Below are 72089 nucleotides of genomic sequence, written 5' to 3' on the forward strand. Positions count from 1 at the left end.
TAAGTACACTATATCCACTGGATCCTCCTTGTCCACATGCTTGTTGACCCCTCAAAGAATTCTAGTAGATTGGTGAGGCATGATTTCCCTTTGTACTATGCAGTACTGGAGGGATATGCCTCTACTTCAGCTCCAAGCCTTAAAGGATTGAAGAAAACTTGCATGGCTCAAGCTTCCATGGTACTATGGCAACAATCTAAATGTATCTAGCACAGTCAGATGCTTCAGCACTAGGATGTCAGCAGCCTCGTTCCTTGATCCAGACAGCATCAAAGATTTTAGCCTCAGTGTAAGGCACTGAAAGCATATCCTCCTGATAAGGGGTGGAAGGCAATTTTGGTACTCTTCCCCACCCCCTCCCCCGCCCCTTACAACTGAGGCACTGGGAACTTCTTCAGCACTCTTCTTCAGAGAAGCAGCAGACATCAGGATAACTCCTTAATTATAGTTTCCTCTGTTGAACTATTCTCTTTTTTCAATTGAATCTAAATCGCCATTAGAGCAACCAAGGGTACTCCCATACACATAAACATGATGGGCAGTCTGCTTCAAAAACGTCAGTACAGCCGTCAGTCTCTTGTCATTCTTTTTGTGGATTCTTCATCTTCTCAAGTGCCTAGCAGGAATCAGTCATCAGATCGTAGCCCATTGATGCCCACTCCATCTCAAATCAAAAGACAAATTTAAGTGCGCTAAGGATCTCACTTTCATGATGTTAGCTCAAGACCTGTTCAGATGCAGTTTTGTGGTCCAAAGTCTGTGTGGCAGGCTGAAACTGGGAGGGTGACTTTTTGTGTCAGTAATAATGTGCTCGTTTGGAACAGCTGATGACATCTAGACACTTTGCCCTTCCATGGCTGGATCCAGAAACATGAGGTGGTCCATAGTGTTTTTTTGACATTTTAAGTATTTTGGGGGCATGTTGTCAATAACCTGCCAGATGGGAAGTTCTGAGTAGTCTTCAGCATTGGAAGCTGCAGCTACTTCATGCACAAGTGGAAAATCAGAGACTCTGCTTTGTGGGACTGCGGTGAAAACGTCAAAGCCATTGAACATTTCATAATGCAGTGTTGTAAATATGGATTCAAAGGTGAAATGTATGATATCTATCATGTCACAGAGGAGTCCTTGAAATGGCTTATGGACCTTTAATTGCATTTATAAAATGTTGCTCTGCAGACACCATACATGCGAGAAATCTCAAGATCTAATCTTTTTACCCTGGGGAAAACCACTGTGAGCTAATAAGCCCTATCCCTATGGATTTCAACCTTGGATGTACGGGGCCCTCTAGTTTCAGTATTGAAAACTGGCCAGTCATTTTTCAACTTCTGTCAGAGACTCCATTCAGACTCTCAGATGAACCATGAGGATACACCACAGTCATCCGGCACCTCAGCTGATATCAGAACCTCAACAGTCTAGCTCTTGGGAAGAGGATGAAGAGATGCAAGATGAACCTTCTTCACTCAGAGCTTTTTCTCTACACTCACTGGAGAAAACTTTCACACTCTCATTGGGGGATGATTTTAAAGCATACCAGGAACTTTTCAAAAGAAAGGCAAACTCTCTTGGGAACTGGCATATAAACTATTTGACATTTTATCTTACTATCTAGATAGAATCAAGATCTTTAGGACTTCACATAAGCTGTTTGCTTCCTGTATGGATAATTGTAAGGGTAAAACTGTTTCTGCTCAAATTTTATCTAGATAGGTCAGACAATTTAAAGAAGAGGGTTATAAGAATGTTTGACGATCTCGTATTCCTGTTATTAAAACATATTCTACCAGTCACTACTTCTACAGCAGGAGTTGGTAACCTTCGGCACATGGCCCATCAGGGTAATCCGCTGGCGGGCCATGAGACATTTTGTTTACATTGACCGTCCGCAGGCACACCCTCCCTTCCCCCCCGCAGCTCCCAGTGGCCACGGTTCGCCAGCAGATTACTCTGTTGGGCCATGTGCCAAAGGCTGCTGACCCCTATTCTACAGCATGTTTGAGACATGTTCCATTAATTGAAATTTATAAAGCATCACATGGAGCTCAGTACACACTTTAAACATTACACATAAGACATAGCTGCTACGTATGATGCTTAATAGGCAGGGCAGTCTTCCAATCTTTAATTATTTAGGACATCTTGTCCTACCACCCATTTTTCTGTAGACTGCCTACCAAACTATCCTAAAAGTGGGAATGTTCAGAGGACACTTGAGAACGAATTAAGGATACTTACCTGTAACCGAGGTTTTCTGAGATGGATTCTGCATATTCACACTTTCTGCTCTCCTTCCCCCCTTCTTCAGAGTCATAATTAATCTTTGCTCTGCATTAGTGCTGGAAGGAACTGAGATGGCAACTGCTGCAGCACCCACTTTTACAACCCTGTCCTGAGAACTTGGTTGAATGCTGAGCTGAGGGGTGGGAGGTGGCACCTGAATGCTCCAATTCTCTAACAGACACTGCTAAATGAAAGTCCCACTGTTCAGCTGCATCAGTTGGCATGTAATTCCAAGAATGTGAGAGTCCATCTTAAAGAACCTCAGTCACAGGTAAATAACCTTCATTGCATGTACTAGTTTGCTCTTGCTTTAATTACTTTACTTTTCTCCTATGTGGCCTTTCCGTTATCCATATTGCTCATTCCAAAATGTTGAAAACAGAGCAGCCAGAAGTATGGTCCTTGCTGGTTGGACTATTTCACCCCTCAATTTGGGATGCCTCATTCATTTCCCTTTGCCCACCATGTCAATGTTAAACTTATCCTTGTCTATAAGGCCCTGCACAACTCTGCCTGACATAGATATCTGCATTCCTCTTCATTCATTTTATGATGTGTTGATGCTCCTGCATCAATTGCTTCCTTCTCATATCTTGGCTTTGTGCCTTTTTTTCTCCCAGGCAGCTCTCCATTCATGGATCAACCTCTGAGTCTCAGTGCCCCAAGCCTTCATGTTAACAAAGATATCAATCTGGTCAGATTAAGATCTTTTAAAAGAAGTTATCTAAAATGACTCAGTACATTTTATCATTTTGTGCTTCTCTTCTAGATTTTAAGTTTTTCAGGCCAGGGACTGTCTTGATATTTACATCTTGTTCAGTACCAAGGACATTATCAGAGCTAAACCAGTAATAAATAATTGTACCCTGAATAAATAGTTTTGCCAACAGAAAAGGTATATATAATTAAGTAAAACAGATTATTTCCCAGGTGAGATACTATGCATTTTGTTGCCAATTGACAATTTTTGTATTCTAATGATAATATAATTTTCTTACAGCCTTTGAAATTAGATCCCAAAGGATCTATTAAATCTAAGAAAGCTGCAGAAACAAAAAAAGGAAATGTAATGAGAAAAAGGTAGGGATACAAAATGAATGAAAATTACAGTTTGATGCCCTACAATATTTTAACACTTAATTCCTGCTTTTTTGTTATGGATTTGAAATGGTCAGTGTGAGTATTCTGAATTTGTAACTAACATAAACATATATGGAGTCTGAAACAGGGGAAAGTCTTCTCTACTTCTTTCTTGCAGATTAGAGAAGAGCGTGATACACTGGCTGACAGTTAGCCTGAGCAAAGCCGGTTCAATTTTTAAAAGCTATAGTGGTAATGTATGTATATATATATAGGAATTCAGGACAAAGTGGGATGCTTTGTGTGGTCATTTGTCTGCAATAGCCAAAATGTTGTTTAGCTCACTTCTAACCCATACTACTAGTGGTCTGAGTTGTGGCATTAAGGATTTTGGCATTGTTATGTATGCATTGAGATTTTTTTCTGTAAATGAAATGCAAGAAATATTGAATTTTGTTAGTATGAGGCATTTCTTCTTTGAGATGTATTGTCCATATATATTCCATCCTTGATGTGTATGCCCCACCCCTTCCCAGGTGCTCAAGATTGGACTCTTTTGACAAGCAGAGTTTGATGGGGCTATGTAATCCCCTGAGTGTCCTTGTGATACTGTACTGATGACATAAAGGGTTGTATTGGCCCAACTGCCATGGCTGTGAGAAGCTCCACAATGTCAGTGTCTCAACACAATTTTACAGAGACTTTTGTGGATTGTTTTATATATTAGGGTTAGTTAGGAATAATTTTACTAAGAATAGTTTTCACTTTGGCAAGTTTGTGATGGCTTACTGTTGTGGGGCAGCTGACCCACTCCTGGAGAACAGGGGTTAAAAGCAGCCAAGCTAGGCCGAATGGGGAAGCAGCCACAGCTGGGGCCATGCCAATCAGGCCCCAGCTGGCCCTGATAAGAGGGCTGTGGGCCAGGAGCTGGAGAAGTCTCACTCTAGCCCTGGAGTGGGAAGGGCTAGCTGTCTGAGAACAAGGTACCTGAAGCAGAGCAGTGCTGGGGAAGGGCAAAGGGAGCTAGGGAGCTCCTGCCTTGTAAACATGCAGGTCTTGGTGAAGGCCTACAAAGGTATGGGGTCTACAGAGGTGCAGCCTGGGAATAGGCTGAGGCAGCTGGTCCTAATCCATTGCAAATGATGAGTGGCCATTACAGTCTGCAATCTGCCCCAGTGAAAGGGGGCTAGATGACAACTGGCAGTAGTTGCTGAGGCAAGGTGAGTTTAGAGGGTTGGGGGCTCCCCTGGGAGAGGAGACCTAGAGTGTGGGGGCACAGCTGGGGCAGAACCCTGAGGTAAAGGGCACCAGGGTCCGGGAGGGACACAAGTCCAGCAGCAGGTGAGACACCGGCCTGCAGAGGGCGCTCCGTACCCTGGAAAAGAGCTAATTCCAAGATGACCAGCAGGAGGCGCTGCACTAGTGAGTTGTCGCTTTGCTACACTTACCTATCTTCTTTCTTTTCTCTCTCTCTCTCATCAGGAACTTCTTCCTGATATCAGGGTTAAGGGATGTTTCATCCTTTAGTCACCTGGCTTTAAATATTGCCTCTTTTCTGAGATGACAATACCAATCAATAATAGGCACACCAGATGCCTTTTTTGCCTTGGGGGAAGGTCATATCATCAGTGTTTTGTGTATAAATCCTTTGCTAAAAGAACTTTGAAGGAAAGAGAGAGATGCCTTCAGCTAGTTTTATAGACCTCTCCATGCAACCTGCTTCGACAAATTCAATCTCAGTCCAGAAATGCCTCTGATTTCTGGATCCACTAGCTCCCAGTCCCCATCTTTGAAGACTGCAGACTGGGTAGGACTGAAAAAGTCACAGACAGCAGGAGCAGATCCCCATTGGGAATTCCCAGTAAAATGAAAGTCTAAGTCACCTCACCAATCCTATGAAGGAGACTTCATGACCCAAGATGGGTACTGCTGGAGCTCTCAGGAAGCACAGTACCAGCACTCTGACACCCTCATGGAAATAAAAATTAACTGCCTCTTATACTGATACTAGAACTTTCAGGGTAGTGTTCCAAGTGCCAACTGTTGCAGCACCAACCCCTTTGATACTGATCTCTGTGGTATCACTTGCTTCAACACAGAGTGCATCAGCACTGGACATGTTGGCACCGTGCACTCTGGTGCTATCCACCCCTGTAGTGAGGTTTATGGCATTGTCGTTTTCATTGTCGTTTATATAAGTAGTATGCAGTACTGAGGGGTCTTTACCCTACATATCTTCAAATCATTAGAACTTTCATAGAATATCAGGGTTGGAAGGGACCTCAGGAGGTCATCTAGTCCAACCGCCTGCTCAAAGCAGGACCAATCCCCAACTAAATCATCCCACCCAGGGCTTTGTCAAGCCTGACCTTAAATATCTAAGGAAGGAGATTCCACCACCTCCCTAGGTAACGCATATGGTAACATTCTCTTTGGGTTTCTTGTTTAGTGTTCCTATATGCCAATTGTAGTAATTAAAAATATTCAAGGAAATTCCCAGAGAAAAACAATATTAAAATGGAATTCAGATTAACAATATTTATAATTTAAGGTAAAATACATTACAAGGATATTGTAATTATTCCTAAAACAAGCATTATAAATTCCTGACTTTATTAGTGGGAGTGGGGGCAAAGAAAAATATTGACAATGTCTTTAAAACTCAGTTCTATCTTATCTGGGTTTACGAAAATTGGAAAAACAAAACAAAACCCCACTCTATAATTGCAATCATATGTTTATTGCCAGGTATCACTACAGGACAGCATTATGGTTTTTTGGATCCCTTAATTTTCATACCTAGCTGTCAAGGTTTCTTCCCCACTCTGAACTCTAGGGTTCAGATGTGGGGACCTGCATGAAAGACCCCCCAAGTTTATTCTTACCAGCTTAGGTTAAAAACTTCCCTAAGGTACAAACTTTGCCTTGTTCTTGAACTGTATGCTGCCAACACCAAGCGTTTTAAACAAAGAACAGGGAAAGAGTCCACTTGGAGGCATCTTCCCCCAAAATATCCCCCCAAGCCCTACATCCCCTTTCCTGGGGAAGGCTTGATAAGAATTCTCACCAATTGGTACAGGTGAACACCGACCCAAACCCTTGGATCTTAAGAACAATGAAAAATAAATCAGGTTCTTAAAAGAAAATTTTAATTAAAGAAAAGGAATCACCTCTGTAAAATCAGGATGGTAAATACCTTACATGGTAATCAGATTCAAAACATAGAGAATCCCTCTAGGCAAAACCTTAAGTTACAAAAAGACACCGCTTATTTTACCAGCCATTTAAACAAAAGAAAATCTAACGCATGTTCTAGCTAGATTACTTACTAACTTTACAGGAGTTGTAAGGCTGCATTCCTGATCTGTTCCCAGCAAAAGCATCACACAGACAGAACCCTTTGTCCCCCCTCCCCCGCCTCCAGATTTGAAAGTATCTTGTCCCCTCATTGGTCATTTTAGGTCAGGTGCCAGCGAGGTTACCTTAGCTTCTTAACCCTCTGCAGGTGAAAGGGTTTTGCCTCTGGCCAGGAGGGATTTTATAGCACTGTGTACAGGAACGTGGTTACCCTTCCCTTTATATTTATGACACTAGCAAGTTTCAGTTTCTTTTAAGTTTTTAACATTAACTCTGAATGTCCTGGATTTCTTATGCTTGTTTTTGAGAGAATTACAACATCCCTGTAAGGTATTTTACTCATATATATACTTTCAGTCTTAGCTTCACTTCCTTGTAGTTTGTGTCAAGGTACCTAGAAGTGTGGTAGGTGCATAATTTTAAAAATGGGATTTGGAAAACTAAAAACTATGAAGAACTGAATGTCCTTATTCAGTAAATAACAAATGACTATTTTATATCTTTCTCTTAATAAATTGGAATTCAGTGCCACATACAGGAGCTCTGTAGATTTGCACCCCAGCTTCCTGCTCACCAACTCATCATTTAGACATATCCTAAGGTCGTACAAAAAGTCTGCGGCAGAGCAGGGAATTGAATCCAGGTCTCTTAAATCCTTGGCTAGGGCCCTAACCATTGGACCATCCTGCCTCTCCTAAGCTTTGGGTGTAAAACTCAAATAATATGCACAAGTCTGTATTTGTTGCACAGGCAGAGTAGGTAATTGCAGGTAAGGGGGGGAACAGTGGCCGAGGAATAGAAAGATGACCCCATTGAAAGTTTTTTTTGTTTGTTTGTTTTTTGTTTTTGTTTTTGTTTTTTGTGGGACCCTTCCCTCAAATGTAATGAGTGTAACGCTTATTTATACACATCAAACATGCTAATTCAACTGTCCTATACTTCATGTTAGCATCTGTCAAACAGTATTCGCCAGCAATACTAAAGTTTTCTACTCACCCTTCTGAATCATATTTTGCATGCCTTTCATTCTGCAAACTAGTCAGTTATCTGTTGTAGGTTCATTTTCCTGGATTGCTTGTTTTAATTGGATAACATTCCCAATTCACGTAGTCCCTCTTGTCTTATAGTACTCCTAAGGTCAGAGGTCCTCAAACTGTGGGGCATGCCCCCCTAGGGGGTGTGGGGGAATGTCTGGGGGGTGGTGGTGGCAGGGCCAGGACCAGCCCCCACGGCAGTGGAGAGGGAGTGCTACCCAGCCCCTCCCTGCCCCCAGCTCTGCTCCAGTCCCTTCCCCAGCTCCTGGCCCCGGGCCTGGCCCCATCCCCAGCTTCAGTGAGACTTGGCTAGTGGTCGCGGCTTCGCTCCTGGCCCGGGGCCAAGGCTGGGAGCAGAGCCACAGCTGGCTGCGGGCCTGGCTGCCAGCCCCCACCGCTGCCCAGCTGAGGCTCTACTCCCATCCCAGCCTTGGCCCCTGGCCACAGCCCCAGACCCACACCCATCTGCAGCCCCAGCCTCTACCCCCTTACTCTTGTCCTTGTTTCCATCCCCTCCTTGCAGTAGCGGCCCCACTCCTGGCTCTGGGGAGGGTGTGGGGGGGTGCAGACGGGGATAAGGTGGGGTGTCACCCTCAAAAGTTTGGACACCCTGCCTTAGGTAGTTCCTTTGAAGCTTCATTTTTGAAAATTAATGTTCTTCTTCGAGTGATGTCCCTGTGGGTGCTCCACTTCAGGTGTCAGTGCATCCCAGCACCGTTGATTGGAGATTTTCAATGGCAGGGTCCATCTGGGCCTTGCATGCACAGTAGTTGTCTTGCGGTGCTATTGGCACCTCATCTAGCACATTTGCACCCCGAGACCCTCAGTTCCTTCGCAACCACCCTCAGCCTGAGGTGGAGCTCTATAGTGGTGTCCGTGACAAACCTAGAAAATGGTTAGAAATAGTTAGAATTAGTTAAGTTTCAGTTCATAGCTAGTTTAGTCAGGTTCATATTTAGGAAAAAAAGACCCAACCCCACCATTTTGTTAATTCGTTAAAGTTTGCCTCAGACCAGTAGGGTCCAGAGAGGAGACATCAGAATTCCCATACAAACATGCGTGGATCAGCAGGTTTTAAAAGACATAGGCAGCGTCTCTACAGGAACTGTCTTGGATGGACATTCACTCTGTGTCCGTGCACTCACTGCAGCAACTTGAAAGCCAGAACTAAGTGAGATAAAGACCTCCACTTAAAACTAATACTAATGGAGAAATCCTTCCAACCCGACTCTGATCCCAGACAACAGAACCCCTCAACAGGGGACTCTCTGAGAACCTCATCAGACACAATGAAAGCATGCTTCTCAAAGAGAACAAGGAAACAAGCTATGTCCTTGCCACAGAGAGAACCGCTGAAAAAGAAAGTCTCCTGCAAGGTCGCTATCCTCTGTGCCGACCACACCAAGGTTAAGCACCTTCGAGACACCAGGCACCTCCAGCACCGCCCGCACAGGGCCTTTGCTGGCAAAGACAGGGAGTCGAGAGGCAAACATAAGCCAACCTCCTCCTCTTCAGTACCGATGACGCCAGTTAGAGACGGCACCGAAACCATCACCAATGGCGATGCCTCCACTGCCCATGCCAACAACCTCATCAGCACTGACGGAGAAATCAAAGATGGCGCCGTCAGCACCAGGTCAAGCCACTGCACAAACAGTCAGCACCAACCCTGGTACCATCAAAAACATTGGCATCAATGGCACAGTACTGAAACCCACAGCACCATGCCAATTGACACATCATGCCAATATGATGATGTCCTCCGCTCCAGGCTCATTGCTCCTCGGTACTGCTGGTTCACCAATACAGATGGCACCGGAACAGCTGGATTCTCCCATTGCCCCACCATTCTCCAGTGATGAGGATGATGACAAAGAGAAGGGTGACTTTTCCTCACACCATTCCTCACCGAGCGGAACCAAACCACTGTTGGGACCCATGAGATTGAGGGACCAAATTGCTTGAGACATGCAGCACTGGTATGGGCAACCATGGATGTGCCCACCCATGCCTTTCCCCATGCAATGGCCACAATGGGAGGCCTACAGTGCACATTATCACAGACCTCCCACTACTTAGATAAGACACACATGATCAACAACAGCCTCCCCACCTGAGACCTCAGAAGTGGCAGAGGATGTGAGGGAGGATAGCGACAAGGACATTTCACCTGCTCATAACTCCTTATCATAGCCTGACAAGGCATAATGCCTCCGCCTCCTACTGCTGCTGATTTTAAGTAGTTCCAGGAGCTGTTCAGACATGTGGTGCAAAGCCAGGACACTCCACTTGAGGAAGTGGCTGAAACCCAGCACAAACTCCTTGAAATTCTTCACAATTCTTCATTTGAAAATAGCACAACCTATCAAGAAAGCACTGATGAAACAGGCAGAAACAGTCTGGCAAACGCTGGCAACCATTCCACTGACATGCATGTGAGCAGACAGGAAATACTGTGTCCCCATGAAGGGGATGGACTTCCTTTTCTCTCATCCACAGCCCAATTCCCTAGTAATGGATGCAGCTAACCAAAGAGGGAAACAGCCCCAATTCTGATCCACTCCCCATGACAGGGAGTGCAAGAGACTCGATCTATTCAGCCATAAGTTCTGTTCTTGTGTGACCTTACAATTATGCGCAGCTAACTACACTGCACTCCTTGCCAAATATGGCCATGACAACAATGCCAAATTGAAGGAATTGCTTACAGATATCGCACTGGAGAGAAGGGAACAATCCAAGGCCATCCTTACTGAGGGACAACTTGTGACCAGGACAGTGCGGCAAGCATCCCTTGGTGTTGGACAGATGGCGGCAGGAAGAGTAGACACGGCCATAGTCCTGTGCAGAGCGTCCTGGCTACAATCGTCAGGAATCCCGAGGGAACTTCAATTGAAAGTAGAAGATCTCCGCTTTGACAGAGAAACTGTTTTCTTCCAAAACAGAGTTTTTTCCTCTCTGTGAAGGACTCTAGGGCAACCCTCTTGCTTTGTTGTTTGTGTATATATGCCTAAAGTGGAGAGAAGATACCAACCATACCAACATGGCAGAGACTGTTCATTCTCATGACAACAAATACCATATGACTCCCAGAGACAGAAACAATGACCCCAGAGACATTGAACACCACAGTCACAATCCTCCACATCTCAGCCAACATCAGCCCAGCTGCAATTCTGAAAAATTGGCCATCTACACATACCACTCAGGTCTTTGGCCATTGTCTACACCCTCTTTACCATGTCTGGGCATCAATCATTATGGACCAATGAGTTTTAGAGATCATAAGATTGGGCTACATTATCCCTTTTACCGTCCGCCCACCAATCCTATCCTCCTCCCCATCCCTCTTCAGGTACTCTTTTCATGAGCACCTGCTATGACAAGAAGTTTTTCATCCTCTATAGTTAGATGTCATGGAATTAGTTCCCACACAACACAAAGGGAGGAGATTCTACTTCCATTACTTCTTAACCCGGAAGAAAAATGGAAGATGAGACCCATTCTAGATCTCAGAAAGCTCAACAAGTTCATGTGAGCCCAATGATTCAAGATGATCACAGTGGCCACAATAATACGAGTGCTGGAAAGGGGGGACTGGTTCTCAGCCCGCAACCGACAAGATGCCTATTTCCACATCACCATACATCCCACTCACAGAAGGTTTCTCTAGTTCACAGTAGGAAGTGACCACTACCAATAGAATTCTACCATTCGGCCTTTCCACTGCACCAAGAGTCTTTTCCAAAACCCTTGCAGTAGTGGCAGCACATTTGCGCAAACAGGGAATAATAATATTTCCTTATCGGGAATATTTTCCCACCTGATTGTCCTTTGGGTGGTGTTCTTTCCAATCCATCTGTTTTGGAATTTAGGGTTAAATGAACAAAAATTAACCCTAATTCAAGTACAACTAGTGGACTTTATTGGGGTGCACCTCGACTCCATGGGTGCAAAGCATCACTATCGAACAAATTCATGACACTGACCAACCTTATCATGGTAGTCATGAATAGCCCACAAATATTTGCCTGAGCCTGCCTACAGCTATCAGGTCACATTGTGGCCACTACTTTTGTGGTAAGGCACGAGCGACTACATGTGTACTTCTTACAAGTTTGGCTGAGTTCAGTATGCATACCGAACAAGCACAGCCTGACTAGAAGCCTATCAATGCCACCAAAAGTCCTGGAATCTTTACAGTGGTGGACGCAACCAGAGAATGTATGCACAGGAGTCCCCTTTCACTAGGACCCACCATTCATACTGATCACAACAGATGCCTCATTGATTCACTGACGCCCCCGTGGCCTTCTATGGAGACTCAATTACACATCAATCTACTAGAACTACATGTGACCCACAACATACGTCTTCACTTCCTCCCACTAACAAAGAATGAAACAGTATTCATGAACCAAAACATCGCCTGTATGTTCTGTTTAAATCAACTGCTCCCACTCCTTATGCACTGAGGCCATGAAATTGTGGAACTGGTGCATAAACCACAACATAAACCTCTCAGCCTCCTACCTCCCCGATTTCCTGAAAACGACGGCAGACACACTGAACAGGCAATTTTCCCAGGATCATGAATGGGAACTGAACAACAGAGCCTTACAATCCATATTTCAATGATGGGGCTTCCCTCCCATCTGTATACATTCACTGTATAAGAGACAGATTTCAAACTCTTGTACAGTGCAGGCATACAGTTGTTGCCACACAGCGGTGAGTTCTGTGTAAGAGGACTTAATTATGATTATTACAACAGGTAGAAGCTCGGGAACAAAATCTTCTCTGCCTCACATGCAGCCCTACTACCTTCCTCTCCCTTGCTGCCTCATATCTAGCAGGTGAAAAAAAAATGACAAAGTTAAGGTTGCCTGAGCAATCTTAACACTGTTCCTTTGTGTGTAAATCTAATAATTAAAAATAATTATATTCAGTTGTTGTTGTAGTATAGAGCTATTTGAATGGAGTGTGTTATTAGCCCCCATCTGCTGCTTCACTATATATTTGCTTAGTGTGATTCGAAAAAGTCATTCAGCTTTTAACATTTAACAGCTCATGTATTTCCCATCTCTCAAATAAGAGCATACCTTCTTTTACCTTTCTAGCTAATATTGTATATTTTTAAATCCTAAAGTACAGGGAAAGAAACACACATCACTGCTGTTTCAGATCTCCCAGAGTTACACAAAGTTCAAGAAGAATCCCCTTTGGACAACTACTCAAACAGTCAAGACAAGTCATTACCAAGGGCTTTAGACCAGCTTATCTCAGCAAGGCAAGAGAAAATATCTCCAGAAATCTCCCAGAAAAAGGAAGCACAAGTTGAAGCAACTCTTAGATCCAGTATCGAAGAAGATCTTTCTCTCTTCACATATGAGAACCTAACCTTGCCATCAACTTTAATTCCCAAAGGTCAAGTTTCTTTTAAAGACTTATTGCCCAGTCACAAAGTATCTTCTGCTGATTTTGCCAAAATTAAAGAAGAATCTCAAACAGCTCCTATTTTTCCTGTTGAAACAACACCTGCTATCATATCTTCTAAGATCCTGGAAGAGGTATCTGCAGTTTTCACTCCAGAGGATAAGATGATATCTACTACAACTTCTTCTGTTGAAGACAGGGTGCAGTATTATTGAATATTATAATTTTAGATATGATCTAATTATTTAGGACTAGATTGTACAACCCTAGCATATGGTAAGCAAGCCATGCAACCTGAGAATATTGTTAACACTTGCTTACGTGAATAATCCCATTGACTGAATGATCATCAATGAAATAGCAAAGTTTTACATTATTTGGGCCTTTAGGTTTTACAGCTGACACTCCAACACCTCTAGTGGGGAACTTTACACCTTATCCTTGTTAAGGTTGACTATAAACTCACGAAAACGACTCCGTATCATGTTACATGCAGTTAACTTTTAGAAAGTTATCTTTGCAATCATCGGAATTATAAACTTACTTTTTTAAAAAAGTGAAAGCTTAGATTCTTCAAGTGCTGGTCCCTATGTGTATGCCACACCTGGATACACATGTTCTCCATGCACCTGAGACTGGAGATTTATAGCAAATAATGTCTGTTGGTCCACACCTGGACAGTTGCTCTCCTCGAATATAAAGGGTGGCGTGGACTGAAGTCTTTCCAGTTCCTTCTTGCCACCACGTGGTCTGAGTTGAAATTCTCCGTGTCTGAAACAATCTTCCTTCCTTTCAGAATCTCTCTGTGTGTGTTTTTAGTAGTTTTAGCCTTAGGGTTTTAATGATTTTAGTGTTTTTAGTTAGGGAGAAACAAGTCAAACTATCCTATCTTGGGAAGCTTCTTCTCACAGAGGAGGACCGTGCCCAGAGTCCCGGGATTTAAGAACTATATCTCCTGCCCTCATTCCTTCTCTGTCAGTGCTTAACACTAGCGCTGCCTTTACTGCCTTGGAAAGGCTCACATCTCTGCCAAGTGCAACATTTGTTGCTCCTTCCTTTCCCGAACCTGTGAGGGAAGAGAACTCCATCTGAGGAAATATCTTCTAGAGAAGGTCATGAGACCCCAGTTGGCTCCTGGCTGGGAGATGCCCTTGTATAATGGCCCAGACTGTGAGCAGGACCCTCTGAGCTCTGGATCTGGGACTCCTCAAACTCTGGGAAGGACTGAAACCTTTATCTGACCGGAGGATATTTTCACTTTACCCTTCTCACAATGTCTTCCTTCTGGACCAGTCGTCCTCAGAGATATTTCAACACCAGAAGAAATCCCCTTGAGGAGAAGACAATTCTCTCCTACCATGTCTACAAGCTGGAGCATTCTTTCACTGGGACCACCCTTGGGAAAGGTACTACCATTTCATCAGATGAGTCAGAGGTTCCAGATGAATCTTCATGCCCACGGGAGACCAGCCAGGATAGAACCTCTAGGAGGTCTTGGAGTTGCCCTTCTCCTGGATACAGCTACTCAGGGGACTTTTGGTATTCAGTGCCTCATTGCCAGCCCTCTTCTAGCTGATACCAATAATCTCTATTGGAGTTTACAAAAGAGGAAGTTGAGCCAGACCCACAGGCCTTGATGGTTCTGATAGGTGTGTCATCCTCCCCACCCAACAAGGCAATTGTTCCATCATCCCATCTCTGCCTGACAACCACAGGTTATACCAAGATCTCTTGCAGAGGGTGGTAACTGAGTTCCAGATCCCTTTTGAGGAAGTCCATGACACAACATAGACTCTTGGACATCCTGCAATCATCAGGCCCTAGTAGACTGGCCCTCCCAGAGAACAAGGCTGTTGTGGAATCTGCCAGGACAGTGTGGTATACCCCTGCCTTCTGTGCCCCCACTCCTAAAAGGGCTGAAAATGCTATTTTGTTCCAACTAAAAGGATAGAGTTGCTGTTTACCCACCTAGTGTCCAACTCCTTAGTGGTGTAGGCAGCTACACAGAGGTCCAGGATACAACCCCCCAAGACTACTCTGACTAATAAGGGCGCTATATGCTTTCACCTTCTGGGGAGGAAGATATTTTCATGAACCAGCCTCCAATTCAGAATTGTTTACTGCTAGACTCTGCTAGCAAAATATGATTTCACAAATTACTCCAAATTTGTAAAATTCAGGGACAAATTTCCTCTGCAGGACAAGGCTCTCAGTGATGAAGGCACTCTGGGTGGCAGTGGATGTAGCTGATACTGCATCTAGAGCCATTGCCATAGCTGTCGTCATGAGGCATGAATCATGGCTGCACTCTTCCTGGTTCCCCAGGGAGGTCCAGAATACTATCAGACTTGACCTTTAATGGGTCTAATCCCTTCAGTGAGAAGACTGGGGAGTCACTTCACTCTCCTGCATTTACACCCTGGTCCCTAAAGAGAAAACACCACAAGCAAATTTACAAGCCCAGCCCTCCCCATCAGCCATTTTACCACCAGCACCCTTAGGAATTGCCACTCAAACCTCAGAAGGGATGAAGACCCAGGTTCGCAACTTCCTCCACCCCAATTGCTGCTGCTTCTCAACCTCACTTGCCACCCAGGGGTTTCTTTTGACAGGTCACTTGAGAACTGTGTACATACATTGATGCCCTTCTGCAGTGTCACCAAAATTTTGGTGGCTGCCTTGCCCACTTTGCTCACAATTAGAGGGCAATAACTATGGACAGGTGGGCAATAGAAATAATTCATTCTGGCTACACAATCAAGTTTATCTCACTTCACCACCATAAACCTCCTTCCCAGTATCAGTCTCTGGGTTCAAGATGGTCAGGCCTGGTAGTTACGCTGTAATCAAGAATAGGTACAAAAGTTGAAACCATTTGTAGAGTTGGGATTGGGCTGAGGGCAGCACTGCAACCAAGGTCAGGGACAGGCTGTGGGTCAGAACTGAGGTCAGAGTCTGTAGATGAGCCAAATCAGGATCATAGTTGGAGTCCAGATGCAGCCCAAAGGTCAAAGCCAGATGGGAGTCATTCCAAGAATTGGGGCGGGGGTGAGGGGTGTGAGGAAGCGAGTGCAGGGCTGGAGTGGTCAGTAAGAGGGCTGGAGCATGGTTGGAGCAGGGCACAGGCAAGGCTGAAGCAGGCTGGAACAAGGCTTGGGTTAGGCTAAGGCAGGACCAGGAACTGGATCAAGGGCATGCTGGAAGCCTAGGAAGTGTGTAACACTGTGTGGCAGCAGGAAGGTTCCTGACCAAGTAGTGCTATTGCACAGACTAACTTGAAAGTCTGGCGAGGTCATTACCTTAGGGTCAACTGACACAGACTTTGCCCAGGGATAGTCTGCTGCTGCATGCCTTAGTGCTAAATCACTGCAAGGTCTGCTTACAGGATGAGTCAATAAAGCTCATGCCTGAATGATGAGTCACTGCAGGCTCTTTTGGAGATGTGAGTCATGGCAGCTTGAGTGAGAAGTCCTGGTCTGGCTTGGGGTTTGCCTTCTATTTGGCCACACTCTGTGTGTCTATAATCATGGAAGCATCCCTCATAGGAAACCCACATGGACAATCACACTACACAAGGCACAGGGTCCCCTTAGGAGGTGAGAATGCATATCAATCTACTGGAGCTGAGGTCAGTCCATCTAGCCTGCAATACATTCGTCTTCCTTATACAGTTCCGTCATATCCAGATAATGTTGCACAATGAGACATTATTCTGCATAAATAAACAAGTTGGAGCAAAATCTCTTCCTCTTTGTATGGAGGCAGTCAGTTTATGAAACTAATGCATCAGCAACCACATCAGTGTCTCAGCAACCTACCTACCAGGTGCACAGAATTCTCTGGTGGACAATCTCAGCAGACACTTTTCCATGAATCCTGTGTGGGAGATACACAATTCTGCCCTGAAAAACATATTTGCCCAGTGGGGGACACCATCTGTTGGCCACCCAGGCAAATGAGAAAGTAAATCTATATTGCTCTAGAGCAGTAATAGGCAAGAACTCCTGGGATGATGTATTTCTGCTATCCTGGACAGATCATCTGAGAGATGCTTTTCCTCCCATCCCTCTGCTACCTCAGGTTCTGCAAAAAATTATCATGACAGGAATAAGACCATTCTTATTGCATCCAAGTGGCCCTTCCTGTGAATGTCAACCCAGCCTCCCATCAATATCTGACCCTTTCTGGATCTATTAATTGAGGAGAATGGCTGGATGAGACGTCCTAATTCAGACCCTTTTCATCTCATGGCCATGTATTTGGATGTAGGACTTTCATGCTCAGAGCCCATCTAAACTATCTTCAATCAGAGCAGAAAAGTTTCCAGCAGAAAACACTAAATGGAGGTGGTTCTCTACCTGGACACAGCCAAAAGAGTTATTCCCAGAATCAACAGATATTCCTGTTAATTTAGACTATGTTCTGTCCTTCAAGACATCAGGACTTTCTATTAGCTTGGTATTGGTCCACTTGGCAGCAAAGAATTGCTTTCATCCTCTGATAGCAGACCACTGTATCTTTGCTCACCCAACCGCCATTTGATTTTTAAAAGGTCACATTAAGAGAAAACCCATGCCGCAACGGGACATAAACCTGGTACTGTTAATTCTTACTAGACCACCATCTGAATTGATGGTTGTGGATGGATATCACACCTATCCATGAAGGTTGCCTTCTTAGTTACCATCACATTGGTCAGATAGGTGAGCAATCTGGGAGTACTCATGACTGACCCACCATATAACACATTTCATAGAGAAAAAGTCTCCCTTCACCTCCACCCAAAATTAATTCCCAAGGTAACTTCTGCGATTCATCTGACCCAACCTATTCACGTACCAGTATTCTTCCAAAATATCATGTTGATCAGCTTAAAGTTCAATCTCCTTGGCCTTTTCTTGCCACCACTTGTTTTTGTTGTCACAGATTTTCCTTTGGGCTTCAGTCTTGAGTTGCTTGTATACCTCTTGCTTCTGCTGCTGTGATATGTCGTTTTGCCATATGTGATGAGCTTTACTTTTCTGGTTGAGCAGGCCCTGAATCTCAGCATCATTTCCATCAGACCAATCTTGGTGATGGCAGGTGACGTAGCCTGTCAGGGTACCCTCTCCACTCTGGACTTTAGGGTACAGATGTGGGGACCTGCATGAAAGCCCCCCTAATCTTATTTCTACCAGTTTAGGTTAAAACTTCCCCAAGGCACAAATTCTCCCTTGTACTTTGGATTAGGTAAATGCTGCCACCACCAAGTGATTTAACACAGAATCAGAGAAAGGACCACTTGGAGTCCCATTCCTCCCAAATATCCCCCCGAGCCCTACACCCCCATTTCCTGGGGAGGCTTGAGAATAAACAAGATGAGCAGAGACCAACCTTGGTTTTTTTTAGGATACTAAAAAAACCAATCAGATTCTTTAAAAAAAAAAGAACTTTATTAGAAAGAAAAAAGGTAAAAGAAGCACCTCTGTGAAATTAGAATGGGAGATAATCTCACAAGGCAATTAGATTCAAAACACAGAGAATTTCCCTCTAAGCAAAATCTTAAAGTTACAAAAAAGAAAAACCAGGAATACAACTTCCTCTCAGCACAGAGAAAATCACAAGCCAAAACAAAAGATAATCTAACTCATTTCCTTGCTAAATACTTACTAAGGAGTTGGAATGCTTGCTTTCTTGTTCTGTCTCTGGCAAAAGCCACATGGAACAGACAAAGTCTTTCCCCTCCTCTCCCAGATTTGAAAGTATCTTGTCCCCTTATTGGTCCTTTTGGTCAGGTGCCAGCCAGGTTACTTGAGCTTCTTAACCCTTTACAGGTCAGAGGTTTTTGTGCCTCTGGCCAGGAGGGATTTTATAGTACTGTATACAGACAGGTGGTTACCCTTCCCTTTATTTTTATGACATAGCCAATGGACTCAGCACATGCAGAGAGAATGGCAGCCATTTACAGTGCATGGTCCCATGGTCTCACACCACTCCAAGTGCAAGACAGGTCGATGCACCTCAAGGACAGTGGAGCCATCAAAGCCAAATAGAAGGAGCATTTTGAGTTGCTCCTGAACCATAAGTAAATTGTCCCTAATGCCACTAATGAATCCATACCTCAACTACATGAAAGAGAATCTCTTGCTGAACCCCCTGCCCTCCAAGAAGTAACATAAGCCATCATGCAAACCATGAACAACAAGGCAGCAGGACCAAACAACATACCAGCTGAAGTTTACAGATTTGGAGGTGAAGAACTGGTAAAGAAGCCCCACAGACTTTTTCTTCAAATCTGGTATAATGAGAAGATTCTGAACGACTTGAGAAATGCCAACATTGTTACAATCTTTAAGAAAGGAGACAAGTTGGAGTGTGGAAATTATCGAGACATTGCCTTGCTATCTACAGCAGTGAAAATTCTCACCCGTATCCTCTTAAACAGATTATTCCCCCTTGCTGAGGAAATATTGTCAGAATCTCAATGCAGTTTCAGACCATCCCACAGGACAGCTGACATGATCTCCATTGCCTGTCAAATCCAGGAAAAGTCTCAGATTTGGCTGCTCTCCAAAATTTATTAAGGTCCTAAGGCTTCTTCACAATCAGATGACTGCCACTGTTCTCTGTATTGGCCTGGAGATGGACCCTTTCATCATCAAAACTGGGGTTAAGCAAGGATGCATTATTGACCCAATCCTGTTCTCCATCTATTTAGCAGTCATTCTTGTCCTCATTAAAGACCGCCTCCCTGCTGGAGTTGACATTCAATACAGAATGGATGGTGGCTTTTTAATCTTTGATGTCTCTGCTCAAAGTCTGAAGTCCAGGGCATCCATTACTGATCTTCAATATGCTGATGATTGTGCCATCCTCGCGCATACTGAGAATGACCTTCAGTCCACACTGGAATGTTTTGCACAAGCTTACCAAAGCCTAGGACTCTCATTTAATATCGAGAAGAGTAAAGTGCTCCATCAGCCTCCCTCAGGCCTTGCACATGACTCACCATCAAGGGACAGACTCTGGAGACCGTCAAGCACTTTTGCAACCTCAGTAGCCAACTCTCTCAAAATACAAAACTTGACAGTGAGATCCAGCACAAGATCTAGTGCACAAGTGCTTCCTTTGGGGAAACTTCTCTGATGAATTTTCACAGACAGTTACTTATTGAAGGACATGAAGATCCAGGTCTATAAGTCAGTTGTCATCTCTACACTCCTCTATGGATGCGAAACCTGGGTGACCTACCAACAGCACCTCAAGAGTCTGGAGAGGTACCACCAATGATGCCTCTGGAAGATCCTTCTTAGCAAGTGGGAAGATCACCACACTAACGCCAGCATCCTCACTGAAGCCAATGTCACCAACATTGAAGCAATGATCCTTATGCATCAACTTCTGGGCTGGATATTGTGTGTGGATGCCAGAGACTCGCCTCCCAAAACAAGTCCTCTACTCTCAGCTCACCTATGGTCAGAGATCCTGTGCTGGTCAGAGGAAACACTACAAAGACACACTGAAAGTGTATCTCAAGTAAATTGATGTGGACATCACAAGCTGGAAGGAGCAAGCCACCAACTGACCTCGGTGGGACCACATCCTCCATCAAGCGGTGGCCTTCTTTGAGGGGAAGTGCCTTGCCCTGAAAGCTGAGAAGAGAGAAGGAAGGAAACTTCCTCCCAGCAGGCAGCTGATCCACCCAGAAATGTCTGTGCCTCGTGGTAAATCTATGGTTCCAGGATTGCACTCCTGAATCATCTCAGGACCCATACATAAATCAGTGGTAGAGATCATCCTCAAATTGAGGGATCGCTGACAAAGATTCTTCCCAAAACTTCATGCTTCCAATGAATGAGGCTTCACTCCCTTGATGTTAGATGTGCCTTGGCCTTTTATGTGTAAGGAACTAAACCAATTGGGAAAACACCAAGACTATTTGTCAATATAGCAGAGTAATGGCAAGAAAAAGCTTTCTCTGCCCAGAGACACTCTCAGTGCATCTCTGGATGCTTCATTTTATGTTATCAGTTGGCACATATTCTTATGCCAGATGGGGTGAGGCTCACTCCACGAGAAAACAAGCAACGTCATAAGCACCTCTTTGAGAACTACCTATACTGGACATTTATAAGGTGGCTACCTGGAGCTCCTTCAAACCTTTTATGAAGCATTATGCCTTAGTCCAGGTCTCTTGTGCAGCTGTGGGGACAGCAGCATTACAGACCTGCATACTGCATACCACAACTGTGTCCTCACACCCACCTCTGGTATGTATACTGCTCATCAATCATTCACATATGGAATATACATGGGGACCAGCACTCAGAGAAGAAATGGAGATTACTTGCCTGTAATGGAAGGTTCTTTTGAGATGTGTGGTCCCTATCTGTATTCCACTACCCACCCTTCTTCCCCTCTGCCTCAGATCTTATCTGATTTGCACTAAGAAGAGGAACCGGAGGGGTACTGTATGTGCCGTCCTTCATGTCCTTGATTCAGAGCACAAGAAGAGCAACCATGCAGTCACAGACCTATGGACACTACTTGCTGCAAATCTCCAGTCTCAACTGCACGGAGCACATGTGTACCCACATGTGGAATACAGATAGGGGCCACACAGCTCAAAGAATCTTCAATTACAAGTAACCTCCATTTCTCAAAAATCAGAGTATATGGCATGAACCATAATAAGCACAGTAGGCAGACAGGGCCTTGGATACCCCAATGTAAATCTTTGTGAATAATTACATCCTACAGCAGAGTATCTCAAAAGTCAATATTTACAGTTTAAATTGATGCAAATGGATAAACTGCTTGATACTGTAGTAAGTGCATTAAATAGCAATAACATTCAAATTCTAAAATACACATTTATATAAAACCTGAATGTAATAAATGAATAATCAAATGTACTTGAAACAAGTAGCATGACATTTATCTATTAATACTCCTTTTGGATTGCCAGACTTTTCTAGGAGATATTCAAGAACCACTTGAAGTTTATCAGGTAAAACATTAATGCAAAACCTTTTATGCTGTAAAAGAGAAAATATTTTAAAGCTATTCACTTAATGTAAAAGAGTGCTTAACTGATCACTAATATGTTTAAACAGAACTTCATATGTAAATATTTCTCCAAACAAAGCAACAATGTTAATAGGATTATTGATCATAATTACTCCAGCCCTACAATTCAAAGGTGACCAAGATATATAGTAGTTATTGGGATGTGGCCAATGCTTTATTTGAATTTGCCTCAGGATCATGTGTGCTTCCCTGAAGATGGCCTGGAAAGCCTAATGTCCTGATCCTTGAAGGTCCAACCCCTCTAGGAGAGAGAATAGTGTTAGACATGCAGTTCTTTGCTATAATGGACTATATGATCTTTAGTAAACTGCTCAGTTGAGTCACCTGAGCAAGTCACCTGTTACATATACTTCTTGGTATCAATTATGCTTGACAGAAATGAATGGGTATATTATCAAGCATTAATGTTTTCAAAATTAGTAGATCTATATACTTTTCCATGTAATACTTGGACACAGAATAACATGACAGATGTTGTTACTTGAACTAATTATTTTCTGGCTAGTTGAGAATTTTAAGTTTAAAGGACTTTAAGAGAACAAAGTCTAGCACTGTAAGGCTTAAGATGCAAAATAAAAATACTGAAGTTTCTCATTTCTGTCTGAGTACTTGGATGAAAATCAATATTGTAATAGCTTAAAAATGTACCGATGAATCTTGACTTTGAGATCTGTAAATACAAGTATTCTCTAAAGTGTTGGATACCTTGCTAAAAACACTAAAATACTACAAAATGACAGATCATTCTGATTTTTGTATATGTCAGCTTGGCTAAAGGTATGTAGAAATATGTTAAAAAAAGTTTATATTTTATCTTAATGTGTTGGTTTGCACTGATGAAGTCATTGAGCGAGTGTTAAGTTTGCATTAATTAAATCATAAGATTTATTATTAACAATATACTTTTTAATATAACAGCTCAATGTTTTTGGAATAAAATATATGTGTCGCATGTAATCCCTTAACATTGCTTTTTTAATTTCTAGGATATTCAGCCTTATGTACAAGATTCTCCTAGAGTTTATGAGGTAAAATATAATACAAAACCTTTAAATTACAAATGAGAAAATATATTAAGTGATCCTTTTAATGCATTGCGTGGTTATCACAAAGGGAATACATTTTTATGTAAATGTATAGTAAATATTTATAATGAGAGGGACACATTAACATTAATTTCTTTTTCTACAGAGGAGGGGGGCCTGAAATATTAAAAGTAAAAAATGTCCAAGGTTGAAAACTCAGGGATAGAATGCCTATGTACTTTCAGCAAAGGCAATATGCCAGCCGGTACCCCTTTGTCAGTAATATTTAGCTCAGACGCATCCACACTCAGATGGGAAATCCATTTAAACAGCAATTTGTTAGCTGGAGCTCATTGATCCCCAGAAGAAAAGAATATACATATCAATATCTTAAAGTTGAGAGCTGTCTGGTTGGCTCTAAAGTCATTTCTGCCTCACATCAAACACAAGGTAGTTCAAGTGATGACAGATGATATGACAGCATTGTATTATCTGAACAAACAATACAGGGCTCATTTCTTTCAATTATGCATAGAAGCAAAGCATCTTTGGGAATGGTATACAGAAAAGAATGTTCACCCAATAGCAATTCATGTGTCAGGGGAACAAAACACCCTTGCAGATCATCTGAGCAGGTTGATCTCTCAAGTGCATGAGTGGTCTTTGAAAGATGAAGTAATAGCACATCTCTTCAGGTCATGGGAGAATCTGGTAATAGATCTTTTTGCAGCCAGCAACAACAGGAAATGTCAAAAAGGTTGTTTAAGGGCAGGGAGAGACAGGATCCAATATCAAATGCATTTCTAATATATTGGGGTCAGGGCTTAATGTCTGCATTTCCTCTCATTCAGATAAACAAAATAAAACAAGAGAAAGCTAGAGTAATTTTAATAATACCAGAATGGGCCAGACACCAATGTACCCAGACTTACTATACCTGTCCATGCGGTTAATAGAGCCTCTACCATTAGTACTGGACTTGTTGCAAATGACAAGGGATGGTTTATCAACCATATTTTTGGTCTTTTCATTTAATTGCATGGGGAGTCAGACTCTGGGATTGTTAGAAAAGTATTGGTCATTAGAAGTACAAAATGTAACAATGAATTCCAGGGAAGAGTTCACATGAAATTGTTATAGTTATAAATGGAAAAGATTTTTATTGTGGATTTCTATGTATGCTATACGTCCATATTCAGCACAAATTAATTATATATTAGAATCTTAACAAAGCAGCCCTGTCGCTGTCTTCAGTGAAGGTTCATCTCTCTGCTATCTCAGCATACCAGGTATCATTTTTACTAATTATGTAGTTAAAAGACTCTTAAAAGGCCTTAATAACTTATATCCTCCAATAAAGACACTCTGTGCCATCTTGGGATTTGAATTTAGTGTTCTTAAAATTGATGAAACATCCCTTTGAACCTTTGGGAGACTGTACTTTGTTCCATTTGTCTATTAAGGGGTCAGAAAATGAAGACAGAGTATTTGTCCTAAGACTGGGGAGAGCTATTTAACTGGAATGTAAAAGGTGGAAGCCATATTGGAGTAGAACTAGGGAGATACTAGACCAAAGGATCTCATATAGTGGTTATATGCTGTGGTTGCAGAGCAGTGAGTATATTTAACCCAGAAAGAATTGCATAGAAGTGGTCACACATATTACCCATTAACCTAAAGAACAAACTTCACTAAGATGTTAAAAAAAACAATTGATTGTTAATATATAATTAGCAAATAATATGAAATGATAGTTCATTCTCTTTTTATTGATAGACTATAATTTCGGAGAATATTTTACCCAGTGAAAAAAGTCTTCCCAGTATTTACAAAGACACAGTAGATCTTAAAGGTAATTTTTTTTCTCTTTTGCAAGAGATGGAGAATGTTTGATAATAGGAGCCATCATGCCAAAATACATGATGGAATGTGGTGTAACACATTTCAGATACATAAGTGACTGATCTTTTATTAAGTGTATTCTGCTATAGCTCTCTCTGATATACTAATTATAGACTGAGGAAAAATTCTTAAAGCAATCAATTTATTCGTTAACCAAATTGTATTTTGTGAACATTTATAAAAGTCATTCATTTATAATGATATGCTGGAAAAGCTATTTCCTTTGGGAGCTTTACACCCTCAAAAAAGATGGTTCATTATATAAATTTTTATTAAAGCTAGCGTGCACTGCTTTTTAAAATAGATTATATTATATTGTCTAAAATAATCTCTTTTATGTAGGGATAAGAGATGAGCTGTCATACAAAAGAAGGCTTTCATTTGCAAAGCTGCCATCAAACAAGCACAAACTCTGCCCTGGTCTACACTAGGACTTTAGGTCGAATTTAGCAGTGTTAAATCGATGTAAACCTGCACCCGTCCACATGATGAAGCCCTTTTTTTCGACTTAAAGGGCTCTTAAAATCGATTTCCTTACTCCACCCCTGACAAGTGGATTAGCGCTTAAATCGGCCTTGCCGGGTCGAATTTGGGGTACTGTGGACACAATTCGACGGTATTGGCCTCCGGGAGCTCTCCCAGAGTGCTCCATTGTGACTGCTCTGGACAGCACTCTCAACTCAGATGCACTGGCCAGGTAGACAGGAAAGGAACCGCGAACTTTTGAATCTCATTTCCGGAGACTGCGGGAACTGTTTGATAGCTACTCACAGTACAACACTCCGGAAGTCGACGCTTGCCTCGGTACTGTGGAAGCACTCCGCTGAGTTAATGCACTTAATGCACTTAGAGCATTTTCTGTGGGGACACACACACTCGAATATATAAAAACGATTTCTAAAAAACCGACTTCTATAAATTCGACCTAATTTCATAGTGTAGACATACCCTCTGACAACAGTTCAATTAGAACCAAGAAAACCATTGATAAGTGCAGAATTAGTAATATCTTGATTAAAAATTATTACTTTCATAAAGTCTCCAGCGATTTTCATGGTGTATTTACTATGTATTGTAATCATTCTTCAGTAATCAAAATTACATTTTCTTAAACCACATCTTAACTCCATATCACCTAGATTATCAAGAGAACTTAAGACACACCTCAACCCTTCAGGGACACTATTAGGATTGCTGGGACTCTTCCAAAAATCAGTATGGACCATTCACTCACATGGCTTATGCACCAAAAAGTGTATCTCCTTGCTGAAAAGTGGAGCAACATAAACAAAAGCTTAGACTTCTATGTGTAAATTAAAACCTCATGCTTGGTATGTAATTTAAAACAAAAACAAACAAAATGATCCCATGCAGAATATTCTCAAAATAGCTGCAAATAAAAAAATATGGTGGTGGTAGTGGGAGGGGGGTGGACAGTAGAGTGAGATAATCTGGGAAGATTTAGGGAAAAACTATAGTTTTATGAATGGTACCCTAGAAAAAACAATGCAATTTACTACATTTAATTGACATCAAATTAATACCACACGGAACAGCATTGGTATTAGAAAAGCATGAGCATTTCAGTGACTCACCAAGAACACAAAGACCTCTAATTACTTGGAGGAGAGAGGAACCAAACCATTTAAAGAATGTGTGTGTGACCTTTGTACAGGAAGCAGCATCGGTCCATGGAAAAGGCAATGCATTGAGACTCAGGTGATGTGGATTCTAGTCCCAGTTCTGCCACTCATTCACTGTTCGATCTTTGCAAGTCAATTCACTTCTTTATACTTAAGTTTCCACTTCTGTAAAATAGAGATGATACTTAATATACTTTGTAAATCTCTTTTTAGATCCATGGATAAAAGGCACTATAGAAGAGCTAATTAATTATTATTATTATCATTTTTTATTATTATCATTATTTATCTCTGACTGCTAGAGGTTTGAAAAAGCTTGCAGTATATTTACATATGCTCTGGCTTGCTCCCACAGATACTAGCATACGTATAGTAGTGCAGTGCTATGTATTAAATCTTCCCCAATACATTACACCTAGTATTTATCTCTTCAATGTGTATTTTTTCACCAGCGAACACAAAACGTTACTATAAACACTTTTTCTCAAAATATATATTGATATACTCATCTTATTTTTCCAGTGCAATTTTGCAGATCTTAGCCTTTTCTATACTTTGGAACTTTTTGAACACATTAATTCCACTAGCAATTGTCTACCCCCAATATTTTCTGGAAAGGATGCTTTTGACACAATAGAGTAACTGATGCCTTGTAAAGAGATAAATCAATGTCTTGGTCATATGCAGTTGTGGCAAATTACCCCTTTGCTTATGCTGACAAGTCCACTTTAGCCATGTCCCTTTACCCAAATATCCCTCTGTGCTGGTAGGGAGGCTTTTGTAGTAGTACAGCAGTATTGTCACGGAGATGGGACTTGGAGGTGAGATGACTCTTGCAGCGTTATGCAACAAACATATAGTCTCATTACTTACTCAGATGTAAATCTGGTATATTATATTGTAAATGGGAATGTTATCTTAATTCTTAAGAAAGGGCAGGGAGAATCAAGACTCTATGTATCAATGTGAGGGATACCTATCAAACATTTCAAAACTTTTTCTTCTCAAGATAAATTCAAAACATTGTTAAATGGGTGTTATTTTTACTGATGACCATAATGGTTTAATTGGAGTGGTTGTTTATTTACATAAAGATCTTTACATTTTCCTTTACATATTCAAAACACAATGCTAGTGATATGTGTCCACAATAACATTTAATGATATGCTGACATACTGTTTCTTGAATAATATTGTACTATACGGTTTTTTTTACAGGATAACTTGCAAGTAAATGATTCAAAAAAGAGTCATTGTGCATTCAACCTTAACTTTTTGTATTTCCTGAATTTTGAATGTTTAAATGAGCAAACTTAACATACATTAATTTTAAGCTTTCATGTAGACTAAACTGTTCAAATTTGGTGCCTGATTTTCAGATGTGTAGAGTACCCATAGGTCCAACTGAGGTAATTGTGAACTGTGGATGCTCAGTACTTCTGCAAATCAAGCCCTTTATGACTAAAGGTAGGCTCCTAAATGTATATTTAGGCACAAAAGAAGAGCAGTTTTGCTTTCTGAGGTGTTGACCACCCACAGCTCAGAGGTTAATTTAATTTCTGAGCCTAACTTTAAATATATATATTTGAAAATATTTACCCCTAATTTCTTAGTATTTTTTAAAATAAATAAATAAAGCAAGAAAAAATTCCCAGTTCTATAGTTAACTGTCCCTAGTCAGCAAAGGCTAATTGATGTCTGTCTGTGTCATTAATAAACTGTATATGTACAATCTTAATAAGCACTATTTGACCAAAGGTTGACTAACGTCAATTATGAATGTAATGCATTATCTGTGTACAATCTCCTATGTCCATGTACATTGAGGTAGTTCCAAAGTTTGTCAGTTTTAATTTGTTCTATTTTTTAAATCATTGTATTAATTTTCCTCAATTATGGCTTGAGTTTTATTGAGATATACAAAACATACCAAGTTTGAAAAAAATTTACAGTTATGAACATTTAATTTCAGCAAGTTTATGAAAAGTTTTCTGATCTGTTAACTAGCCACAAACATATGTACAATACATCTTTCTTTATGGGACACATTCTGGCCTTATTGTGTCTCACAGTGAAGGATCAGCTGGAGCTCCTCAGGCTAACCGAGCTTTGTTGTCATGATCACTTGAAATCCTCTGCAGAGAAAGGAGGGTACATCTACAATTTTGGGATTACAGGGTGGTGTCAACATTGCAGCTAGACCACTTGCTGGGGGCCTTTGGAGATGACATCAGGGAAGTCTTATGCATGTATAGAATGTCCATGGAGGTTGGTTTTGCTGTCTGATGTTGGAGATCCTTAAAGGACAACAAGAAACAAAACAGCAGATGGCAGACTAAGGGCTATGTAACAAAGTTCAGTCTGTAAATGAAAGCTAAGAAACTGCAAAAACTGATGGGACCACAAGAGAACTACAGCTGCACTATATCATAGGGAAATAGCTCAGTCAAACGTATTTCCGTTTATCTGTTACCATGGTATCTAGGTGCTTTTAGGCATATTAGCTGTGTATAAAGTATATAAGTACACTGTGGAAATATATTAGGCTAATGTGACAATGGGAAAGGAAGTTTTGTGAAGGCCAAATGTATAACTGGGTTCAAAAAACAATTAGATAAGCTCCTGGAGGATGGGTCCATCAATGGCTATTAGCCAAGACGATCAGAGATACAACCCCATGATCTAGGTGTCCCTAGCCTCTAATTGCCAGAACCTAAGGGTGGACGACAGGGGATGAATCACTTGATGGTTGCCTGTTCTGTTCATTCCTCTGAAGCACCTGGCATTGGCCACTGTTGGGAGACAGGATACTGGGCTTGATGGACCATTGTTCTGACTCAGTATAGCCATTCTTATATGGCTAGTTTTAACTAGTTTGTAAATTTCAGTTTCTATGCGTTTTACCCATCCACACCTGATTTTTTTTTAATTACAGCATTTTAATGGTCTTGATGGACAGTTCTTTCAGCTTCCTTGTTTCCTGGTAGATGGGGACATAACAATATTAGAATTTTTAGATGTAGGAGAGAATGAACATATAATAATTTCTTCTGTTTGAGATTGAAGAGTTATTAGCTAAAAAAGACTTCACTTTGCAGGTCATGTGGCAGATCTGAAAGATATGTACCAACCAGAAACTCTTGCAGCACTCTTACTAGAACACAGCAGAATCCTTGGTTTAAAAAATCCTGCCTCACACAGATATGTCAGGTTCCCTGCCCTATTAGATGAAAATCTCCTTTAAGAATCCTGTCTGCCTAGAACCAAACCTAATCAATACCTGGGGATTTTGCTCCAACTTTAAAAAAAATTCATCTTTGAGTGACATCAAATTCAAGCCTAGTGATGAGTGGTTTGACAAACTGTAAGTTTGTGAAAACAAGGTCTATCATGGAAATGATTTTAACTATAATTCGCCACTCACTACTAATTAGTGGAAAATATTTACATGAGCTGTTGCATAGTTTCTGAGAGAAGAACTATTATTAGTTACATGTGATCAGTTGTCACTTCTGATTAGAGGCAACTCTCATTATGCTAAATATATATTCTCAATGTGCAAATATGGTTTATATAAAGAAATATAATTTAAATATACATCAGCAGATAAACATTTGAGATTAGAAATTTAATGAGTAAAATATATTATTATTCTGTTACCTGGATCCTAGCTTAAAATTTGTGCATGTTTCCATAAGGTTATGACAAACAGAATTTTCAACAAGTTATTTTCTCCTTCTTTTGCATTCCCCAATGAAATAGAAGATTTATCAGCCACAGAAAGGCTTCTGTTAACAAATCAGTTGAAAAATCGGAATGAGATGCGACAAGCACAGACTCTTATTCTGGTAGAAGCAGGACAAAACATCGGTAAGTGGAAAATTAATCATTTAGAGTTCTAGTAAACAAATATCAGTTCTCTGAAGACTTTGGTGTCTTGCCCTAAGTGGAGCTACAATTATATATCTTTCTTTCCCACAAAACTTGAACTCCTACCACTAACTACCTTATACTCTAGAGTGCAGAAGATGCAGAATCTGCTCTACAGTTGAAGATGGCTCATAAAAATGACAGACTAATGATTGAATTTAGGATTTTCCAAAGCAAAATTTGAAATCTTGATGAAAGACCCTCAGAATTAGTTTGTCTCAGATCAAATTCTACATGGTTGCCTGCCATAGAAACTATGAACTTCCTTCCTTTTTATGTACGCATAGTGCCAAAGGAGTCTAGTTCTTCACAGAATGGGGTCCCTGTTAGAAATGTACTTTCCAGAACTGAAATAGGCCAAAAACATGTGCACCCAGATTAGAATAAACAGAGTCTTCTACTATTGAGCTAATAATAGTGTAGTGTAATAAGATTAGATTGTTCCAGAGGTTGAAGATGATTCTTTCAAACTCCTTCCTACAGGTACTGCTTTAACAAATACATCTAGGCACTAGATCATATTGTAGTCAAACTGTGTGCCCTTATCATTCTAGTTCAGCTGTTACTGCATAATGATTTAAACATCAAGTTTGAAATATTTAGATTACAGATTCAAATGGAAATAACGTGGACTCATCCCTTCATCTCTTCAAAGTTTAGATAAATTGAATTTTCATTGAGTTTACTGTGTGTACCTCTTTTTACATAAGACGTTCTAAAATTAAAATGAGGTCCTGTATGCTTTGTGTAGCTATTAATGGTCTCATAGCTCTTATCATAATACAACAGAACACTCATCATCAAAATTGACCAGGAGTGGACAGCCTTTTATCTCCATTAACATGTATTATCAATTTAAGAGAAGACATAATTTTTAATAATAGACACAGACACCAATAAGTGATTGAACAGGACCTTGGAGACAGAAATGAACTTGAATGATGGGGTGACTATTAGCCACTGACCTTCACTAAAGCAGCATGGCTAAAGAATAGTGGTCACTATCAGATAATGCCATGAAGTCTGAAGATCGTTATTATTTGTATTATGTTATTCCCCACGTGTCCTGTCACATGGTCACTTGTCCCTCCAAGGGGAGATAGAGCCAGCTCCAGCTGTGCCATAATTAATTAGATGCTTCCCAGCCTGAGGGGACAGGTCTGAGGAGGGTCAGATGACAGCATAATGGTCACCTGGGCCTTATAAAAGGCTTGAGTGAGCTCAGTCTGTGGTTGGAACCACAGGGAGTGGGCAGGCTTGTGTGCAAGGCCAGGGACTCCAGGGAAATCAGCCTGGGGGCCCAGTGCTCTATACCAGAGCAGGGGAGGAGTAAGGAATAGAGCCAAGCAGGAGCTGAGTATGGCATTCCAGAGAAACTCCCTGGGGGCCGAGTGCTCTATGCCAGAGCCAGAAATATTCTAAAAGTAGTCTTAAAAAGGGGCTAGGAACAGGTCCTAGAGGGCAGGCTGAAGGGAATCCCTAAAGGGCTAAAGAACCTTTTAATTTGTTAGGACTTGGGCTTTTGCTACCTGGCAAGGGCTTATGTATGTTTGTGAGTTGGCAGGAAGGATAGGCCACTCTCCAGCACGGACCAGTGTGTGAAGAGCTGAGGAGACCCAGCTCAGGGAAGGGAACTGGGGAAGGAAGCACTAGTAGTACCACACTCAGCTAGCAGGAGTATTTGGGGGGCAGCCATGCCCTATAACAGGTCCCAGTCAGACTGGAGCCCCTTTGTACTGGATGTTGTACAACAAACCCTTAATTAAAAGGAGTCCCTTCCTAAAGAGCTTATAGTCCAAGGTCCAGATTCAGCAAAGTATGTAAGTATGTGCTAAGCATATGAATATTCCTGTTGAAGTATTTGTGGCTATTTGTGCTTAATCACATGCTCAAGTGCTTTGCTGTATCAGTGCCTAAATTAAACTGGCATAACAAAGGTAGAGTGTGGGGTAGGTAGAATGAAAGTAACATTGACAGGCAAAAGTGGCCATACAGAATTACTAATGCAAAATTTGAATTTGAGTTTCTCATATTTTTAAAGAGACAAATAACTAAGTAATCCTTGCTGGCCACCTGCCTGGCCATTATCAGACATAGACAAGACCATAGTTTCAACTTCATAGAGTTTAAGGCCTCAGATCCATCCAATCTGACCTCCTGACCACACTTAGACTAGTGGGATGCAGGCATAAAGTTGACATGCTGATCCATTCCTGAAAGATCTCTTCCTGACTTGTCTTCTAATATTGGTCACATAGAAATTGTAGAAAAATGGATTCAGCCCTTGGTTTGCCAGACACTCAAGTCACAGCATTAGTTCTGGTCAAAAATTTTGCAATGGAGTGATTTTTCTGACAAAAAATGCCCTTTCCACAAAACCAAAATTTTCCACAAGAAAATTTCAGTTTTGCTGACAAATTTCAATTTTCAATTCAGGAATATCGAAACAACAGCTTGCTGGCTGCCCACCTGGAAGGCTTTTGTCAATCTGTTTGCCTCTCCCTTAGCTCTGGGGATGGACACGTCTAGATCTATTTTACATCTGAAATTGACTAGAAGCCTAAAAATTCAGTTTCAGTTCTCCCCAAATGGACTTTTTTTACATAAATAACTCTCCATGAATATTTTTGCATTTAGGTATTTTGCCCCAAACTTTTTGCAGAAAGGGATTCCCTTTTCTTGGCCAGCTCTATGTTCAACCTTTCTAATAATCTCACAGTAGCCATTGAAGGTGCACAGCTCCCATAACTGTGTGCCTGAATAAGTACCACCATGGCAGGCTGTAAAGACCCTCCCTTTCCAAAAAAGGCACCCCCCAAAGATGGGTAGAAAATAAATTGGGAATTTGAAAATATTGGCACAACTGCAGACTAGATCTGCGCCTGCCATCCTTCATACAGGGAAGTAGGGAGCCAAATAAACTCAGTCAGTACCAGTGAAGCTGGGTGACTTAGTTCACACTAAGCTAGTACTTTTTAGTAGAAAAATTAGGGAAAACCCAAGGAAAAAAACCTCTTCCCTCTGTTGCACCCTCCTATTCCTATGCTATTCTGCAGCCCCCAGTATAAAGTAAAAGTGGCAAAGAGTCCTGTGGCACCTTATAGACTAACAGATGTATTGGAGCATAAGCTTTCGTGGGTCTCACCCACGAAAGCTTATGCTCCAATACATCTGTTAGTCTATAAGGTGCCACAGGACTCTTTGCCGCTTTTACAGATCCAGACTAACACGGCTACCCCTCTGATACTTGACAGTATAATGTAGACCGCTCTGAAAGCCTGTTTGAGTTATCTTTCTATGTTCCCTAGCTTTCCTTAGGCCACAGCACTGCTGGGAATCTCTACAGGTCTGCGTACTAAATCTCCATTTATGACATGCCTCTCCTGCCCTCACCCCCGACATGCCCATACACTGGGCTTGCAAGGGAGTCTTCCCCAGTTTCTGAACCAGGCGAATCTTCCTCTGGCCAGATATGCAGAGCTCCTTTTTACCACTCTGTGCTTTTTACTCAGGTGGTGTAAAGGGGCAGAGTTTGGGTGAGGAGCTCACCTAAGATCTCTTACCCTCAAAGGTTTAATTGGGGAAAAAAAGGTTGTGGCACTCTTCCAGGCTCTGCCCACAAAATAAACACTGCCCATTTGAGATGCCATAATGGGAAGCCACTCAGTAGATTGTGCAGATGGTCAAAACAATCATGTATGCTGTTTGGCCTCCATGAGATTTGCCCCCCTCCATGGGATCTGAATATACCTCTGGGTTCTGATGAGCTCCTTGGGCTTGGCTCCTCCTCTTTGGGGCTTAAATGTGCCTTCCTCTTAAAGTGATGATATATTTAAGCTAGTTATTTTTATTGAAAGTAAAATATCAATATTTTCAATATTAAATATCTTGTCTGGCTATTTCTAGCGAGACCTGCTAGAAATTGTTTAAATTCTTTTTCTCTATTGGATGGTGTCTCAGAATAAATTTTTCTCTCTGTGCAGGGAAGACAATAGATGACCTCTCAGACAATAGAAGAAGTTTGCTTGCAAATGTAGCAGCAAATACAGAAGCTCTGCAACGTATGGTGGCTGTTGAAGCTGGCCAGCCAGGCAGTAGCACTGGTAAATGCATTATAAATGTAGTGATCCATACTTTCTTTCTTTTACTCACTGTAGCACACAAGAAGAGTCACTGCTCTGTGCAGCTCACAATCTGGACCCACTGGTAGATGGAGGTTAGGGAAAATTAACTGAAACCTCAATAGTTGACTTAATTCACTATAAACATAGCAACAGAAATTTGTCTTTAGGAGGAATTTAAATGTGGACAGGTTAGGTGCTTTAAGGGTAAGCTCATGGAAGTCCTACCATGCACAGGTGACCAAGTAGAAGACAGACTGTATGACAAGCTGCAAACAGGTGAGAAAGGCTAGGAGCATTAGCGGAACACAGATGATGAGAAAAAGCATGAAGTTTAAAGGGAATACGTAGGGAGGGACAGAGTTGTGGAGAACTTTGTGTGGTAACAAGGGGTAAAATTTTGCAAAGTGACTAAGTCACTCAGGATCATAAATCCCATTAAAAGTGGGCTTAGGCTCCTAAATGACCTAGGCACTTTTGAAAATGGGACTTAGGACCCTAAGACACTTAGGCATTTTTTAAAATTGTACTCAAGAAGCTTAAATTTGATGTGATAGAGGATAGGAATCTAGTGGAGTAATTCAAATGGGGGAGGAGGACTAGCAGAGGCATGTACATGATCACATCAATGGGCAAGGAAAATGAATTTAGAAACTGCATTTTGTATGGACTGAAGGGAGGCATTGTATGTGTTTGGGTGACGAGAGAGTGGGGAGTGGCAATAGAAATTTGGCTGTGGGGGTGGAAAGAAAAGTACAGATCTTGGAGATGTTGAGAAAGACGTGGAAGCAGAATTGGATGTGATCTGGATGTGTGGGCAGGGTAGAGGGAGGAATATAAAATAGTCCTGAGATTGTGAGCCTGGATCATGATGATGTCAGTAGTGCTAGACAAGTGAGGGTATCTAGATTGTTTGGGAAGTATATCTATTTTTCCCAAGTTTAGTTTAGATCAGCTGTTCTCAAACTGTGGGTTAGGACCCAAAGTGGATCACGACCCTGTTTTAATGGGGTTGCTAGAGCTGGAGTTAGACTGGCTGGTGCCTGGGACCAAAGCCTGAGCCCCACTGCCTGGTGCCAAAGTCAAAGCCTGAGGTTGTCAGCCCTGAGTAGGGGGCTCAAGTTACAGGTCCCCACCTGGATCTGAAGCCCTAGGACTTTGGCCCCCCGCCTAGGGCAGTGGGGCTTGGATGGGCTGAAGCTTCAGTCCCCACTCCTGGGATTGTGTAGTAATTTTTGTTGTCAGAAGGGGGTCATGGTGCAATGAACCCCTGGTTTAGATGATGACAAACCCACCAAAAGAAGTTGAGAAAGACTGAGTTATGTGATAGGATAGGAGGAGCCAATTTAGTGGTGCAGTGGTTGAATTTGAGAGTCATCAGCATAGAGTTTATAGCCTAAAATGGATTAGTTGATGAGATTGCCCAGAGACAGGGTGCAAAGTGAGAAGAGGGAGCTGGGAGAGAATAGAAGGACCTACCAAAAGATATGCTGATAGAAGAGAGAGTTAGGAGGAGAACCAGAAGAGGACAGTATCTCAAAAGCTTAGTGTGTATATGTTGTCAAGAAGGAGAGGATGGTCAACTGTATAAAAATGGTACAGTCAAGGAGGATGAAGATGTAGGAGGTGAAATATGATGAAATTCTTCATACATTGAGGACTTCAGTGGTAAGTACAAAGCTGATCCTATATTCTTTACTCAGCTAAAACTCAGTAGCAGTTCTCCGTGGCTAAGTGGAGACTAATTAAGCCATCTTCAGTAGGAGTTTTTCCTGAGTAGGAAGTGTAGAATTAGGCTTTTATAACAAAGATCCAGTCAGCAAAATATAGTGTTTAGAACTCTCCCTTTAGAGGCTCATGTAAACAAGTAAGGAACTGAAGGCAGCACCTCTTTTGTTTCCCATATGGGGAAGTGACCATATGCTAAAGGAAAGTGCTGTCCTCACACTGAAAAAGGATGTTTAGGCAGGCTGATTTGCTGCTGTGTATTCTTTAAAGGAAACATGTTTGTTTTAAATGGTTGGCATCATTTAATTATTAAGCATTTTCAGTGTCAGAAGCATGATGGTCCGAATATGCTTCACCAGTCTACTTCTGATTAATGCCTGCCATAGCAGAACGCTATTATAATAAAAGGGTAAAAGTTCTGGCAGGCAGGAAACTATTTCATTAATTTGTGAAGATATATTTAGAGAATTCTTATAGACCACTATAGTTTATAAAAAAAAAATAAATTCTGTAATCTAAATGATCTTTTTAGACTATTTTGGGCACCCATTGTACCTTAAATATAATTTTTCTTCAAAAGATGTCCCTGTGGGTGCTCCACTCCAGGTGTTGGTATGTCCCTGCGCCTTCGCTCAGAGATTTTTACAGCCGTACTTGTGCCGGTCGCGCAAGTGCAGAGCCTGCCCCCCGCTCTGAGTGTACCTTAATAGTACGCGTGCATGACCGGTCTCCTCAGTTCCTTCTCTACCGTCCCCGGCCTGGGACAGAGCTCAGCAGACTCGTTAGAGGTTTTCTCTCCCTTTGTTACAATTACCTTTCTAGTTAGTTAGTTGTTACCAGTAGTACTTAGTTACCATTTTTCTATCTTTTCTCTCTTTAAAAAAAAATAAAAAAATTTCTTTGTTCCTGTTAGTGGCAGCTGCTTCCGACATGCCTGGCTCCCCAGGCTTTAAGCGCTGCTCTGCCTGCAGTGATGCCATCCCTCTGTCAGATGGCCATTCAAAATGCATAAAATGTTTGGGGGAGTCCCACATCCCCCAGAAATGTGCCCACTGCAGCAAACTTAAATCCAGGGCACGGAAGGACAGGGAGCTGAGGCTAAAACTGTTCCTCCTCTAGAAATCCTTTGGGTCAGCTTCAGAGCCAGGCGCTGACTCCGCTGCACACCACAGCCCCACCGCCTCAAAGAAAGATAAGAAAAATTCAAAAAAAGGGCACCTTCTCTCACCAGCGAAGGGAACTTCACAGCACAAGCCTTCCCCGAGCAGGTCTACAGCCTCCCTCACCGCGTTTCCCCGGCTGAGTACTTTTGACGTGCCAGGCTCCTCCGGCGCTGCACGAAACCTGCGGCCCGCGGCTGTGGCGGTAACACAAAACTCTGGTGCCTAGGCTTCAGGCTCCCAGTTGCCTGCCTCTCACCTGGCACTGTTCGGCACCACGACAGAAGCAGTACCGACACATTCTGACATGCCTGACCCCCCGCAGGCTATTATTGCTCCCCCGGCACCAGCACCCGCAGAGCTGGCCCGGCAGTGAAACAATGCTCAGGACACCGGTGCAGAACTTTTCTTCACAGCAGATTCCTCTTGCACAGCCCTCGCCTCACAGAGGAGCTCCAGCACCACAACTGATACAGTCAAGAGACCTGCTGGTGTCACTTATTCTGCAGTCACCCCTACTTAATGCCTACTTCTCTCCAAATGCTCAGTCAGGGTCCGGACAGCCTTCCTCCAGTGATGAGGAAGCTGGACTCCAGGGGGAATTTTCACCATATCAAACCCCCCATCCTCAGGCCCCAATCAATAGAGGTCATAGAAAAATTACCTCACCCTACTCTCAGGATCCTGCCCCGTGGTGCGTAAACCCCTGGATGGCACCACCTATGCCCTTCCCACCACAGTGGCAATATTGGGCTCCATGGGCATCTTATCCTCGAGACCACACTCACTATGCCATGACAGCCAGGTGCGACACCTGCCTGGCACCAGCAGCTGATGAACCTACCACTGACGTAAGGGACCAGGCAGCACCATCATAACTGCAGGATCAGTCACGACCTGCCTCAACCCCAGTACACCCAGTTGTTATGTCTGATGAAGCCTTACTTCCTCCTCCCCCGACATCTTTGGATGACTTCTCAAAATTTCAAGACCTTTTCAAAAGAGTTGCCAGTGAATTAAGAATTAACTTGGAGGAGGTTCCTGAACAGCAGCATGAGTTAACGGACATCCTGCAGCCCTCTTCTTCTTCTAGGATTGCATTACCAACCAACATAGCCCTTTTGGAACCTGCTAAGGCCATCTGGCAGACTCCCGCTGCAAGCCTACCTACCTGTAAACGAGCAGATCACAAGTACTTCATCCCTTCCAAGGACTCTGAATTCCTTTTCACTCATCCAGCCCCAAACTTGCTGGTAGTAGACGCAGTTAACCAAAAGACCAAACACCAATTTCCCCATTCCACTTCATCCGACAAGGACAGTAAGCGACTAGATCTGCTCGGACATAAAGTATATACATCTTCCACATTACAATTTCACATTGCTAATTATACTGCCGTTCTGGCAAAATATGACCAAAATAATTACAACAAATTCATGGACTTTATTGATGACATTCCAGAAGAAAAGAAACAACAATTCACGGCTCTAGTTTCTGAGGGACAAATCATCTCACGTACTGCTCTTCAAGCGGCCTTTGATGCAGCCAATACTGCAGCAAGATCCACTGCTACAGCAGTGGTCATGCACCGAGGTTCATGGCTCTCCTCCTCTTCCTTTCCTCGAGAGGTCCAGAATACCATTGAAGATCTTCCCTTCGACAGTGACAAACTCTTTGCCTCCACGATGAACGACATACTTCATTCAGTGAAAGACTCAAGGGCAACTCTCTGGTCTTTAGGGATTCAAACCCCTGTGACCAGAAGGTGACAATATAGATATCAACCTTACCAGCATCCACGCTACCCCGCATATACCCAGCAATTCCATAGATCACATGAGCAACAAAAACAACAGCAACGCCAGAGACCCAGATACCAGCGTCGCCATCCCAATTCCTCGGCAGCGTCTCAATCCCTCCGACTAATAAGCAGATTTGAAGACTTGGTCAAGGGTTTAGAAAACAACATTCCCACTTGAGCGCTTACACCATATGTCCCTATTTTTGGACACCGCCTACGACCATTCTCCCATGAATGGCAGAACATTACCACTCACAAGTGGGTTATAGAGGTCGTCAAAAAATTCTCTGTTCCATCCCTTTCCTATCTTTGCCTCCTAACCACCTACCCTCCCCGTCCCTCTTCAGGGATCCCTCTCACAAGCAACTGCTCTTCCAAGAAGTACAACATCTCCTTCTATTGGGAGCAGTGGAACTTGTAGACACAGAGGAAAAGGGGTTTATTCCCATTATTTCTTAACAGAAAAGAAAACTGGGGGATGGCGACCTATCCTCGGTCTCAGGCAACTCAACAAATTTATCAAAAAGCAAAAGTTCAAAATGGTTACCCTCACCACCATAATCCCAGCACTGGAGCAGGGTGATTTGTTTTCAGCCCTTGACCTGCAGGACACCTATTTTCATGTGTCTATATATCTGGCTCACAGATGTTTCCTTTGTTTTACCCTCAGCATGACACATTTTCAATACAAGGTACTACCCTTCGGCCTAACCACCACCCCCCATGTTTTTTTCCAAGCTCCTAGCTGTAGTCACTGCCTACTTCAGGAAACAAGGGGTCATAGTATTTCCTTACCTCGATGATTGTCTCCTCAAAGCCTCAACGCTCAATGAAGCACTTCGATTCACACAGCTCACCATTGATTGTTTCCTATCCCTCGGCCTACAAATAAACAAAAACAAATCCACATTATCTCCTACCCAGCACCTGGAGTTCATAGGAGAACACCTCGATTTCCAGACAGGAATAGCATCTCTCCCGCCTGATCGCTTCAACAACATAAAACTATTGGCAATGAGTCTTCACAACAGTCCTCAGGTTACCACTCGAGACTGTCTGCAACTACTAGGTCACATGGCCTTGTGCACTTTCATGGTCCAAAACGCACGACTATACATGAGCTACTTCCAAGCTTGGTTGGCTGAATGTGCATGCTCTAAACAAGCCTCTATCCATACCTTTCAGAGTCAAAGATTCTCTCCTATGGTGGATGGTTCCCTCCATCCTCTGCTCTGGAGTCCCCTTTCTCCAGGATGCTCTATCCCTCATAATAACTACTGATGCATCCCTCACAGGGTAGGGTGCACACATGTCCCACCACACTGCCCAGGGGCTATGGTCTTCAACCGAAACCTCCCTGTACATAAACGTCCTAGAACTTCGAGCCATACGCAACGCCTGCTGTTACTTCCTCCCATTAATCCGGAACCAATGTGTACAGATAATGACAGACAACATCGCCTGCATGTTTTATGTAAACAGGCAGGGAGGAGCTTGCTCTCACGCGCTTTGCACAGAAGCTATGAAGCTCTGGAGCTGGTGCCTTGCAAACAACATTCAGATATCAGCCTCCTATCTTCCCGGAGCTATGAATACCACAGTGGATGAATTAAGCAGATGCTTTCCCTGGGATCACAAATGGGAGATAAACAAGATGATTATCCACAACATATTCCGCATGTGGGGCTACCCAACCATAGACCTCTTCGTAACTGCGAAAAACACAAAATGTCCCAAATTTTGCTCCATAGCAGGATTGGGCAAACGTTCTCTGGGAGACGCGTTCATGATCCGATGGCACCAGGACTTGCTATATACTTTTCCTCCAAAACCAGTTCTCCACACAGTTCTCACAAAGATACGGACAGATTGTGCCACGGTAATTCTGATTGCCCCATCATGGCCCAGACAACTGTATTTTCTGTTCCTCACCAGAATGTCAATCTGCCCACCAATCTTGTTGCCCCTCACTCCGAACCTCCTATCGCAGCAACACGGACGATTTCTTCACCCCAGTCTGACAATGCTTCACTTCAAAGCTTGGTTCCTACCTGGTTCTCCCAAAATGAATTAGCATGCTCTGAGCAGGCTCAAAGAGTGCTCCTACATAGGTGATGCGAGTAGACTGCGTTCTGCTATCTCCAAAAGTGGAAGCTATTCACACAATGGTGCTCAACTAAACAACAACTTCCTACTTCTGCACCTTTTCCACTCATACTTGACTAGCTGTTAGACTTCAAGCAATCGGGCCTTTCTTTCAGCTTCATTAAAGTCCACTTAGCTGCTATTACAACTTTTAATGACAAGATCAATGATACCTCTGTTATTGCTCATCCAATCACCAAGTGTTTTCTCAAAGGACTCCAATCCCTATACTGAGACATTAAACCCCTATCCCTTCATGGGACCTTCACTTAGTTTTATCCTGCTTAACCCAACAACCATTCGAGCCTCTAGCCACTTGGTCCCTCTTATACCTCTCTATGAAAACAGCATTCTTAGTGGCAATCACCTCCGCCAGATGGGCGGGAGAAATAGCAGCTCTCATGGCAGACCCACCATATACACTGTTTTTTAAGGACAAGGTTACCCTCCGATTACACCCCAAATTCCTTCCAAAGGTGCATTCGTCATTCCACGTCAATGAGCCAATATACCTACCAAATTTCTTTCCTAAACCACATGCAAACTCTTTTGAATACACCATTAATACGTTAGATGTACACAGGGCCTTGTCCTTCTATTTGCATAGAACCAAGCCCTTTAGGAACTCTTCTAGACTCTTTGTCTCCATCGCAGAGTGTTCCAAAGGGACACCTATTTCTACCCAGAGACTTTCAAACTGGATTTCTGAGTGTATCCGACTGTGCTATCAGATAAAGAAAGTGACGCCTCCAGCTGACATCAGAACTCATTCCACTAGATCTGTCGCTACCTCTGTGGCCTTTCTACACAAAGTTCCCCTGGCTGACATCTGTAAAGTGGCCACTTGGTCTTCTGAACACACATTTGTTAAGCACTATGCCCTTACTCAAGGGCCTCTCTCTGACACACGATTAGACAGAGCTGTAACGGCATTCCTACCTAATCAGAAGTCCCTACCTCCTTGAGATACACTGCTTTTCAGTCACCTGGAACGGAGCACCCACAGGGACATCTCTCAAAGAAGAAGAGGAGGTTACTCACCCTGTACAGTAACTGACGTTCTTTGAGATGAGTGTCCCTGTGAGTGTTCCACTACCCACCCTCCTCCCCTCTACATCAGAGTTGGGGTAGCCTCCATTGTAGAGAAGGAACTGAGGAGACCGGTCGCACACGCGTACTAAGGCACACTCAGAGCGGGGGGGCAAGCTCTGCACGTGCATGACCGGCATGAGTACTGCTGTAAAAATCGCCAGAGCGAAGGTGCAGGGACGCACCAACACCTGGAGTGGAGCACCCACAGGGACACTCATCTCGAAGAACGTCAGTTACTGCACAGGGTGAGTAACCTCCTCTTCTTCTTTGAGTAGTGACCCTCTGGGTGCTCCACTGTAGGTGTTGGTGCATCCCTGCACCTCTAATGAGAGATTTTTGGTAGCAGTGTCCGTTGAGCCCGCACATGTGCCCTCCCTCCCTCGTGGTCTGTCTTGAGGCTATTTAGCACTGCAGGGGCGAACCCCCCTCACTTCCTTCTCTACGGTCTTTGGCCTCAGACGGAAGTCCCTTCTTTATCTGTGTCATTAGCATAAGTAGTGTGTGTTTTGTTATCTTAGCTCTCCTTAAAGGTAGTTAGGCTAGTGTTTCTTTATTTTATTTTATTCCTTTGGGTTAAAAAAAAAAAGAGAGGGAGAAAGGAAAAGAACTCAGTTTCCTACTCTGTCTGGGGGTATTTCCCTTCCTCCCCTCAGGCATCTAGTAGACTCTCAATTTTTTTTTCCAGTTTAAAAAAAAAAGAGTAGTAAAGAAGATGTTCTTCTGCATTCCTCACTGCTAGAAAATGACAACCCTCTGCCCAGGGGCATGCCTGGCTCTCTCTGCTCCAAGCGGTGCCTCTCCTGTCAAAAGTCAGTTCCTGTAATGGCCAGACATTCTCATTGTGCCTGGGAGAGCCTCACAGAAGTGCTTTACCTGCGACAGTTAAAACGGCAGCCTTACAGGAGCTGGGAGCTGAAGTTAAAATTCCTCCCTATGGAGAAAACACTTCAGTCTGCAGGGGACTCCGGTGGGTGCTGACCCTGGATCATCTCCAGAGCCTTCACTTCAAAAGGGGTTAAGTCGAGGAGAGGAGAGAAAAAAAAAAAAAAAAAAAAAAAAAGAAAAGCCAGCAGCAGACTCCCTCCAGAAAGGCTCATAAAAAGGGCTCCTCCAAGCAACTGGCCAGCCAGAGGGGTTCTCCAGTGTGGCCATCTCGGCACCAATCCAAACACATGGGTTCTGAGTAGCTGACCAGCCAGTGGGGCTCCCCAGAGTGGCCACCGCAGTAGCATGACACCAGCAGCTCTGAAGCGCAGCACCAAGAAGAGGTCTCCTGCTGTGAGCTCTGCTCTGCAGCACCATCGGCACTGCAGCTCTGAAGCAGCCACCAGAGAAGGGGCCCCCTGCTGTGAGCTCTGTTCTGTGGCACCATCCTCATGGCACGGAGACGGTCAGGTTCTGAGGCAACAGTACTGCCCCCTAAGGAGAGGGGACAATTACCATTTCTAAAAGAGCAGCACAGAGAAACCCTTTGGTACCAGATGCAACAAAACTCCCATCTAGGAAGCATTCTGCACCTTCCCAACCATCGATACTGATGACATACTACAGACACTCCTCTGTGGTATCACGTGAGCCCATGGTAACACACGTGCTCTGGCATTCTGGAGACCTGTGGCCTCAGTACCCAGGGAAAAACAATTACTGTACCATCTCTCAAATAGTGGCACCAACAAACTTTCTGTACTGGGCACAACAAAACTCTCATTTAGGGAGTGCTCTGCCCAACTATCGGTACTGACAACGTACCACAGACGCTCCTTTGTGATACCAAATGTACCCATGGTACTGCATGAGCTCTGGTACCCTGGAGACCTGATGGTTGGGGAAGAACTGCAATCCCCATTACTTGGTACCAGGACCCCAGTATTGAGCACATCCCGGCAGCCAGAATCACTCTTGGCACTGGGCTGTATACTGCCAATACCCCAGTCAGCTCCACCCTTACCCACTGACGAATCTGACACTGGCCAGGAGATCATTTCCCTGGACCTTATTGTGGTCCATTGTCACACTACAAGGGTCCTCCCCAATTCCATCAAGCCAACCTACAATCGTGGTATGGGCCCCCTGAGATAGGGTGACCAGATGTCCCTATTTTATAGGGACAGTCCCGATTTTTGTTTTTTTTTTCTTATATAGGCTCCTATTACCCCCCAGCCCTTTCCCTGATTGTTCACATTTGCTGTCTGGTCACCCTACACTGAGGTAAGCCCACCGCCCATGCCCGTTTCCTCCCTCTCTCCCACAAGCCCATATTGTAACTCTTGGGCAATGTATACACACATGTCGTGACTGTGACCTTGCACTCCATAATGCTTTATGGAAATATGCTTATGAAAGTAAATATGACATAACTGGAATATGTTTTATGCTAGATATGCCATGTAACATATCTCTGCAAAGGTTATGATCTACTGGATATATTCATCCTATTTGTATGCATGTATCATTTTTGTATTCGAATTTATGAATATTGGCTATGTATTTGTTTAATTTTAAGTAGCCTTGGTGAAGCAGTTGGTCGGCTTCCTGAGAAAAGACTATTCTTTGTAAGTGCCCAATCAAGAAACACATAAGCGAACAATGAACTTTGAGATGCCAATCCACCTCTGAGCTTTCCTGGGAAAGTGGTCTGGCTTGTAAGGAACTCAGTCATGCATGGACACCTGACTTGCCAATATGAGTCCAAAACTCCATCTTGAAGGTGGATTCTGGATAGGAGAGAACATCACCCTCAGAGATGTTTCAATAAGTTTCTTTTACAGACTAGCCTCCTTCAGGGTGTGAGTGATTGCTAGACTCAGACTTGAAGGAGGCTAGTCTGTAAAAGAAACTTATTGGAACATCTCTGAGGGTGAGATTTCCATCTATAATCACTTTCTTACTGTATTAGGTTTAGACTTGCGTGTTTTATTTTATTTTGCTTGGAAATTCACTTTGTTCTGTCTGTTATTACTTGGAACCACTTAAATCCTACTTTCTGTATTTAATAAAATCACTTTTTACTTTTTACCCTGTATAATCTGTTTTACCCTGTATAAAGTTTTATTTGGGGTTTGGACCCCATTGGGAGCTGGGTACCTGAGTGCTGGAGACAGAAACACTTCTTAAGCTGTTTTCAGTTAAGCCTGCAGCTTTTGGGGGACGTTGTTCAGACTTGGGTCTGTGTTTGTAGCAGGCTAGCATGTCTGGCTCAAACCAGACAGGGCACTGAAGTCCCAAGCTGCCAGGGAAAACGGGCTCAGAGGTAGTCTCGGCACATCAGTTGGCAGTCCCAAGGGGGTTTCTGTGATCCAATCTGTCACAGCGACCATCTCCGGTGTCTCTCAGGGAGAGTCCACCAGATGGTTTGCTACAGCCTGGCTGTCCAGAGCACCTGAGCCAGGGCAGGAGGAAGTTTTTTCAGAACAGGAAAAAGAAACTGAAGAGGAAGCTACCCTTCCAGCACACTTCTCTTCATCTCTCCCAGATGAGGCTGTGCTGCCCACCCCTCATCACTAGGTGAAGATTTTAAGAATTTTCTGGATCTTACCAAGAGGGTGGCAGATGAGCTGCAGATACACATCACAAGTTCTTGGAAATTCTACACACCACCTTCTCCTCTAGAATTGTCCTCCCAGTTAATGAAGTGATTCTAGATCCTACCAAAGTCATCTGGCAGACACCACCAGCCTCCATCGCAGCAACCAGCAACAGAGTGTAAAAACAGAGTGTAAAAACAAAACAAACAAAAACCACCCCCCCACACATCTTTACCCAAAGAGGCAGACTTTTTCAACATCCGCAACCCAACTCCGTCATAGTGGATGTGGTTAATGCACAAAGCAAGAACATAATGCCAAGTCAACTCCATATGAACATGCTTGGCAAGATGGTGTATTCATAGAATCATAGAATATCAGGGTTGGAAGGGACGTCAGGAGGTCATCTAGTCCAACCCCCTGCTCAAAGCAGGACCAATTCCCAATTTTTGCCCCAGATCCCTAAATGCCCCCCTCAAGGATTGAACTCACAACCCTGGGTTTAGCAGGCCAATGCTCAAACCACTGAGCTATCCCTCCCCCACTAATTTCATCGACAACATTACTGTTTATGGCCAAATATAATTTTATGAAATATGGGAAACCTAGTGTGTTTCTGGAACGTTACTGGAAACACAAAAAGAACAGATTCAGACCATTCTTAGAGATGGTCAGTTAATAGCCAGACTGATCCTAGAGACAGCACTGGATGTAATTGTTATAGCTGCCCTCCCAGTCTCCATGACAGTGGTACTGAGGCGGGTTGTGTTGTTTTTGTTCTACACTGCTCTAGATTGCCTAAAGAGCTACCGACTTCCAGTCTGAAGGGCCAAACTCTTTGCGGAGAAGACAGATTTTTCTCTCCAATTCCTGAAGGATTCTTGGATCACGTTACACTCTGTAGGAATCTACACTGGGACAGAAGAGAAGATATACCTCTCAACCACACCACAGGTCACAATCTTCTCAATACCCACCATCTCAGTGCGGTTATGAGCCACAGGGTAAGAGGACCAGGGCTCAAAAGTGGGAACAGTCTGCACCCCAGTCCATGGCCTCTTAAACTGCCTCTTATAAGCACTTTTGATGAGCTGGTCAAGGGCCTTAACAATGATACCTTACAACATCAGCTGCTATCTATACACCGGTCATGCCACTCAGAAGTCACCTTTCTCAACTTCACAGCAGTTAGGACCAGCTCTAAAGCAAGGAGATTGATTTCTAGCCCTGAACCTTCACGGTGCCTACTTCCATATCTCAATACAACCATCGTACAGATTTCCTACTGCTTACCTTTGGGGCAGGATCATTATCAGTACAGACTGCTCCACCCACGGTATTGTTCAAGGTTCTCTTCATTGTAGCGGCATATTAACCCTGGTACAGTGACTGGACTTAATGAGCACCAACCTTGATGCAGTACAACATAGAGCGTTCCTCTCACTACCCAGATTCACCATGCGGGGACGTCTCCCTAGTACACTGGGGAGGTCAACTACACAACCACAAGGTTCAGGACAAATGGCCTTACACAGAAATGACCTTCCATGTCATCTTTTGGGCTAAGGGCTGTCAGGAGTGCCTGTGCACACTTTCTGCCTTTCATCAAAAACAACACACAAAGGTCATGGTGGACTTAATGTGACCTGTATGTTTTGTATAAACCGCCAAAGGGCTGCCAGATCTCCCACCCTCTATAAGACAGCACTCAAACTTTGGAATTGATGCACCCATCACAATGTGCTCATCTCAGCTGTCTATCTACCAAGTATACAGAACGTCACAACCAACAGGCTCAGTTGCAATTTTCTCATGACAATGAGTGTTTACTGAATTCAGAGGTGCTTCAAGATATATTCGCCCTTTGGGGAACCCTGACTATGGAATTCTTTGCTACTTAACAGAACAAGAAAGGTCCTTGTTACTGCTCCAGGGCTGGCCTGGGGAAACCTTCACTGGCAGTTGCCCTCATCTTCCTATGGGACAGGGCCCACTTGTATGTCTTTTCCCAGTTTCCTACTCTATCCAAGATTCTGTTGAAAATTCAATGAGACAAAGCGAGAGTTATTCTGATTGCCCCTCTTGACCATGACAAGTCTGGCTCCCTTACCTGACACAGATGGCAATATGCCCTCCTGTTTCTCCTCAGCCTATTCTTCACCCACTCTCTCAAAACAATGGGCTGACCCTTCACCCCAACCTGCAGGTCCTCCACCTCCAGACTTGGCTCCTTCTTAGTTCCAAGGCTTAGAGGCAGAATGCTCTGACAAGCTGAAAGATGTGTTGCAAGACAACCAAAAGTTCACCACTCAACATACTTATCTACACAATGGAAACGACTCCAAGTTTGTCCATTCCAAACACACAGACCCAACCTCCTCTTTCCTTCCTCTGATTTTGCATTATATTTTAAACTCTCACTCCTCTCCCTTAAGGTACATCTCGCTGTGAAAACGGCTGTTTGCTCACCCACTAATGCGTAGATTCTTTAAGGGCATTGGGAATCTATTCCCGCATGTGACACCACCCGCTCCAGCCTGGGACTTTAACCTAGTTCTCAGGGCTTTGACTAGACTTCCCTCTGAGTCCAGGGCAACTTGTTCTCTCTTACACCTGTCCATGAAGACAGCATTTCTAATTGCCATCACCTCAGTTAGGCACATAGGAGAAATAGCGGCCCTGATGGCACATCCATCCTTCACAGCCTTTTTTTTTTTTTTTTTTTTTTAAGGACAAAGTAACTCTAAGGCCATATCCCAAGTTTCTCCCTACTTTCTCTGCACTTTCCATATGAATCAACAGATTCATCTCCCTGTTTTTTCCCAAAACCACATTGTGACAACTGGGAGACAATTGTGCATATGCTAGATATTAGAAGGACATTAGCATTCTACTTGGACAGGACTAAGGACTTCAGAAAATCCCCTAAACTCTTCCTTTTGTCCAAAAGCTCTCTGATATCAGCTCAAAGACTATCCAAATGGGTCTCTAGTTGCATTAATTACTTATAAAGGGAGCAAACTGCTTTCATCCAGAGTCCATATGCACTCCACAAGATCAGTTTTTACCTCAATCACATTCTGTAGGGATACCCCTATCTCAGCACTCTATAGAGCAATGACTTGGGCCTCTGCCCATACTTCTGCAGAACATTATGCGATCACTGAAGATTTGGCCGCGGATACCATCTTTGACTCCACAGTACTCTCTGTAGTAAAAGATTCCACTCCGAAGTCCCAGCCCCCAGTGGTGGATACTGCTCGGGAGTCACCTAGAGTGGAGCACACATAGGGACACTACTTGAAGAAGAAGAGGAAGTTACTCACCTTGTGCAGTAACCACGGTTCTTCAAAATGTGTGTCCCTATGGGTGCTCCACAACCGCCCTCCTCCCCTCTACTTCGGAGTCCTCTATAGGGCTCTGCAGCGGAGGAGGAGGTGAGGGGGGTTCACCCTTGCAGTGCTAAAGAGCCTCAAGGCAGACCACATGCATGGGCTCAACGGACACTGCTACCAAAAATCTCCCATTAGAAGTGCAGTGGCGCACATACACCTACAGTGGAGCACCCATAGGGACATACATCTTGAAGAACCATCATTACTGCACAAGGTGAGTAACTTCCTCTTACTATATTTGTTACAGAAATGCAAAAGCCACTTTTAAATGTTGATTATCTGGACTATTTCATGTTTCCAGGAAAGCCTATGAAATATTTTTGCTATTAAATGCATTAAAATTTTCCTCTTTCTGTAGAGAGCAAAGAATATGAGCCAAGAGAGCAAAGAAGGATGATGGGTGCAAGTCTCAAAGCAAATCTACATGACCTGCAGCAAGCACAAGCTCCTGCAGCAGGCCAAGTAGGAAAATACAGACCTGATGGTGAATACTGACTTAATAATCTATATGTACAATTAGCAAAAAATGGCAAGTTCTTTGGGGATTCCATGAAATTTCATTAATTTGTGAAACAAAAATATAAATGATCTTTCTTCCACCTGTGTGGTTTTCTCATTCTGCTTTTATGTACTCAGTGTAGAAGAGATCCATATGGCTGTTTGGTAGTAAAGGTAGGTGTGGGAATATATTAGGACATTACTTATTCATGTAGAGTGAGTGAGGAAGTGTTGTATGTGATCTGGACATTGTGGAAGAGAACTTGCTTCAAGATTCTTTTGTCCTATCCAGGGGCTTGTGCAGAGCTGGAAAAGAATCTGGAAGTTGCACCAGATCCCTCCCTATCCCAAAACACACTGCAGCAGATGATGTTGGCCATAACAAACAGTCTGGTGCACTGGAGTCTGAACTGAGGATCTATTAGCCCCAGAAAATGTACATGTTTTCTTCCTGGTGGCTATGGAAGGCAAATAGAGACACTACTTCCCTATTGGTCATCCACAAACTTCATTGTCATCTAGCTGAGCCTGCCTTAGCTCAGAGCAAGACTGCTCCTAGAGATCAAGTTAGCTGACCCACCCCTTGCAAGCTGCGATATCCGCTTTCCCTCCCACCATTTCTACACGTCTGAGCCTCCCATTCCTCTGTGGCTGTCAGTGCTCTTCCTAGCTAAGCAGAGGTGCATTTGGAACTTCACTTATTCCTCACTGCTCCTCCTGGAGAGACAGAGGTTGTTCCTCCTGGCTGGAGGGATGTGGAAAGCAACAGGGAGCCAAAGAAGAGAAGTAGGGGAATGTTGGATATAGAGAGAAAACTTATTCTGTAAGCAGGGAATGTGAGGGACTAAAAGAAGACTGAGGGGGTAGAGGGTAACAAGAGGGGCAGAATAAGTATTTTGAGGAATAGTGATATAAGTTGGAAACAGACTATGGGGGAGCATGAGGGGGAGAGCTCAGATACTATGGCTGTTTGTCATAGCTGACCATGATGTCATGGCCTCATGTGTTCTTTTGTGACATCTGTTCATGGCCTTGCTCCTTGCAAACAGGTGTCACACAGGAACATATAGACTCACAGTGAAAACTTGGTATGACGCTTGGTCCTGTTTTCAGTCAGTTTTTCACATTTGAAGTGTTTACATTGACTGTCCTCCTTTGCTTTCTGAAGTTCAGCTCACCATAGAGTACTTTTTTCAGGAGTGTATCATCTTCCATGTTGATAACATGACCTGTCCATCTAAGCTGAGCTTTTATAATCATTGCCTTGATGCTGGTTGTTTTTGCTCCTTCAAGGATGGTAATGTTTGACACTTGTCTTGCCAGTGGGCCTTCAGAATAAAGTGAAGGCAATGCGTGTGATATTTTTCAAGTTGCTTGATGTGTCTGTGGTAAACTGTCCATGCTTCACACCCATAAAAAGGAATGCTATCACAGCTGCGCTGTATATCATCAGTTTTGTTGACAGTATGGTATGGTGTTTGAGTATCTTATGGTGAGGTCACCAAAAGCTTGGGTTGCCTTCGTATTCTGTCCAATATATTTTTTTGATCCAGGGAACCATCACTTGAGATGGTACTGTCATGATATGTTAAGTGATTGATGTTCTTTAGTTTATACCATCAATGGTAATGTTTGGCTCAGTGGTTGTGGTTGATGGGGCTTCATTTTTTTCCAGGCTGACAGGGAGTCCAAACAGTAAGTTTCCTCTGATAACCTGCTAAGGACAAGGTGTAGGTCACTTTTGCTATGACTAAGTAGACCACAATCATCTGCAAAAAGGGTTTCACATGAGTTCCTCAAGAACTTTTGTATTTTCAGTAAACATTTGGAGATTGAAAATTCCTCAATAGTTCTATACCTTACGTAGATGCCTTTTTGAAGGTTGTCAGTTGTGTAATTCAGAATGGCTACAAAGAAGAGATCAAAGAGGACCAGTGCCAGAATGGAACCTTGTTTCATCCTATTATATATGGGGATGGGTTTGAGGTCACCATCTGAGATTACTCAGTCACATCTTTGTGTAATTAACATATAATGTTACCTAATTTGATGGGGCAGCCAAACTTTTCTAGAATTTTCCAGGGGCCATTTCTGTTCAGAGTGTCCAATGCTTTTTTTAAGATCAGTGAAGATAACAATCAGTTCCATTTTGATGAATGCATTTTTCCTGAATCTCTCTCTCATGGCATCCACTCACCACTAGGGGTGATGCCCTAAGTTCCCTCTAAGCTGCATTGCCAGCCTATTTAAGCATTGCGCAGGCACTCAGGGCTGTGGCGGGGAGAGATTCCTCTCCCCCAACCCAACCCAGCTCAGCCCCACTCCATCTGCAGCTGGGGGGGAGAGGTGCCTCTCCTGTCGCCCCAACCCAGCCCCGGATTGGACCTGTCACAACAGTGGGAGAGGCGCCTCGCCCATGGCCCCAGAGCTGCCACTGCGGGGAGAGGCGCCCCTCCCCCCAGCCCAGGTGTTGCTGCAGGGAGAGAGAGCTGGGGGGAGTCCTCTCTCCCCGCCATAGCCCCAGGGAAGCCTGCACCCCAAACCCCTCATCCCTGGCCCTACCCCAGAGCCTGGATCCCTAGCCGGAGCCCAGCACATAAAATTCATTTCGCATATGGGTGGGAAAAATTAGAGGGAACACTGGTGCTGCCTCCTGGCCACTCTGGGGATTAGCTTCTTCCAAGTGCTGTGTGCTGCTCTGGCAGGCTCTCAACCTTTCTCTGCAACTCCAAGAACTCCTTCTTCACAACTTGGCCTCTGACCAGCTCACTATACATGCTTCCCTCTTCTGGGATATAAAGTCTTCAGCATGAACTGTCCCAGACAGTCTGCTCTCCACTGCCCAGTCTATGTCACTTCCCCAGGGGGAACCCAGGCCCCCTGTCTACTCCGGGTTCCAGCTCGGGGGCCCTCTCTTCAGTAGCTAAGGTGTGCCCTATCCTATATCTTGCTGCTTTTCTCCTGAGCCTTTCCAGCTCTCCCACTTCTCTGGGGTTGCCAGCCCAAACCCCTTCCTGGCAGGCAGTAACTGTAAACTATCCTCTATAGCAGGGGTTCCCAAACTTGGCTTGCAGCTTGTTTGCGGCTTCCCATAGCTCCCATTGGCCAGGAATGACAAACTCAACTGGGAGCTGCGAGCAGCCGTACCTACAGATGCTCAGGTAAACAAAGTGTCTCATGGCCCACCAGGGGCTTACCCTGAACAAGCCACGAACCAAATTTGGGAACTCCTGCTCTATAGTGTCAAACACATCTCCCAGGAAGTGACTTCAGACCACTTCCCTGCAGCCCCTAGCTGTGCTCAGCTCCTGGGCTTTATACAGGCCCTTGTTCCTGTCTAGCTGAGCCTTACCTAATTAATCCATGCTCCCTGGCTCCTTCTCCAGGTGCAGCCTGGGGAGTTAATTGGCCCAACTAGCCACCTTAATCCCTCAAGGGTTTGTGTGGGGGTGCCTGGCCCTTCACACTGTCTCACAACAAAAATAATTGTGTGGGTGGTATGCTGACCTGATCTAAATCCACATTGGGTATCTGGTAGAATCTTCTCTGATACTATTTCAACAAGTCCATTGTGTAAAATACAAGCAAGGATTTTATCACCTACAGATATCAGGAAGATCCCCAGATTGTTGCCATGGTCAGATTTGTTGCCTTTATTTCTGTATTGTGCAACTATGATTGCATCTTTGAAATCCTGAGGAATTTTCTCAGATATTCTTGATAAGTTCATCTAGATAATTGACAGTTTTGGGGCCTTAAATTTATAGATTTCAGCTGGTATACTGTCTTTGCCTGGTGATTTACCTAACTTCATTTGTTTGGTAACTTTGCATTCCTCAACAGTAGGTAATTCGGTGATATCTACATGTGAGGTGCTGGGTTAGTTCCTCTTGCAACTGTGTATTGATAATAAAGGGGTGGTTGAGTAGCTGTACCCATCTTTCAGCAATGTCTCTCTTGTTGTTAATTAAGGTACATTTGAACTCTTTAATGGAGCTGGTCAAATGTCCTAATAGTATGACTCTAGTTTACAGTGCCAGAGTTCAGATCCCATGGATGCTCCCCCTGTGGGAGTGAAAAATTCTGATACTAGGGTGATGATAGCAGCATAAAGACCGATATTGAAAAGAATGATACAGACTGTGGAGAATATGTGAGGTAGTAAATGTGGCAGGAGTGGAAAGAAAGGAAAGGATTAAGAGGGAGACTGATAGAGGAGGGAAATAGAGAGAATGAAAGCACCTCTACACCATAGCTTACAAGAATGAAAGCAGCTCCGAGCAGTTGGTGTGGAGGCTTACACATTTAAGCTTAAATATTGAATCTCAAAAGATCACACACAAACTGGGGATGGACAGTGTTTCTTGAAATATTCCATCATCAGAAGGCAGATGAAAAACAATGTGATTTATTTATTATATTTTAATATGGTTTTTAAGCCAATCTCAAAATTTTGTGGAGCTCTGCTCCATGAATCCATGCAGCTTGTTGGCAGTACTGCTTCACTTGTCCTCCTTCATTTCTCCTATGGCAAGTCCCACAAATCTCCATGCACACCTCCCCCTTCCCAAACTCAGAATAGTGGTCTTGGGCCAATAAACTTCCTATGGCTTTTCACAGAAGAGCATTGCCTTTAGTAAACCATGGGAAATTTGTCAGTGCTGAGGCTGCCTTAATAATAGTTTGGAATGCTGGTTCTGAATGGAGTTTACCTGTCAGTTTCCTCCTTTTCCTACCTGTAAAAGTTATAATTGTACTACAAACTAATAGATTATTTACTATCAATACTGCAGATATACAGTAATCACTTTTCATAGTTTGACATCAACGAAGGGTGATAATGAAATATTTCTGTCTTTGCAGAGAGGCAAGTACCTGACCTATTGGACACAGAAAGGCTTTTGCTCACAGATCTGCAACAAGCACAGGCTTTTGCTGCTAGCCAACCAGTCAGTATCAGTGGTAAGTACAGAGTTAAGGCTTGACCTACATTCTTTACTCAGATATAACTCAGTAGCAGTTGTGTGTGAAAATTCACTGAGCCATTCTCAACAGGAGTTTTGGGTGAGTAAGGTGTGCAAGATAAGGCCTTCACGAACATGAAGATCAATTCATCAAAAATCAGTTCTTGGAATTACCCCTCTGGATACCTCATGTAATCTCAGCAAGGCAATACCTCTTCCATTTCTCAGTTGTGGATGTGATTATGTCCTAAAAAAGAGTGCTGGCCACAAACTGGAAAAAGGATTTCTTAGGCACAGTGATTTTCACTGTCTATATTTGAAAGGTAACAGGTTTGTTTTAAAAGCTGGGCATCATTTAGTTAATAAGTATTTCCAGTCTCAGGATTTTACTGACCCAATATACTGCATTGGACTACTTCTGCTCATTTTCTGCTGCAGCAGATGCCATTCGAACAAAAAAGATAAAAATATGAACAGGAAGGAGATTTTTCATTTTATTTTTCAAGATATATTTAGATATATAGAATATTTTCCCTTTATAGACCATAATGGTTTCTATGAAGTGGTTTAATTTTATAATCTAAATTACCCTTTAGGCAATTTTCCGTAGTTATTATAAAAGTGTATTTAGTGTAAAAAGAAAAGGAGTACTTGTGGCACCTTAGAGACTAACCAATTTATTTGAGCATAAGCTTTCATGAGCTACAGCTCACTTCATCGGATGCATACTGTGGAAACTGCTGAAGACATTATATACACAGAGACTATGGTTTCTGTGTATATAATGTCTTCTGCAGTTTCCACAGTATGCATCCGATGAAGTGAGCTGTAGCTCACGAAAGCTTATGCTCAAATAAATTGGTTAGTCTCTAAGGTGCCACAAGTACTCCTTTTCTTTTTGCGAATACAGACTAACACGGCTGTTACTCTGAAACCTGTATTTAGTGTAGTTACTGGAGAAATTCAAAAACTTTTCTCAATTAAATAACTTGTTTATTACCTATTAAAGAGAAAAGACTTTTTTTTCCTATTGAACACACTAAAAATGTCATCTTTCTTGTAGTAGCATACATGTACTAAATAAGCAAAGAAGGATCTTGGCAGCAAGTATAAAGGCAAATCTACACAAACACAATCAGCAGGCCAAATAAGAAAATACAGACTCAATCATGAGTGTGAAGTAAACAACTTAGTTAACAAAAATTATGAATTCACTGGTGATTCAGTGGGCTTCTATGAATCTAAGTTTTGAACCAAAAATGTAAATTCTCTCTCAAATCTGTGAAGCTTTCTAAATCAGCTTTTTAATAGTCAATGTAACTATCATTTTGTATATATGAGAAGCCATTCACACTGATGAGATATGCTCAGTTCACCCTGGAGTATACCCAGAGAATTGTGTTATTTTCATATAGGGGAGCACTCTAAAAAGTTTCCTGCCATCTCTGCCATTAACTTTGTCTTAAATTGGTAACACCAGGAAAGTTAGTGCACCATGTAAGTTCATTCGCAGCAGTCATGATGAGGGACCCTGGCACAGGGTTTAAAAAATGTTGCTCAAACCACTGAGAGGGAACTTGATAATGTTGATCTGTCCTCTTTGAGATGGGCACAAGGGAGGCTGGGGTTTGCCAAAGTAATTTGACTGTGTCAAGCAATGCTTCTTTGATAGGAGGCACCACTCTTCCTGGTGCTGCTGTCTGAAAAATGCGAAGGAGTTTGTGTGGATTTTCCTGCACCATCTGAGCCTGAATCATCAGGGTTGATGCCACTCTCCACATCAAGTCCTGGAAGGTCATAAAGTCCTCTGGGTTGGGTGCGGGCATCTCAGGAGCAGTCAACTCATCAGATGAAGAAATATGAACTGGGGCCTGATACATGTCATCTTGCACCTCCTCGTCCAGTGGCTCTAGACTGGAAAACTATTTGGGTATTAGAGGAGTTAAGGTTTCCTTCCTCGTTGCCACAGGTGAAGGAGATTTAGATTTGGAGTGAGGTACCAACATAGATCTTGGGTCACAAGGAGCAATGCAGGGAGCCCAGTATGGCCATAGTGTAGCCATAGTGCCCATATTGCATAGGAGAACCCCATGGAGTTTAGTCCCTGGGTATGGATCTCTTGTCCGCAAGCACGTGTCCTAAAGGAGAGTCTCTAATGCAGAAGGAGGCAGAGCCCAAGATCTGAAGGATCTAGAGAGGGAACCTTATTTACCACTGCGTAATTCAGAAGAGAAAAAGTAGTACTCTTCCTGAAAAGGCAGAGCGGTACTGGTCAGTGTCATGGTGTGGTTTTTGAAGGTGCACAGCCCTGAGTAAGTAGTAGCTGGAGGTGGTTCTGATGGTAGTACTGATGCCAGAGCTGTTGTGGCACCCAGGTCAGATTTTATGTACTCTGTATCAGGGCTATGTGCTGAAGGAGAGATGGCATAGGCAGGCATAGCAGGTCTTTGGCCATCAGAAATGCCTGTAAGAGAAAGCAGCCATACACACACAGCTGAAGATGATGGCACTGGGATCAATGGTACCAGAGTCAACAAGGCAAAAGTTATCAGCGTCAACAAAGTCAGTTTTTGAATGTACTGCAGTGGATGATACAGAAGATGTTGCTCTGAACAGTGCAGATGATGTCACTACTGGAGTAAATGGCACCACCTCATGTGGTACCAGGGAGTGGCGCTCCATGAGCTGCACTATTGCTTTTCTGCTGGAGGACTTTCCGTGTCTGTCTGAGCTATGATGGGTAGAGTCTTCTGAGGGATGAGGTACCCTTCAGGGGTCTCAACTCATTCTTCTCAACTAGAGTAGAAGACGTCTTGGGCAATTTTGAAGAAGACCTAGAGATGAGGTGAGCGAGCTCTCCCCTCCATGAGCCTTTTTTTGAAGAGGCAGAAGAAGCTGGTGGGGCACTCTTTGTTGAAGAGTGTTCTGTTCCTTCACGTGCAACATAGCCCAACTCAGAACAGGGATGCATTGTCTTTTCTAGAAAGTGTTCCCTCAGGTATATCTGCCAGAATTTGCATGCCTTGGACAGGAAGGACTTCAAATATTGTGTTTCTCCTTTAAATGTCCATCACCATATCAAAACAGGCAGTGGGAATGCCCATCATTAAAGGGCATTGCTGCCTACCAGGTCAGACATTGTTTAAATCTTAGAGACTTCTGCATAGCTAATGGCAGAGACAACAGCAGGAACAAAGTAAAAAAGGAGGATCCCCATTAAAAAGGAAACTAAAACTTAATACCTACCTATACTTATCTATTAACATTATAGTCTAACTATTTACAATAAGTTGAAAAATTGCTAACTGAGGGAACCGGAACTCAAAGAAATATGGAGCGCTCCAACTTGCACAACAGGCAGTGAAAATGAATTGAGAGGGACTCAGTATCCCTGTCTTGTATGGAAGTCATACTGGGCTCATGCACTCCCCACAATGATACAATGAGCCATCATGTGCCAGCAATGCCCCTTTGCCATGTACACTGGTCAAACTGGACAGTCTCTACGTAAAAGAATAAATGGACACAAATCAGACGTCAAGAATTATAACATTCAAAAACCAGTTGGAGAACACTTCAATCTCTCTGGTCACTCGATTACAGACCTAAAAGTGGCAATACTTCAATAAAAAAACTTCAAAAACAGACTCCAATGAGAGACTGCTGAATTGGAATCAATTTGCAAACTGGATACAATTAACTTAGGCTTGAATAGAGACTGGGAGTGGATGGGTCATTACACAAAGTAAAACTATTTCCCCATGTTTATCCCCCACCCCCCACTGTTCCTCAGACGTTCTTGTCAACTGCTGGAAATGGCCCACCTTGATTATCACTACGAAAAGCTTCCTCACACCCCCTGCTCTCCTGCTGGTAATAGCTAACCTTAAGTGATCACTCTCTTTACAGTGTGTATGGTAACACCCATTGTTTCATGTTCGCTGTGTATATAAATCTCCCCACTGTATTTTCCACTGAATGCATCCAATGAAGTGAGCTGTAGCTCACGAAAGCTTATGCTCAAATAAATTTGTTAGTTTCTAAGGTGCCACAAGTACTCCTTTTCTTTTTGCGAATACAGACTAACATGGCTGCTACTTTGAAACTTGTCATCATTTAGTTGATAAGCATTTCTGACAGTCCCAATATGCTCTACCAGTCCACTACTGCCCATTGTCTACCTTCACGAAAGGCATTATACTATAAAAGTAAAAAAGTAAGCAGGTAGGAAAAAATATTTTTTAGTTTTTTGAGATAAATTTAGAACATTCTTTAAACATAAACAGTATTTTTACCTGATGGTTTCTGTGAAGTGGTTTAATTATATAATCTGAAAGATCTTTCTAGATGTTTTTCTGTGATTATTGTAGAAAATGTATTTAGTAGAGTTATTAGAAAAATTGAAAAGCAATTTTCTTTGTTAAATATCTTGTCTATTTCATGTTAGAGAACATGTATCAAATGCTTAATTACCATTTTTCTAGTGTAGTGGTTTTCAACCTTTTTTCATTTGCGGACCCCTAGAAATTTTTGAATGGAAGTGCAGACCCCTTTGGAAATCTTAGACATAGTCTATGGACCCCCAGAGAACCATGGACCACAGGTTGAAAACCAGTATTATATGATAACGACACCCTTTCGCAGACCCCTTAGACATCATCTGCAGATCCCCAGGGGTCCGTGGACCACAGATTGAAAGCCACTGTTCTAGTGAACACACTAAAAGCTTTCTGTTTCTGTAGAGAAAAAAGTATATGGGCTAACTCAACAAAGAAGGATGTTGACTTCAAATTTAGAAGCAAATCTACAAGATCTGCAACAAGCCCAAGCTCTTGCAGCAGGCCAAGTAGTAAAATGCAGACCTGATGGTGATGGTGAGTGCAGAATTGATAACTTACATGTACAGTCAGAAAAATTGTAAGTTCTTCTGGAGATTCCTTTTTCTGCCATGGATAAAATGCTTAAAAGAAGAATATAAATTAATTACTGATGTTTTTCCACTTCTGAAGCTTTTAAATCTGTCATTTGGATACTTTATGTAAACTGGTAAGAGACTCTACAATTTCCCATATATAAGAAGCAGTCCACATATATGAGATGATTTACTAGCCCTGGTCTACACTACGAGTTGAGGTCGAATTTAGCAGCATTAAATCAATTTAACCCTGCACCCGTCCACACGACAAAGACCTTTTTTTGACTTAAAGGGCTCTTAAAATTGATTTCCTTACTCCATCCCCGACAAGGAGATTAGGGCTTAAATCAGCCTTGCCAGGTCGAATTTGGGGTACTGTGGACGCAATTAGACCGTATTGGCCTCCGTGAGCTATCCCAGAGTGCTCTATTGTGACCGCTCTGGACAGCACTCTCAACTCAGATGCACTGGCCAGGTAGACAGGAAAAGGCCTGCAAACTTTTGAATTTCAATTTCCTGTTTGCATGGTCACCTGCAGCTTGCCACGCTGGCCAGAGCTAATCTGCAGAAGTGACCATGCAGAGCTCATCAGCAGAGGTGACCATGATGGAGTCCCAGAATCGCAAAAGAGCTCCAACATGGACCGAACGGGAGGTACGGGATCTGATCGCTGTATGGGGAGAGGAATCCGTGCTATCAGAACTCCATTCCAGTTTTCGAAATGCCAAAACATTTGTCAAACTCTCCCAGGGCATGAAGGACAGAGGCCATAACAGGGACCTGAAGCAATGCCGTGTGAAACTTAAGGAGCTGAGGCAAGCCTACCAGAAAACCAGAGAGGCAAACGGCCGCTCCGGGTCAAAGCCCCAAACATGCCACTTCTATGATGACCTGCATGCCATTTTAGGGGGTTCAGCCACTACTTCCCCAGCCGTGTTGTTTGACTCCTTCAATGGAGATGGAGGCAACACAGAAGCAGGTTTTTGGGATGAGGAAGATGATGATGATGAAGTTGTAGATAGCTCACAGCAAGCAAGCGGAGAAACCGGTTTTCCCGACAGCCAGGAACTGTTTCGCACCCTGGACCTGGAGCCAGTACACCCCGAACGCACCCAAGGCTGTCTCCCGGACCCGCCAGGTGGAGAAGGGACCTCTGGTGAGTGTACCTTTTTAAAATATTATACGTGGTTTAAAAGCAAGCATGTTTAATGATTAATTTTTCCTGGCATTTGCGGCTCTCCTGGATGTACTCCCAAAGCCTTTGCAAAAGGTTTCTGGGGAGGGCAGCCTTATTCCGTCCACCATGGTAGGACACTTTACCACACCAGGCCAGTAGCACGTACTCGAGAATCATTGTAGAACAAACCATTGCAGTATATGTTTGCTGGCATTCAAACAACATCTGTTCTTTATCTCTCTGTGTTATCCTCAGGAGAGTGATATCATTCATGGTCACCTGCTTGAAATAGGGTGCTTTTTTTAAGGGGACATTCAGAGGTTCCTGTTCCTGCTGGGCTGTTTGCCTATGGCTGAACAGAAATGTTCCCCGCTGTTAGCCACAGGGAGGGGTGAGGGGCTAGCAATGTGGTGGGGGGAGGCAAAATGCGACCTTGGAACGAAAGCACATGTGCTATGTATGTAATGTTAACAGCAAGGTTTACCGTGAAAGAGTGTACCCATTGTTCTATAAAATGTGTCTTTTTAAATATCACTGTCCCTTTCTTTTTTCTCCACCAGCTGCATGTGTTTCAAGGATCACAGGATCTTCTCCTTCCCAGAGGCTAGTGAAGATTAGAAGATGAAAAAAATGCACTCGTGATGAAATGTTCTCTGAGCTCATGCTGTCCTCCCACACTGACAGAGCACAGACGAATGCGTGGAGGCAGACAATGTCAGAGTGCAGGAAAGCACAAAATGACCAGGAGGAGAGGTGGCGGGCTGAAGAGAGTAAGTGGTGGGCTGAAGAGAGAGCTGAAGCTGAAAGGTGGCGGCAGCATGATGAGAGGAGGCAGGATTCAATGCTGAGGCTGCTGGAGGATCAAACCAATATGCTCCAGCATATGGATGAGCTGCAGGAAAGGCAGCAGGAGCACAGACCGCTGCTACAGCCCCTATGTAACCAACCACCCTCCTCCCCAAGTTCCATAGCCTCCTCACCCAGACGCCCAAGAACACAGTGGGGGGGGGCCTCCAGCCACTCCACCCCAGAGGATTACCCAAGCAACAGAAGGCTGGCATTCAATAAGTTTTAAAGTTTTAAACTTTTAAAGTGCTGTGTGGCCTTGTCCTTCCCTCCTCCACCACTCCTCCTGGGCTACCTTGGTAGTTATCCCCCTATTTATGTGATGAATGAATAAAAAATGCATGAATGTGAAGCAACACATTTATTGCCTCTGCAAGTGGTGATCGAAGGGAGGAGGGGAGGGTGGTTAGCTTACAGGGAAGTAGAGTGAACCAAGGGGTGGGGGATTTCATCAAGGAGAAACAAACAGAACTTTCACACCATAGCCTGTCCAGTCATGGAACTGGTTGTCAAAGCTTCTCTGATGCACACCACACCCTGCTGTGCTCTTCTAACTGCCCTGGTGTCTGGCTGCGCGTAACCAGCAGCCAGGTGATTTGCCTCAACCTCCCACCCTGCCATAAACGTCTCCCCCTTACTCTCATAGATATTGTGGAGCGCACAGCAAGCAGTAATAACAGTGGGAATATTGGTTTCACTGAGGTCTAACTGAGTCAGTAAACTGCACCAGCGCACTTTTAAACATCCAAATGCACATTCTACCACCATTCTGCACTTGCTCAGCCTGTAGTTGAACAGCTCCTGACTACTGTCCAGGCTACCTGTGTATGGCTTCATAAGCCATGGCATTAAGGGGTAGGCTGGGTCCCTGAGGATAACTATAGGCATTTCAACATCCCCAACAGTTATTTTCTGGTCTGGGAATAAAGTCCCTTCCTGCAGCTTTTGAAACAGACCAAAGTTCCTGAAGATGCGAGCGTCATGTACCTTTCCCGGCCATCCCATGTTGATGTTGGGGAAATGTCCCTTGTGATCCACCAGTGCTTGCAGTACTATTGAAAAGTACCCCTTGCGGTTTATGTACTCACTGGCTTGGTGCTCTGGTGCCAAGATAGGGATATGGGTTCTGTGTATGGCCCCACCACAGTTAGGGAATCCCATTGCAGCAAAGCCATCCACTATGACCTGCACATTTCCCAGGGTCACTACCCTTGATAGCAGCAGCTGCTTAATGATTGCGTTGGCTACTTGCATCACAGCAACCCCCACAGTAGATTTGCCCACTCCAAATTGATTACTGACTGACAGGTAGCTGTCTGGCGTTGCAAGCTTCCACAGGGCTATTGCCACTCTCTTGTGAACTGTGAGGGCTGCTCTCTTCTTGGTATTCTTCTGCTTCAGGGCAGGGGAAAGCAAGTCACAAAGTTCCATGAAAGTGCCCTTACGCATGCGAAAGTTTCGCAACCACTGGGAATCGTCCCAGGTCTGCAACACTATGCGGTCCCACCAGTCTGTGCTTGTTTCCCGAGCCCAGAATCGGCTTTCCACCGCATGAACCTGCCCCATTAGCACCATGATGCCCACATTGCCAGGGCCCGGGCTTTGAGAGGAATCTGTGTCCATGTCCTCATCACTCACATCACCGCGCTGACGTCGCCTACTCGCCCGGTATCACTTTGCCAGGTTCTGGTGCTGCATATACTGCTGGATAATGCGTGTGGTGTTTAATGTGCTCCTAATTGCCAAAGTGATCTGAGCGGGCTCCATGCTTGCCGTGGTATGGCGTCTGCACAGAAAAAAGGCGTGGAACGATTGTCTGGGTGACTTTAATTTTCCTGATATCTGCTGGGAGAGCAATACAGCGGTGCATAGACAATCCAGGAAGTTTTTGGAAAGCGTAGGGGACAATTTCCTGGCGCAAGTGCTAGAGGAGCCAACTAGGGGGGGCGCTTTTCTTGACCTGCTGCTCACAAACCAGGTAGAATTAGTGGGGGAAGCAAAAGTGGATGGGAATCTGGGAGGCAGTGACCATGAGTTGGTTGAGTTCAGGATCCTGACGCAGGGAAGAAAGGTAAGCAGCAGGATACGGACCCTGGACTTCAGGAAAGCAGACTTCGACTCCCTCAGGGAACGGATGGCCAGGATCCCCTGGGGGACTAACTTGAAGGGGAAAGGAGTCCAGGAGAGCTGGCTGTATTTCAAGGAATCCCTGTTGAGGTTACAGGGACAAACCATCCCAATGAGTCGAAAGAATAGTAAATATGGCAGGCGACCAGCTTGGCTTAATGGTGAAATCCTAGCGGATCTTAAACATAAAAAAGAAGCTTACAAGAAGTGGAAGGTTGGACATATGACCAGGGAAGAGTATAAAAATATTGCTCGGGCATGTAGGAATGATATCAGGAGGGCCAAATCGCACCTGGAGCTGCAGCTAGCAAGAGATGTCAAGAGTAACAAGAAGGGTTTCTTCAGGTATGTTGGCAACAAGAAGAAAGCCAAGGAAAGTGTGGGCCCCTTACTGAATGAGGGAGGCAACCTAGTGACAGAGGATGTGGAAAAAGCTAATGTACTCAATACTTTTTTTGCCTCTGTTTTCACTAACAAGGTCAGCTCCCAGACTGCTGCGCTGGGCATCACAAAATGGGGAAGGGATGGCCAGCCCTCTGTGGAGATAGAGGTGGTTAGGGACTATTTAGAAAAGCTGGACGTGCACAAGTCCATGGGGCCGGACGAGTTGCATCCGAGAGTGCTGAAGGAATTGGCGGCTGTGATTGCAGAGCCATTGGCCATTATCTTTGAAAACTCGTGGCGAACCGGGGAAGTCCCGGATGACTGGAAAAAGGCTAATGTCGTGCCAATCTTTAAAAAAGGGAAGAAGGAGGATCCTGGGAACTACAGGCCAATCAGCCTCACCTCAGTCCCTGGAAAAATCATGGAGCAGATCCTCAAAGAATCAATCCTGATGCACTTGCATGAGAGGAAAGTGATCAGGAACAGCCAGCATGGATTCACCAAGGGAAGGTCATGCCTGACTAATCTAATCGCCTTTTATGATGAGATTACTGGTTCTGTGGATGAAGGGAAAGCAGCGGGTGTATTGTTTCTTGACTTTAGCAAAGCTTTTGACACGGTCTCCCACAGTATTCTTGTCAGCAAGTTAAGGAAGTATGGGCTGGATGAATGCACTATAAGGTGGGTAGAAAGCTGGCTAGATTGTCTGGCTCAACGGGTAGTGATCAATGGCTCCATGTCTAGTTGGCAGCCGGTATCAAGTGGAGTGCCCCAAGGGTCGGTCCTGGGGCCGGTTTTGTTCAATATCTTCATGAATGATCTGGAGGATGGTGTGGATTGCACTCTCAGCAAATTTGCGGATGATACTAAACTGGGAGGAGTGGTAGATATGCTGGAGGGGAGGGATAGGATACAGAAGGACCTAGACAAATTGGAGGATTGGGCCAAAAGAAATCTGATGAGGTTCAATAAGGATAAGTGCAGGGTCCTGCACTTAGGATGGAAGAATCCAATGCACCACTACAGACTAGGGACCGAATGGCTAGGCAGCAGTTCTGCGGAAAAGGACCTAGGGGTGACAGTGGACGAGAAGCTGGATATGAGTCAGCAGTGTGCCCTTGTTGCCAAGAAGGCCAATGGCATTTTGGGATGTATAAGTTGGGGCATAGCGAGCAGATCGAGGGATGTGATCGTTCCCCTCTATTCGACATTGGTGAGGCCTCATCTGGAGTACTGTGTCCAGTTTTGGGCCCCACACTACAAGAAGGATGTGGATAAATTGGAGAGAGTCCAGCGAAGGGCAACAAAAATTATTAGGGGTCTAGAACACATGACTTATGAGGAGAGGCTGAGGGAGCTGGGGTTGTTTAGCCTGCAGAAGAGAAGAATGAGGGGGGATTTGATAGCTGCTTTCAACTACCTGAAAGGGGGTTCCAAAGAGGATGGCTCTAGACTGTTCTCAATGGTAGCAGATGACAGAACGAGGAGTAATGGTCTCAAGTTGCAGTGGGGGAGGTTTAGATTGGATATTAGGAAAAACTTTTTCACTAAGAGGGTGGTGAAACACTGGAATGCGTTACCTAGGGAGGTGGTAGAATCTCCTTCCTTAGAGGTTTTTAAGGTCAGGCTTGACAAAGCCTTGGCTGGGATGATTTAACTGGGAATTGGTCCTGCTTCGAGCAGGGGGTTGGACTAGATGACCTTCTGGGGTCCCTTCCAACCCTGATATTCTATGATTCTATGATTCTGCCATTGCCCTGATGGAGGGAGGGGTGACTGATGACATGGCTTACAGGGAATTAAAATCAACAAAGGGGGTGGCTTTGTGAGAAACTGAATGACCCCCTCAAGGATAGAACTCAAAACTTCAAGGATCAAACTCAAAGCTGGGTTTAGCAGATGGTTGATTTCACAAAGGGAGGGAGGGAGGAGAAAATGAATACAAAACAAATCTGGTCTATTTCTTGTTTTGAGCCACTTCATCTATCTTTAAACATCTTGTTGGCAGCAGACTGTGCAGTACGACCGCTAGCCATCGTCAACACCTGGGTGCTCGGCAGAAGACGGTGCAGTATGACGACTAGCCATTATCTTCTGCTAGCTGCAGGTTAAAAGACAGTGCACTGCTGGTAGGACTGAATCGCCATGAGACGAAACAAGGGAAATGACCTGGTTGAGTCACTCCTGTGTTTGCCCAGGCGCCTGGTTAAAAGAGCACCCAGGACTACGTCGATGACGGCTACCAGTCACATTGCACTGTCTGCTGCCAAAAGGCAATAAACTGCTGCTGTGTAGCAATGCAGTACCACTTCTGCCAGCACCCAGGAGACATACGGTGAGGGTTAGCTGAGCGGTCTCCATGCTTGCCGTGGTATGGCGTCTGCACAGGTAACTCAAGAAAAAAGGCGCAAAATGATTGTCTGCCCTTGCTTTCATTGAGGGAGGGAGGGAACGGGGGCCTGACGATATGTACCCAGAACCACCCACGACAATGTTTTAGCCCCATCAGGCACTGGGATTTCTACCCAGAATTCAAATGGGCGGCGGAGACTGCGGGAACTGTGGGATAGCCACCCACAGTGCAATGCTCCAGAAGTCTACAGTTGCCTCGGTACTGTGGACACACTCCGCCGACTACATGCATTTAGAGTATTTGTGTGGGGATACACACAATCAACTGTATAAAAACGCTTTCTACAAAACTGACTTCTATAAATTCAACCTAATTTTGTAGTGTAGACATACCCCTAGTGTCTGAACTGAACATGGAGTAAGGAAAGAATCTCATGGAAGATCAAAAATTGACTGCCATCTCAACAACTAACACCTCGATGGTTTCCCCAAAAGTAAATCCCCCCCCCCCCCACAGAATAAGACCCTTGCCAAAACATTCAAAGCTTGGTCCCTCAAGTTGGGCCATAAATCCATATCTAGGCTCCTAAATGAGCAACTTGGTTTTCAGAGATACCCAGATACCAATTCAAGTCAATTGAACTGGATAGCACAAGGGACCTGTTTTTTATGGTTCCCTTTCGGAGATAGATGGAACCATTGAGTTCTTTGCATGGCTTCTGTATAGTCCCACTCTGGGGGTGCACTGGCTGCGCAGTTCTGATAGAACTTTCTCATAGCAGTCCTGTTGGAGCATTCTCATGCCTCCTTTTGCCCCTTCCCACACTGTTCCTCAATATTCTGAGGGTAAAGCTATAAAAAGGAGCATGGCACTCCAGCAGCCCCAGTTCTTTTGAACTCAATTGCAGATATACCAGGAGCCTCCTTTGGTCAATTTGATCCAGATTCATGGATTCAAGACTCAGTGCTGTAGTAGTTCTTAGTGTAAGATTAGCCTCTTCAATTTAATTTCTAATATTTCCCTAATTCATTTTAGTATGTTTGATCAGTTCCCATGCCCCAGGGCAGATCTGATGGCAGATCCGAAAGAAAAAAGGCCAGGATTTGCTAAGTATGCATCTTGTCCTTCGGTATTCTCTGCTTCTTCTTCAAGTACTTGTCACATATACATTCCATTCTGGGTGTGTGCACTTTTGGGAGCAGTACCACAAGGGGGGTGGATATGCTCCTGCTCTCCAAACAAGGGCATAAAAAGGGCATCTGCTGCCTCCTTCTCAGTTCTTTCTCATCGCCTGTGACAAGAGTGGTCTGTAGCATTTGTTTTGGTTAGCGAGCATCATAAAGCTTTAGTGAATATAGTTATATGTAATGTTTTTGTAGCCTTTTCAGTCACAGGATATTAGAGAGCGTTCCACCACAACTTCAACAACCACCACCCGTCCACTAAACTCTCTCTGGAACACCTCCACACGAGCATCTACTTCCTGGACCCCATGGAAAGCTTCAAAAATGGAACCCTACAGGCAATTATATACAAGAAACTCACGGATCACCACACCTACCTTTGTAGATCCAGTTACCCAGATACACCACAAAATCTGTTATCTACAATCAGGCACTCACATACCACAGAATATGCTCTGAGGAGGAAGTCCGGGATATACATCTTAACACGCTCAAAACTGCCTACAGCAAACAAGGACACTCACTAGAGAAGTAAACCGCGTAATAGAATAGGTCACACAAATACCCCAAAGAGAACCTGCTTCAGTACAGAAATAAACCCCCCTCTGACAACACCCCAATAGTTGTCACGTATCACCCCACCAGGATACACCAACTGAAAACGGCACCTAGAACAACAGATGCAAAACCTGTAGACATATTTCCACTGCTACAATGATCAACACCCCCCACAACACACTTTTCAAGATCCATAGGTCCTACACATGCCTATCACAATATGTGATGTACCTCTTCCAGTACACTAAATGTCCTAATAGCAACTTTGTGAGTGAAACAAGACAATCACTATTCTCTCAAATGAACTCACACAGGAAAATGATAAAAGACAAAAACAGCATATTAGCTGTGGGTGAACACTTTTCACAAAGCGATCACTGTATATCTGACCTATCAGTCCTCCTCTTCAAAGGAAACCTTGAAAGCACAAAACTTTGAAAAAATGAGCCCCAGAAATTAAATTCATAACTTCGTTAGACACTGGAAATCAAAGACTGAATAGAGACAATGGATTTATGGCTTGTTACAACACTCTATAACCCACTAACAACCTCCCCAGCAACTTCCCCCACCCCTTTCTCCCTATGATTGGAGGGGTGTTAGCAGGCTACTTCACCTTGTATGATCCCTTGAAATATCTGTTAACCACTTATTCTAAACAATCTGTTTCATCTTGTATTTAGCTGTGACACTCTAAGTAAGTTTCCCAGACCAGAAGAAGAGCTCTGTGTTTAAGGTCAAAAGCTTGTCTCTCTCAAAAACAGAAGTTGTTCCAATAAAAGATATTACCTCACCCACATTGTTTCTCTAATATAGTTAGTCATATTCAGTAGTAGTTTAGTTAGTTATAGTTTGGTAGTTCCCTGGAGGACTTCAGTATGAAAAAATCCCCAGGTTTTAAGTAGTGTGCCACATAAAGGGCTGTTACCTCTGTCATACAGGCACAAGACCCGCTTATTGAGGACCACATGAGGGCCAAATGCTTCATTTGTACCTTCTTCCCCATCAGGACTAAAAACAGAGGGATTTTCATCTTAAAGTTCACTTCATGCAAGAGGTGATTTGCCCTGTGCTGGAGTTTAGCCCTGTCTGTGAGGCAGGGGACACAGAATTGACCAGGAGTGCCCCTCCAGCTGCTTCTGATTCCAACTGATTCTGATTTCTGTTTGGTGACAAATGTCATGCTTTGTTTTCACTGTCAGCCTTGTTAAAGTGCTCCAGACATTCTGATGCTGACAGGTGCATAAAGTGTTGGACTTCTCACAGAAAGTCCTCTGATAAAGGTGTGGGACTTCACAAATCCAGTGCTCACCGGTCCCATCTGAGGCAACACTGTCGATCCCAGGTCCTTCAGGGCTGTCAAGACTAATATCTTCACTAGTATCTTCACTCATGCTGGGTCCACCTTCCTCCTTTCAGCCAATTCAATGTACTCATTCCACTGGGACTATCAGCACCAGTACCCTTACCTTTGGTGCCCTCTACTCCACTAGCCTTGTTGGTATCTTATTTGCCTTTCCCTACCGCGCTCTCCTTTGCTGCAACTGACTTCAGTGTCCTCAACTCCATAGATGCATCTAGCATCATGAATGTGCCTGGTACTGTCAATGCATTCAGGGGCATCGGCACTTTCAGTTCCATAACATATAGCATCAGCTTTTTGACCTATTATACCGCACTTCATTGGTGTCCTGACCACCCTGATCCTCATTTTCCTTGGAGCCCAATGTAGAATTCCAAAGGGGACGGCTCCTGCCTGTTCTGAAAAGCCTTACATTTCTTCTTTGGACTCTGAAATGGAGGAACCCATTTTACCTTCAGGTGCTTTTAGATCTCTTTATAGCTGTTCTACCATTATAAGACTTGAAGTCCAGGACTGGTTTTCCCTATAGGGAAGCTCCAGCATGGGGTCTCCAACCATGGGTGGCTCAGACTATGCAGTCCCTTCATGGCCTTATTGGTCTTGGGCTGCTCTGAAAGCCTGTAGACCCCCATCATGATCACTTTTAAGAGGAAGTCTTCTCCTCCTCCAGTGCAGGAAACTTCCACCCAGGATCCTGCTACTATCCCTGTGCTGGACCCCATAAAGGAGGGGGAATTAGATGTGCCCCCAAATATTTCTTCATCTTCATCATATGAAGCTGTTACACCAGAGTCAACATCTACCTTCACATAGGACTTCAAAGTTTTACAGGATCTCAGAAGGAGGGTGTCCATTTCTCTAGATAATATGGGCAGAGCCTGTGCAAGAGAGCCCTCACACGCTCCTTGATGTTTTACAGACTCCTGTTCCAGGAAGGACTCCTGCTCCTGCCCTTTGTATCAATGAAGCCTTTTTGGAGCCAGCAAAAGTCCTGTGGTAGACCCCAGCCTCTATACCTCCTACACTCAAGTGAGTGGAAAGCCAACATCGAGTCCTTCAGCAAGATTTTGACTATTTCTTTACCCATCCTATTCCTGATTCCTTGGTGGTCAGAGATGCTAAGAAGCAATCTAGTCCTGTCCTCAAGCTATTCCCAAAAATAAGGAATTTCAGAGGCTTAATTTATACAGCCAAAAGATTTACTCCGTTGCCACTCTTCAAATGAGAGTTGCTAATTACCAGGCTTTTTTTGGTCAAAATATAGTTTTATTAATTTCTCTGAAATTTCTAAATTTGATGTCAAATTGCCAGATGTCCAATAAAGATCAGTTTTTGGCTTTGGTTTCTGAGGGACACCTTACAACTTAGACATCTCTTCAGGCAGCAATAGACACCACTGATATGGCCTTGCATTCCATAGCCACTGCAATGGCCATGAAGCACTTTTCCTGGCTGCAGACTTCTGGCATTCCAAAGGAGCTGCAGAACACAGCAGAAGATTTAATTTTGAGGGATCTAAATTGTTTTCTATCAAAACAGATGACACTATGCACTTACTGAAGAACTACTGTGCAATGTTTCATTCACTAGGAGTTTGTACTCCATTTACCCAAGGGAAACTGTTTAGGCCTCAATCTTCCTCCAGGCCCTGTCTCCAACAGAGGTCACAGAATTCTTTCCAAGAGGAGAAGGCGGGTGGTGGTGGTCGGGGACTCTCTCCTCCGGGGGACTGAGTCATCTATCTGCCGCCCTGACCGGGAAAACCGAGAAGTCTGCTGCTTGCCGGGGGCTAAGATTCGCGATGTGACGGAGAGACTGCCGAGACTCATCAAGCCCTCGGATCGCTACCCCTTCCTGCTTCTCCACGTGGGCACCAATGATACTGCCAAGAATGACCTTGAGCGGATCACTGCGGACTACGTGGCTCTGGGAAGAAGGATAAAGGAGTTTGAGGCGCAAGTGGTGTTCTCGTCCATCCTCCCCGTGGAAGGA

This window comes from Eretmochelys imbricata, chromosome 2 (genome assembly GCF_965152235.1).
Source record: "Eretmochelys imbricata isolate rEreImb1 chromosome 2, rEreImb1.hap1, whole genome shotgun sequence".
Classification (NCBI taxonomy): domain Eukaryota; kingdom Metazoa; phylum Chordata; order Testudines; family Cheloniidae; genus Eretmochelys; species Eretmochelys imbricata.